The sequence below is a fragment of the Bufo gargarizans genome, chromosome 1, assembly GCF_014858855.1.
Source record: "Bufo gargarizans isolate SCDJY-AF-19 chromosome 1, ASM1485885v1, whole genome shotgun sequence".
Taxonomy (NCBI): domain Eukaryota; kingdom Metazoa; phylum Chordata; class Amphibia; order Anura; family Bufonidae; genus Bufo; species Bufo gargarizans.
Window position 1 is genome coordinate 457,422,268 of NC_058080.1, and position 60,948 is coordinate 457,483,215.

Consider the following 60,948-nt stretch of genomic DNA (forward strand, 5'->3'; position numbering starts at 1 on the left):
ATAAAGCATTTTTATATATATGTTTGTGTCATTGTTTCTAAAGGCCCATTTTTATGTTTCCATCAATACAGCTGTGAGAGCAGTTTTATTATTATTTTTTTTGGGAAAGTTGTAGTTTTCATTGGTGCTATTGGGTACACATGACTTTTAGAACAGCTTTTTTAATGGCATGTGGCGAAACCAACCTCGCCACTGGGTTTTGGAGGGGCCTGTTTACCAGCCTCTTGCCTCAGGATTATGGCCCATACTAATGTAGTGTCCCACTAGGTAGGGGTGGGCACTACACAAGGGTCAATTGGTGTGCGCGTTACTCCTACTCACAAGGGACAGAAATGTTATATTTAATTGTGCATTTAATGTATTTTCTAATGTGCTCTTATATGCAATGTACCCCTGTATGATGCAATAGCAGGCCTAGTTGGGTGTAGTTAGACATCCCAGACACTAGAGGGAGATAGGGAGCCCCTAGTATAAATGTCCAGGCCCAGACAGGGAGAGTTAGTGCAGAGTCAGGAGTCTGAGAAGACAGAAGTTAGAAGGCACCAGCCAGAGATATGCTGAGGGCCTCCTCCTGACATGCAGCTTGATAGCCCTGGCTGCTAGCTATGACCAGGAGGCTAGTGAGGAGACCTAGCCTGCCTGAAGCCAAGAGAGCCTTAGTTAGCTCTGAAGTCACCCCAGTAGCAGGACGGAACCTCCTGGGAGAAACCCACAGTCATCCACCAGACAAGTAAGGATATCACAGGCAAAGATAAGTAACCCTGATGGGCAGATGCATTAGAAAGTAAAGCAAGGATTTAATTAATACCAGAGGAAGAGATATTTACCAAGGATTTAAGCCACCATTTAGGCATCCGGGCCTTGGGATAGAAAGCCAGACAGGAGTTCTAGAAGGAACAGTGTACGCTATTTCTGAGGAAATGTACAACCTGATTCTGAGTGCATTGTGGATTTACCCTCTGAGTATCTTGCATAATCAATACCTGCCATCTTGTGAAATAAGCCTGCTTGTAAATCTGTGAACTAAAGGACTGTGTCACCATCTGCATGTACAAAGTTGGACTGTTTAGTAAAGCAACGTTTGGTTCACTATACCACCTGTGTACCTCACTTATTCCAACTATCAACCGGTGTGCCACCGTCAAAAGGCACTGGCGTCACGAAACTCAAAGGGACCTTGCCCCAGGCACTCAAAATACCTGTTACATCCAGGGCACCTCATCTACCATACAGAGTGTGCCCCAGAGGAACCGTGTCTACCTCTCCTTCACTGCCACATGCCTGCCCAGGGTTCTCCAATACAGTGAGCAACCCTCGATTGCCCATAACCGTGACCTTACTTCGCTATACCCTGCAGGTATGGCGTGTTGCACTAACTTTAACCACTTTAACCCCGCTAGCTGAAACCTCCTTAATGACCAGGCCACTTTTTTACACTTCTGCACTACACTACTTTCACCGTTTATTGCTCGGTCATGCAACTTACCACTCAAATGAATTTTACCTCCTTTTCTTCTCACTAATAGAGATTTCATTTGGTGGTATTTCATTGCTGCTGACATTTTTACTTTTTTTGTTATTAATCGAAATTTCACGATTTTTTTGCAAAAAAATGAAATTTTTCACTTTCAGCTGTAAAATTTTGCAAAAAAAACGACATCCATATATAAATTTTTCGCTAAATTTAATGTTCTACATGTCCTCGATTAAAAAAAAATGTTTGGGCAAAAAAAAAAAATGGTTTGGGTAAAAGTTATAGCGTTTACAAACTATGGTACAAAAATGTGAATTTCCGCTTTTTGAAGCAGCTCTGACTTTCTGAGCACCTGTCATGTTTCCTGAGGTTCTACAATGCCCAGACAATAGAAAAACCCCACAAATTACCCCATTTCGGAAAGTAGACACCCTAAGGTATTCGCTGATGGGCATAGTGAGTTCATAGAACTTTTTATTTTTTGTCACGTTATTGGAAAATTATGATTTTTTTTTTTTTCTTACAAAGTCTCAAATTCCACTAACTTGCGACAAAAAATAAAAAATTCTAGGAACTCGCCATGCCCCTCACGGAATACCTTGGGGTGTCTTCTTTCGATAATGGGGTCACTTGTGGCGTAGTTATACTTTTCCAATTTTTTTTATACAAAGTTGGCATTTGACCAAGATATTTATCTCACCCAGCATGGGTATATGTAAAATGACACCCCAAAACACATTCCCCAACTTCTCCTGAGTACGGCGATACCAGATGTGTCACACTTTTTTGCAGCCAAGGTGGGCAAAGGGGCACATATTCCAAAGTGCACCTTTCGGATTTCGCAGGCCATTTTTTACACATTTTGATTGCAAAGTACTTCTCACACATTTGGGCCCCTAAATTGCCAGGGCAGTATAACTACGCCACAAGTGACCCCATTTTGGAAAGAAGACACCCCAAGGTATTCCGTGAGGGGCATGGCGAGTTCCTAGAATTTTTTTTTTTTGGTCACAAGTTAGCGGAAAATTATGATTTTTTTTATTTTTTATTTTTTCCTTACAAAGTCTCATATTCCACTAACTTGCGACAAAAAATAAAAAATTCTAGGAACTCGCCATTCCCCTCACGGAATACCTTGGGGTGTCTTCTTTACAAAATGGGGTCACTTGTGGCGTAGTTATACTGCCCTGGCAATTTAGGGGCCCATATGTGTGAGAAGTACTTTGCAATCAAAATGTGTAAAAAATGGCCTGCGAAATCCGAAAGGTGCTCTTTGGAATGTGTGCCCCTTTGCCCACCTAGGCTGCAAAAAAGTGTCACACATGTGGTATCGCCGTACTCAGTAGAAGTTGGGCAATGTGTTTTGGGGTGTCATTTTACATATACCCATGCTGGGTGAGAGAAATATCTTGGCAAAAGACAACTTTTCCAATTTTTTTATACAAAGTTGGCATTTGACCAAGATATTTATCTCACCCAGCATGGGTATATGTAAAATGACACCCCAAAACACATTCCCCAACTTCTCCTGAGTACGACGATACCACATGTGTGACACATTTTTGCAGCCTAGATGCGCAAGGCGGCCCAAATTCTTTTTAGGAGGGCATTTTTAGACATTTGGATCCCAGACTTCTTCTCACGCTTTCGGGCCCCTAACATGCCAGGGCAGTATAAATACCCCACATGTGACCCCATTTTGGAAAGAAGACACCCCAAGGTATTCCGTGAGGGGCATGGCGAGTTCCTAGAATTTTTTTTTTTTTGGCACAACTTAGCGGAAATTGATTTTTTGGGTATTTTCTCACAAAGTCTCCCTTTCCGCTAACTTGGGACAAAAATTTCAATCTTTCATGGACTCAATATGCCCCTCACGGAATGCCTTGGGTTGTCTTCTTTCCGAAATGGGGTCACATGTGGGGTATTTATACTGCCCTGGCATTTTAGGGGCCCTAAAGCGTGAGAAGAAGTCTGGAATATAAATGTCAAAAAAAATGTACGCATTTGGATTCCGTGAGGGGTATGGAGAGTTCATGTGAGATTTTATTTTTTGACACAAGTTATTGGAATATGAGAATTAGTAAGAAAACACAAAAACAAACAAAAAATTTCCTGCTAACTTGGGCCCAAAAAAATTTCTGAATGGAGCCTTACAGGGGGTGATCAATGACAGGGGGTGATCAGGGAGTCTATATGGGGTGATCACCCCTCTGTCATTGATCACCCCCCTGTAAGGCTCCATTCAGACGTCCGCATGTGTTTTGCGGATCCGATTCATGTATCAGTGGATCCGTAAAAATCATACGGACGTCTGAATGGAGCCTTACAGGGGGGTGATCAATGACAGGGGGTGATCAATGACAGGGGGGTGATCAGGGAGTCTATATGGGGTGATCAGTGGTTCATAAAGGGTTAATAAGTGACAGGGGGGGGTGTAGTGTAGTGGTGTTTGGTGCTACTTTACTGAGCTGCCTGTGTCCTCTGGTGGTCGATCCAAACAAAAGGGACCACCAGAGGACCAGGAAGCAGGTATATTAGACGCTGTTATCAAAACAGCGTCTAATATACCTGTTAGGGGTTAAAAAAATCACATCTCCAGCCTGCCAGCGAGCAATCACCGCTGGCAGGCTGGAGATCCACTCGCTTACCTTCCGTTCCTGTGAGCGCGCGCGCCTGTGTGAGCGGACGTCTGAATGGAGCCTTACAGGGGGGTGATCAATGACAGGGGGGTGATCACCCCATATAGACTCCCTGATCACCCCCCTGTCATTGATCAATCGGCTATCGCTAGATTTCAGGTTGGTCCTGAATTTATGGGCTATCGCTAGATGACGCACGGATGCGTCCAGGAGGAGTAAATCAACCACCTTCCGGACGCATCAGTGCGTTAGGCGGTCGGGAGGTGGTTAAAGGAGAAGACAGACCAGCCGCACAGCTTAAATCTGTCTTTGGAATTGTATTTTATGTTATGTGAGGGTACCCAGGTAGCTAATTTTATTGTATTCGTGTAGTCTGAGTGCCATTCACCTAATAATATGCACTCAGACTTGAGCTATCTGGGGATGTGTTAAATGTCTGTGTTTACTGTAAGGGTTGTGACATTGTATGTTTAAATGGTGATTTCTGTCCTGTTGTCCCCACATGTGTATTGGCGATTTCCCTTTGTCCTGAGGGCAGAGAGGAGGAAACCATGATGCATTGTGGGGATGTATTGTGTCTGTGTATCCTGAATTGCTGCATATCTGTTCTGTGTCACAGTCTTCCATCTGGTCCCCTAGGGGAGTGTCCACCAGATGGGGACCTGCATAAATTGGGCGGGTAGCCCTCAATAAAGCGTTCCTGTTTTATCCTTCATCATGTTGAGGCTGGTGTTTGGATAACTGATCAACACTGGGGATTGCTATACGCTGAAGATTTGCTATACTCCCCTGGCTTTACTACTAGCTCTTGTAAGAGCTGTTCCTGCTCTCGGGATTTAGGAGAGGTTCACCCACTGGAGCCTGGAGCCTTGTCGTAGGTCCAGGGTGGGTAGGAGACGGTGAGACCTCAACCAAGCTTTGGCGGTTCGTGGGGTCTGCAGTGCGTACGGTGTCAAGTGGAGTGCTTGGAGTCCTTGGAAAGCACTAGGAGCATCTATCGACGGAGGTACCCGGTCGGGGTGCTAGGAGATCCGTTACATAGCATTTTTGGAATTTTTTATTTATGATGTTCACCATACGGAATAAGGCCTCATGCACACGACCGTTGTTTGGGTCCGCATCCGAGCCGCCATTTTGGCGGCTCAGATGCGGACCCACCATTACGGTGTCAAGTGGAGTGCTTGGAGTCCTCGGAAAGCACTAGGAGCATCTATCGACGGAGGTACCCAGTCGGGGTGCTAGGAGATCCGTTACATTTGGTGGCAAGCAGTGGGATGGCGTCCTAGTGAGAGGAGAAGCAGCTCGGAGACACCGTTTGTGGATTTACTAAATTGAGGGCAACGCTAGCATCCGTACAGCCCCCCTGGCTACAGCAGGATGGAATCGGCTAGTCTTCGGACAGCGTTCTATGACGAGGAGGAGGAGGCAGCCGCAGACTACAAGGATGCAGACAGAAAGGAAGTCTGGTATGATGCCCTGGAAAATGCCCAGCAGCGGAGAGGTGAGAGTCTCCCCAGTTATGAGCAGCGGCTACAGACGCGTGTGGCGATGCGGATGGGTCTCTTGGGAGAGCAGCCCCTGGATGACTGGGTAACAGAGCTCCAGAACCTGGTATGTAAGGAGCTTTGGCTAGAGGACGCTTACCAGGCCCTAAGGTGGCATGTCATTCAACATTCCCCCTGGATGGCTGAGCACGACAGACCCGAGGGTGAGGATTATGATGGACCTGGGTTACTTTGGGATGCCTTGGAGGAGGACATTGATCTTGGCAGCACGGAGGAGTCTAGGTTTTGGGAAATATACGACTACCGGATGGGCATGCATGTTTATGCTGACGGAAGGGAGGTGAGCAAAGACATGACCCACCTGGTAACAAGGGAGTGGGAGCTGGAGCAGACCTACCAACACCTGCTCAGCTCCGTTCATCCCCAACCTACTCGACAAGTAGAGCCAGATCTGCCCTCCTACAACTGGGAAGACTTGCCGGCGATACCCCCTGCTTCCTTACCAACTCCCAAAGTAGGGAACTTCATCGACTGGTTCTGGGAAGACCTCCCAACGGCAGGTAGAGATGGGACCGAAGTCTCTCCACCGGCTGTACAGGGATGCTGGGTAGCCGACCCAGATCCCCAACTACAGCCAGCGTTACCCGGAGTCCAGACAGTCGGTCTGCCTCCCCATTGGCAGCTTAACTTACAGGGAGAGATGACAACCTGTCTCTCTCCCCAGCGGCAGACAGGATCACAGGGAGAGGAGATTGTCAGTCCCCTGTCCATGCAGCAACCAGCATTACTAGGAGTGGAGATGGTCACCACCACTACCCAGCACCAGGCAGCGTTACAGAGAGTTGAGACAGTCGGTCTGACTCCCCAGCAGCAGTGTGTTGTAAAGAGAGAAGAGACAACCGGTGCAACCATGATGCATTGTGGGGATGTATTGTGTCTATGTATCCTGAATTGCTGCATATCTGTCCTGTGTCACAGTCCTCCATCTGGTCCCCTAGGGGAGTGTCCACCAGATGGGGACCTGCATAAATACGGGCGGGTAGCCCTCAATAAAGCGTTTCTGTTTTATCCTTCATCATGTTGAGGCTGGTGTTTGGATAACTGATCAACACTGGGGGATTGCTATACGCTGAAGATTTGCTATACTCCCCTGGCTTTACTACTAGCTCTTGTAAGAGCTGTTCCTGCTCTCGGGATTTAGGAGAGGTTCACCCACTGGAGCCTGGAGCCTTGTCGTAGGTCCAGGGTGGGTAGGAGACGGTGAGACCTCAACCAAGCTTCGGCGGTTCGTGGGGTCTGCAGTGCGTACGGTGTCAAGTGGAGTGCTTGGAGTCCTCGGAAAGCACTAGGAGCATCTATCGACGGAGGTACCCGGTTGGGGTGCTAGGAGATTCGTTACATAGCATTTTTGGAATTTTTTATTTATGATGTTCACCATACGGAATAAGGCCTCATGCACACGACCGTTGTTTGGGTCCGCATCCGAGCCGCCGTTTTGGTGGCTCAGATGCGGACCCATTAAAAAAAACGGCACGGTCGTGTGCATGAGGCCTAAAGAATATAATCCTTTTATAATAGGGGTTGTTACTGACACAGCAATAGCAGTTGCAGTAAATGTTTTACTTAAGAAAAGGTGTTCATCAGTGGAAAACTGTATGCTTTTTACTTGATTTTAGGCCCAAGGCTGAGTTAGCAGCTCCTTTGCACTGTGTGATTGCTTTGTTTAGGGTGTGTGTGTGGGCGGGGGGTAGGGATCAGGTGACAGGGAGTCCCCTCCCATTCTCTAACCGCCTAAATATCATAGTCAGCATTGACTGCAGCATCTAGAGGGTTCCACTTAAGCATCCATTGTCTCTTCAATACAGGACATTAGAGTGGGGTATCGGCTGTGTAACACAGCCAGCACCCACAAATAATCTTAACAGCGATAATAGTGTATGTTCTCCATATGTTTGGTTACTTATAATAGTATGTTGAGAGCTATATTAATTTCCAACTTACTGTATGTTCTGGTGCTCCATCCTATACTGAGCCAGGCATACAATTATGTAATTATACAAGATTAGTAAATGCTATTAATGATATTTTAGAACATGTAAGCAAGAGGTTCCATGGTGTAATGGTTAGCACTCTGGACTTTGAATCCAGTGATCTGAGTTCAAGTCTCAGTGGAACCTTTGTTTTGGACCTTGATGGCAGATATTATTATGATGAACAATGAAGTCAGTAATTGTAACTTCAGGAGACAAAGTTCATTCTGCTATCCACTTTGTCCTACTAACTTGCATTAGCTTCCCAGGAGAGATCTTGAGAGAGAAAATGTTGGGGAGAGATCCTCAGGGCCAGCCACATGTGGTTTATATGAGATAGAATATTTTCGGTTTGTATTTTTTAATGACGCAGCAATAGCAATTATGTCCACTTAGAAGCAGCAGTCAGGATTTAACACATTAAGTGTCTGTGATCAGAGTTATCTCCAATAATGGCCATTAGAGTGGGGTTCCAGCTGTGTAACAGAGCCAGCACCCACAAGCAAGGGCGTAACTACCATAGTGGCAGACCATGCGACTGCTATGGGGCCCAGGGCAAGAGGGGGCCCAGTTGGGATCATCCCCTATTCTACTGGGGGTGAAAACTTGGTCAGTACTCTACCCTCTGAAGGAACAACCGTTAGCAAATGAGGCAGTGGAAAAATGGCCCAAGGGACATTGAAAAGGGTTTAGGAAGAAACCCTTCTGTCCTGTGTGCAGGGCCTGGTGTGATCCTTGCTATGTGGTCCTTACTTCTCTATGTACGCCACTGGACCACAAGTGATAGCACTGTCAAAGCTCTTGAGCCTGTGCCATAACAGCACCATAATAATATGTCGCTGAGCATTAAATGAGTTGTCTCACTTCAGCAAATGGCCTTTATCATGCAGAGAAAGTTAATACAAGGCACTTACTAATGTACTCTGATTGTCCATATTGCCTCATTTGCAGGCTTCATTTATTTTTCCATCACATTATACACTGCTAGTTCTCAGGGTTACGACCACCCTGCAATCCATCAGTGGTGGCCGTGCTTGCAGTGGTGGCCGTGTGCAGTACCATGGTCCTGGCAACTAGAGAGGCTGGCACTTTTTCCTGTAGTGTACAAGCACGGCTACCACTGCAGAGTGATCATAACCCCTGGATACAAGCTATGTATAATGTGGTTGATAAATGAATCAAGGAGGCAATATGGACAATCATAATACATTAGTAAGTGCCTTGTATTAACTTTCTCTACATGATAAATGCCATTTGACAAAGTGAGACAATCCCTTTAACTACCTTTTCACAGTGATATACTATTATAGAAGGCGTTAACATGGCAGGTTTCCTTTAAAGGGTTAGCATGGTGGCTAAAACTATAGCCTTGCAGCTCTGCGTTCTAATCTTACCAAAGGTAATATTTGTATGTTCTCCATATGTTTGCAGAGGTTTCCTTGAAGGACTCCAGATTGTTAGATGGTCTTAAAAAATCCTGGAACTAATCGACCATTTTCCAAATTACAAAAAATGTTGAACAGCAATGAGGGGGCATGTTTTATTTAATTGTCGGTACCTATACTTGATTGTTACATTGCTTGTATACTAGGTTTACGCTCATTTTATTGAATAAAGATAATAACCAATTACAAAAGCTTCAATTAAGCTGGTACATGTATAAACATAATCACAATCTACATCAGTGAAGAAGCAAGGCATACAGTGAAAATATAGTAGTTATATTGACAGCTACTGCAATTCTTTAGATGCCCATCAGCAATAGCTAAATCTGAAGTGCAAGGCCTCTTGCACATGAACGATACGGATTAGGTCCGGATGCGTTCAGGGTGCGTTCAGGAAAACTCGCACCATTTTGCAAGCAAGTTCAGTATGTTTTGGCTGCGATTGCGTTCATTGGTTCAGTTGTTTTCGCGTATGTGAAATACGCATTGATTCGTTTTTCACGCTCGTGATAAAAAAAAACTGAAGATTCACAAACAACATCTCTTAGCAGTCATCAGTGAAAAACGCATCGCATCCACACTTGCTTGCGGATGCGATGCGTTTTTCATGCATCTTCATTCACTTCTATGGGGCCAGGGCTGTGTGAAAAATGCTGAATATAGAACATGCTGCGATTTTTATGCAACACACAAGTGTTTGAAATAAATGGGTCTGGATTCAGTGCGGGCGCAATGCGTTCGCATCACGAATTGCTCCCGCGCGGAAAACTCGCTTGTGTGAAAGGTGACTAGGACAATAATCATAAAGAATGAAGGAAAGATGTAAAAAAATTATAAAATTGTGTAAGGGGTATAGAGACAAGGGGTAACTAATTATCCTTAGGGAGAGAGCACCTTAATCAGTGTGAGGAGACTTATGGGGATGCAAATAAGTCTCCTCACACTGATTAAGGTGCTCTCTTCCCTAAAGAAAGTTAGTTCCCCCCTTACCCAGACACAGGCCTCTCACCCCGTTAAGCCAGTACTCTCTGCCAGTGGCGACTCTAGGATCAATATATAGGGGGGGCACAGAAGATACACAGTCAAAAATGGGGGGGCACTAATAATTTTCTCCAGCTAATCATACTACTGAAAATTACTAAATAAGTATATATAAATAAGATAACAAAATACGAGAGTATTGCGGTATGCAGAGATAGCTTTTTTTTATTGTATTATACCATACAAGAGTTTCAAGAGTTTCCTTTATTCCTCAGTAGGCTTGAGTATTCAGAAACAATCTATTCCTAAGAGTGGATTCACATTTGCATTATGCCATTTTGTTTCAAACAGAATATAACGGAATGGCCTGATGGAATGCAAAACGGAAGCCTTTAAAGGGATTCTGTCACCTCCCCTAAGCCAAAAAACGATTTTAAAGCAGCCATGAAGCACAGCTTACCTGGATTAGGCTGTGCTCTTTTATCTTGAAATCCGTCCAGCAGTTACTGCAAAAAACAACTTTGATTGATAAGGAAATGTGTCCTGAAGGTGCCCAGAGGGGCGTTTTTTTCTTCTTAGAGAGCCCAGTACCGCCCCTCTTTCAGTGCCCAGCCCGCCTTCCTTGTACTTTCTAACCGCCCCCAGCTTGCCACAGAGGGGGAGGAGAGGGAGGAGAGGCTGTGGCAGTACAAGGAAGGCGGGCTGGGCACTGAAAGAGGGGCGGTACTGGGCTCTCTAAGAAGAAAAAAACGCCCCTCTGGGCACCTTCAGGACACATTTCCTTATCAATCAAAGTTGTTTTTTGCAGTAACTGCTGGACGGATTTCAAGATAAAAGAGCACAGCCTAATCCAGGTAAGCTGTGCTTCATGGCTGCTTTAAAATCGTTTTTTGGCTTAGGGGAGGTGACAGAATCCCTTTAAGAGGCATTCCTTTTTGCTCTGTCCTAATAGAAGTCTATGAGAAAGCCTAACGGATCCGCCTGGGTGCCGTTATGCAAGACGGAAAACAAAGTCCTGTCGACAGGACTTTGTTTTCTGTCTTGTTGCATAACAGGAACCAGATGGATCTTTTTTGATTCCCACAGAATTCTATTATGACGGAAACCAAACTGAATGCCTTTTAAAGGCTTCCGTTTTGCATTCTGTCATAATACAAGTCTATGGGCAGCAGAACGGATCCGACCTCCATTTTATGGATTCCGTTATTTTTCCGTTATAACGGAAAGGCATTACGGAAGCCCTAACACTAGTGTGAACCCACACTAAAAGGTGAATAGCAGGAGAATTTAAAAATCTAGAACAATATATACAATTGGTTAAGTGAGCAGAATGTGAGACATTTTCTATTTCAGCTATTTTTACCTAGATTTTTCAATTCTGCTAATAATTTAACTGCAATTCAGCTAGGAGAACTGGTAGGAAAATTGAATAATCTAGGTCAAAATTGGCAGCCAAACCAGAAAAATTCTTTCATTCAACTCACTTTCCAAATCGTATTGGTCTAGATCTAGATTTAGAAATTCTTCAGCAATTTTACTGAAGAATTTTTACTAGAAATTCTTCAGCAATTTTACTGAACCGTTGGCACTACTCCTTATATACTAAGGTGTGCTGCCCTGTGTGCTGCCCTGGATTGGACTTTTCTTTAATAGAGATGCATACGAGAATTTTTATGCATTGATGCAAATCTGTCAACTACTTGATCCATGTTTATCTTGTCTGCAAGCCTAAACTCAATTGCTAGTGTGGCAAGATCTGACAGCCTTTCCTCCGTCATTGTGGTACGCAAATAGGATTTGATCAGTTTCAGAGCTGAAAAACTTCTCTCACAAGATGAACTGCTAACTGGCAAAACGCATGCAATTTTACACAGTCTGTACAATTCAAAGAAGGGAACAGCATAAGGTTGCAGAAAGTTTGTGAACTCCAGGACAGTGTTAACTTTTATGCCATCGGATTCTTCTTTCCTCTTCAAAGTCACAAGAGCCTGCTTGAGTTCCGTTTCTAAGTACTCCAAATTACAGCCATAGAATTTTGCCATTGAGGCCAACTTTTGTAAATGCAAAAAACAATCTGCTTTTGGGTTAAGTGCCTGAATGCCTTCCATTACATGCAAGGAATCCCTTGAAAAACGTGATTTTAATTCTGATATTATTTTGTCAAGAACAACATAGACAAAATGCTGTATAAAATCATATTTTTTGCTCAGTTGTGTTCGTTGACCCACTGTTTCCATTATGATGTGGTCCCTTAACCTCAAAGGTGGTCTGCGATATCTTTGTTTGCGAGGTGGTTCATCTTCAGAGTCAGGAGTTTCTATTCCACATTTAATGCACAAGTCCATTGCATCCACCCAAACCTTTTCTATTGTGGAAGATGGTACAGATCCTGTAGGCTCGCCTTCTTCATTTCGTACTTTTTCAAGTTCTTCAATGACAGTTTGGACGAGAAGGACTGCTGATGCTAAATCCAGATCTTTTGCTTGTAGCATATTGGATAACATCTGTGTCCTTTTTAATATGTTTTCAAAAAGCACAAGTGATAGAATAAAATTGAAGTCAATGAACATAAGGATGGAATTGGCTTCAATTCTTCTTTCTGTATTTTTCCCATCAGCTAACAACTTAAGGGTTTCCAAAAGAGGCTCGAGTGTCTGAAGTACAGCTTTACATGCAGCATATTGGCATGTCCACCTTGTATCACTCAATTGTTTTAGAGTAATGAGTTTTCTTGACATTTGTTTCTGAACACTCTCAAACACGGAGTGAACCACAGATGTACTAGAAAAAACATAAAGCTTCTCCATCTTTGCAAAAAACTCAGATGCTTCGGCTACATTTTTAACAGTGTCAACAACAGCTAAATTTAGACGGTGATTCATGCAATGGACATATAGAGCAGTCGGCACCTCTTTTTGAATCCTTGCTTGAACGCCATTTACCCTACCACTCATTACTGCTGCCCCATCATAAGCTTGACCGACACACCCATTTTTATCGATCCCTAGTGAAGAGAGAACATTGAATATATAATCTGTCAATGATGCAGCATCAAGGCTCTCTGCTTTGTAAAATTTCAAAAACCTCTCATGGACAGCTTGATCAAAAAAATATCTTACAACAACAGACAGCTGTTCAGTTTTGCTACGATCTTTTGTCTCATCTGCCAGGATAGAAAAAGGACTGCCTTTTAGGCTCTCTGCTATTTCTTCTCTAACTAATAAAGCCATAACAGCTAAAAGTTCGTTTTGAATGGAGGGATGTAAATACCGAGCATTTTTTGGACCATGAAGTTTCTTTTCTATAATGCAATCTTTTTTAGCAATTAAATACAAGATCTCTCTCAAGTTTCCATGACTTAGGTCTTCAGAGTTGTAACGATGCTCTCTTTGCGCAATTTTGTTTTTTGCTGTTAAAAGAAGAACTTCAGCAATTGTCTTAATATAATGGCGGTTTTCTTGTACCTCTCTGGCATGCGCTTTACTTAGGCCTTTCATAATGGATGTATCATTTTCTTTGTTTCTTTTGAAATCCTGCCAGCTTACACAGGATTCTTTGTGGGAAGTAGATTTTTCATGTTGTGGCATCCCCTTTTCATGTTCCATTGCATTTTTCCAGTTGGAGAAACCAACATTAATAAATGGCACTTTTTTCATTTCTCCATGAGTATACTTGGACACAGAAAAAAATCTACATGAAAAGCAGTATGCTGCATCCTGTGAAATTGAGTATTCCAGCCAGTTAAATGACTGGAACCACTGAGGTCGAAAAGAACGAAAACTTGCTCCAAATTTTGTCTGTGGATATTTTTTTAGTAATGGTTGTTTTGGCCCTTCAGTAGCACACTGACTGATGTCACAGGGCCCTGGTGGCTTGCTCTTGCTGCTACCACTGGGTCTATGTACCAAAGACTGGTCATAATCGCAGGATTGGGAGGATTCGACATGAGCACTGTATTGATGTGAGCTTGTTAATGGCAAACTAGATTCATCAAACTGTGGTAATAGCTCAGGGTCCTCCACATCATCTTCAGCAAGATAAAAATCACTTTCTGGGGAATCTATCTCCACATGTTCAATCTCTAAATCTGGATGATTAGAATGCTGACTTTCATCCTGTTGCTGCTCCTTTGCAGCAGAATCTGATGGCTGCTTTTTAGTAAGTGATGAATAATAAGATCGTATATCCATCTGCTATTTTCACCTTTTGCAGGTTCTAAAATATAAAAGAAAATGGCCTTAGGGTTGCCACCTCTTTACCACAGGTGACCGATGGCATCCTTTATGTGCAATAGTGTGTGCCTGGGTCACCTGTGGCACACTGGCATCTTTTATGGCGGTACCTTTTATGTGCAATAGTGCATACCTGGAACGCAGAGTGTGGTCTTGGCACTGGTCAGGGGTGCATATACACATGCAGAGGTGCATGTAAAGCAGGGGGCGCTAGTCAAGGGCAGTGTCCACTCTAAGCCTTGGCAGCAGGAGGGCAATAGGAAAACCTAAGATAATTGTCACATCAAAGAGCATACAGTGTAACTCATGCACCATCCCATACAATACAGTATAATCTCTACACCATGCTGTACTGAATACAATCCCTGCACCATGCCATACAATATATAGTATAATACACCATGATGTACAATACACACAGTATAACCCCTACACCATGCTGTGTAATATACATTATAATCCATACACCAAACTGTACAATATACAGTATAATCCCTACATCATGTAGTACAGAATGCATTATAAACCCTACCTCATGCCATACATTATACGTTATAGTTCATACACCATGCTGTACAGTATATATGGGATTATAAAATATAATATTATATAGCATGTTTATGAACAATACTGTATATTATACTGTGGCATGGTGTATGGATTATAATGAATATTGTATGGCATGGTACAAGGATTATAATGTATACTGTACATCAAATGTATGGAGGTTACACCATGCCGGACAATATAACCCCTGCGCCATGCTGTACAATAAACAGTATAACCCCTACACATATAACCCCTGTAGCGGTATACTGTATATTGTGTGGCACAGTGTAGCGGTATACTGTATATTGTGTGGCACAGTGTATGCTATATCTGTATAACATAAACATACTCCACATGAAAACTTACAGTTACTTGGCTTGGTTGACCTTGGTGATCTCTGATGCCACTTTAACACTTTGGCTGGGGGGCTAGGTGTAAGAAAATGCCATCCCCTGGGCAGTATGTTTTTTGGGTCCTTCCTCTTCTTCGGACTCTGTACAAGCTGTAACACATAAGAAAGGATGTTACACGTCTACTAGATCCATCTGCTCACTTACATCTATATTCGCTTCATGGAAAACTATGGAAACAATATAGTATAGGTTTCTACACAAATTGCAGATGCTGAGGCAGACAGCCCGGTGAATGTCTGCTGCCCCATAACAACCAGATGCCTGTCCAGCCAAACCGAGGGATGGACTGAAATGTCCCAGTCCCCATGGCTAGTTAATCCCATTACATATAATCTCCAGACTGTCTGCTCTTTTGCTCGCTGTATGCCTAGGAAAATTGACTTTAGGTTAGCTTAATTGCAATTTCGCTATTAGTCTTCATGCATAGCCATGCTTATGCAATATTGCGGCTCATAGCGATAGGATCAATAAAGCACGAGACGTGTTTCAAAGTACTTCATTACTACTTCTTCAGTGTCTGATACGCCTCCTGAGTTATATTACTCCTGAATAATAATGTACCCTGATATCCCTTAGTTACATGACCCCGCCGGGCAGTGGCGTAGCTAGAAATGACTGGGCCCCCTCCCCCACTAACTTTTTCTTTCATGCCGCCCCCATTCCTGTGGCTAGTAAAGATCTCGCTTTCAGACCAGGCCCGGCAGCTGTTCCATCCTTGTCCTACTCTGTCTGTACTATCTGTATATTTTTTAATAGTGTAATACTGTTGAGGAGGCCCTGACAAAATCTGTTAGTCCTCCTCCTCCTGGAAGGGCGCCTTCTAGGTCTCAGGGTCCCAAAGCAGCCGCTTCCCTGCAGCTACGCCCCTGATGCTGGGGTAATATAATTAAGGGGTATCAGGGTACATTGGGCGAAATATAACTGAGGTGGGCTATCAGACATTATAAAAGGGGTAATATAGCTTACATTACCCCTGTATTACGTCCCTGATAGGATAGAACTCCTCAGTTATTTTACCGCTGTATAATGCACCCTGATACCACTTAGTTATATTATATAACTAAGGGATATCAGGGTACATTACACAGGGGTAATATAACTGAGGGGTATCAGGGTACATTATAAAAGGGTATTGGTAATATAACTGAGGAGGGCTAACATGGGACATTATACAGGGGTAATGTAAGCTATATTACCACCGTATACGATAGCCCCCTGAGTTATATTACCCATGTATAATAATGTACCCTGATACCCCTTAGTTATATGACCTCGCCGAGATCATATAACTAAGGGGTATCCGGGTACATAATTATACAAGGGTAATATAATTCAGGAGGCCTATCAGGCATTATATGGTGGAACGGTGGTAATAGAAATGTTATTAAACCCTGTATAATGTACCCTGACACCCCTTGGTTATATTACCCCCTGTATAATGTACCCCGATTACCCTCAGTTATATAACTGAGGGGTATCAGTCAGGGGATATAATGGGTAATATTATAACTAAGGGGTATCATCAGGGTATATTATACAAGGGTACAGTGCTATCAGGGGGAGTGGGGACATTATACAGGGGTCCTTAGTTATATTACCCCTGTATGATGCACCATGATACCCTAAGTTATAGGGCTAACCATATCAGGGACAGGTTGAGGAGGGAGGGTTCAGGGCAGGCCAAAGTCGAGGTAGTGGGGGTAAGGGTACATACTTTTTTTTAACTTTGTTTTTATTCTTACTTTTACTTTTCTATAGGGCCAGGCAGAGTTGAGCGGTTGCAATGTCACAGCAGCAGCCACAGTCGAGTCCACTCCTGTATCCAGTCTCCAGTCCTGCTGTCCTCCTCCTCTCCTCCAAGCTGGGGCTAGGATGTCTAGCAAGCTGCAATAGACAGTGGGGCCGGGCACCTGTAGAAGACAGCCAGGTGAGGTGAGGGCCTGAGGCTCAGACAGCCGCTGGCTCAACTCACAACAGTCTAAGAAGTCACTAACTGTAACTAGTAGTAGCACTGCACTAGCTAGCCTAGCAGAGGTCCAGACCGTCCAGGAGCAGAGAGAACATTGGAGGCGTGCAGCCTGCAGGCACTCAGTTAGAACTTTAGTCTCTATGATCTGATCCACATCCATGATCATCCATCTATCACTCACAGTCATTTTACTGAGTGACTACTCACACACTAGTGGTTGGTGGCACAGTCCTGTCCAGTGTCCACTTGACAGGCGTGAGGCGTGAGGCGTGAGGCGTGAGGCGCGAGAGCAGCAGTTTGCTTTGCAAGTCTGTTCGCGCGGGCGGGAACGGGGAAGGCATGCAGCAGCGCAGCTTTACTGACCCCGTGACGGCGTGACGTCAACTCATCAACTCGTCTCGGCGGCTGCCTCCGCGTCCGCCAGTCCGCGCTGGGTCTGAACGCCGCCTCCCTGTGACTACTGGATGTGTTACTGTATCGGAACTAGTGTGTGACTGAGTGTGTACACTTTAACAGTTAACTTTAATCACTGACACTGAGGTCAGTAGTGCCGGCGCAGCAGCAGCCACACTGCAGGCTGCAGCGAACGATTATTACTATATTAGATAATTAGACTTAGAGTTAGTGATTCAGCAGGGGGGGCACACGGGGGGGGCAAGGAATGACCTGGGGGGGGCAATTGCCCCCCCTTGCCCCCCTGTAGCGACGCCACTGCTCTCTGCTCTGCACTGATGAGGGGCAATCACCCTGAAATAGCTGTCTGCTGGCTTATTTAATATCCAAGTCATGTCTCAAGGCTTATTTTAAGAGCTGAACATTGACTTATAGGATAGCTGCCTTACATCTGGTGGCATTAGAGGCAGAGCTTGTTAAGAGCTCATTTGCATCCCTTCCCTCCCAGGGGTATAGAGAGGAATGGAAGGAAGGAATGAGCAGTGGAGGTTAAGAGCCACTTGTTCTCACACCTCTTACTAATACCTAGATCTCAGACCCGTCCCCACCTATATATGATAAACTTACTGTTTTAGCTTCTTAATATCACTTGGAAAGCTCTTCTATATGACTGGAGAACTCTGCGGAGTAGAGAAACAGACAAAGAGAGTTCCATCTAAGATAGAACAAGTCCCCCTGGTCATGACAGTGTGCAATCAGTTCTTTCATTTTAAATAAATGTTGGCGCTCAGCAGCCCATTCACAGAGAGAGGGTGCAACCCTTGATTTCCAATGCCTCGGTATCACTAATCGTGCCGCTGTGAGAAAAAGCCTCAGGGCACTCTTCTTCATTTGAGCCAAAGTCCCTGGTACTAGCGAAAGAAGAGTCACCTTGGGCAGGTTGGGCACTCTCTCCTCTGAGATTTTGCCATAAACCTGAAGCACTTGGTCCCAAAATTTGCTTATGGTAGGGCAAGAAAACCATACATGTAACAGGGTTCGCTCCTCTTGCCCACATCTCCAACATAAGATGGATACATTAGGGAACATGCTGTGAAGGGTCATCGGACAGTGATACCACCTGGAGAGAATCTTATAGTTCTTCTCTTTTGCATGGGATGCCACAGACAATCAATGAGACAATGTACACATCTTGAAAATGTCCTCCGATGTAAAAGTGAGTTGTAGACCTACTTTCCAATTTCGAAAATAAGAAGCTAAATCTGCATTGCTCTGATCCAACAGAATCCAATAGCATCTGGGATATCTGAAGTGAGTGTCGGGTTGTAGAAAAAGAGTGTCAATGTCCATTATGACAATGCCCTTGGCTGAGTAAACTATTTAGGAAAGATTTCAACTGAGCGTATGTGAGCCATAGAGAGCCCCTAAGCCTGTCATCCAGATTAAGGGATTCAAAAGGCACTACTTTTGCATTTTTTATGGCATCTTGGACCTGGGGATACGAAGATCTATTCCATATTAGAAACTTGTCTACCCTTAGTCCAGGGACGAAAGCAGGATTGCCCATGAGGGTGTCTGCTTGTAAATACTAGATACTTTGTTGATCAGCTTAAGAGTTGTATGGATTATTGGGATAGTTTACATGAGCAACCAAGTAAAAAAAAGTGCATAAAGAAGATTTCAAATTACAGGTTACTTAAAATAGTATTTTGACATACATATTCATTCCCGACTTATATTCTGGTGCTCCACCCGATACTGAACCAGGCTTGCAATTATGCAATTATATAGGATTTATAAATTCTTATAAATAATAGTTTAGCATCTTTAGCATTGTGGTTCCATGGTGTAATGCTTACCACTCTGGACTTTGAATCCAGCGACCTGAGTTCAAAGCTCAGTGGAACCTGTGTTCTTTTGGCAGTTATACATTTAGCATTTGACCCAATAACAGATAAAGGAGAGCATGTATCAACCTCTGTACGCCAGAAAACTGGTGTCAAAAAGTCACAAAATGTAATGCATGACACACTTGTGCAGAATTTGGCAATTTTTGGGGGGTTTTCAAACCCACTCTCCACTTTTCCAAAAAGTGGAGAGTGTTGGCGGTGTCGGGCCTGGCGTATTCAGCTCAGCACAGTTAGGGTATGGCATGACTGGCCACATGTTAGCAAGCCATGTCAAACCAAGGCAGCCAATGACCACACAATAAAATCGTGCGGCCGCTGGCTTTCCTGGGTGGGTGTGGCAGGGCCACATGTGGCACGCCACACTGTCAGACTGTTTATTTTAATTTGTGCCAGGAAACCTGCATAACATATACCTGAGATCTCCATTACTGTTGTTGATCTAAACATATACGCTACAATTATTAAGATGTGTGTGGTGATAGTTTAAGACCGTCATGCAAAACACCTGTCTTAATAAATGTCCCTCAAAGTCTTTAGATCCCTCTCTTTTTTCCCCCTAATAGCTGCATTAGCAATTGTATTCCCTCGCATTACCTCTAGTTTCTCTACAGCTATCACTGCTCACCTAAGTAAAACATTTAGCCTTTCTTTTTATTCTTATTATTCTCCCCCCCCCCCTTGTTTAAACATGCTATCATAACCCTATAACTGAAAACAAAACATATCTTGATCTATCAGGCTATGCCGCCCCAGCAATGGCTTTCAACTTATTATTGTATTATGTTATATTTAACCACTATACTTTGTACTGTGCTACAATCTAGTGGCCATTGTTATATTTGGTTTATATAAGTTATCTTTGGTGATATTTAACTAAGACATTCATACTGTAACTCCTCCTCTTTTGTAAAAATGGCAATTAGAATTAATTTTTGTATTCTGTATTACATTTCTTATCCATTACACTTAGTGTACTTTACTACCATCTAGAGGCCATTATTATATTTGGTTTATATAAGTTATCTATGGTTGTATTTCATTATGTTATTCATCTTGTAATCCCTTATTTTCTGTGAGTTCACATCCTATGTCCTTTAGTCTTTTCCTGTTTCTCAGACATGAGTCAATGAGTTGGAGAGAGGAATTTACTTTGACCTCTAATATAGTTTATCAAGGTACATACAATAAAGGCATTTCCATTGCATCTCCCTCACTAGAATTCTACATGCAACTGGTGCTGCGCTTCCATTGCTTGTGCAAGATATTGCCACTCACTCCTCAGAGACTTCTCTCATGTAACATTGGTAGCAGAATACTAGTGCTGGTAACAACCAACCTGTTATGGAAAATTAAAGAAAAACAAGGTGTAAAATCTGCTGTGTTAATATGTTCTTATAGTTGCTTTGGTTTATTCTTGCTTACTGTAACTAATTTCTCATCAGTAGAGATGGCCTTGCGGTTCACCCGGCAGTCTTTTCGCGGCGAGCTTTATTCATTCGGTATTCGCAGAACATGCGAACATATGCCAATGTTCACATGCGCCATATTCTTTTGCATTGCGCCGAACTTTGACCCATGACACATGCATCAGGTTGAGACGTTTCAGCACATGGACACACCCCCACCCTATAACAGAACCCGATCTGGCAGCCATTTTACATTCTTTGTTTTGCCAGTGTAGGGAGAGGTTGCTTTGTGGAGCAGGGACAGACTGTTAGGGACACCAAACTCTAACTAATGAGGCCACAAAAGTCCATTTAAGGACTGGTATAGGTGTGCTATCGATAGGTGTGATATACTGAGGGGTGTGATAAACTTATAATAGACTTTCTAAGATAGAAAGGATATTATAGTGCATTTGTATTGTGCAGCAGTTGTGTGCGGTTCTGCTGCGATACTGCAGCTATATAAAAGGGACAAACGCTATTAGAATAACTAATTGCAACTGGTGTGATATACCTGTTGCCCCCCAAAAACTGATTGAGGTGTGTGATATACCTATAATATACTTTCTAACATTCTGCAGCGGTTGTGTGCGGATCTGCTGCGATACTGCAGCTATATAGAGGGACAAGTGCTACTGGAACAACTATTTGCAACGGGTGTGATATACCTGTTGCCCCCAAGAAAATGATTGAGGGGTGCAATATACCTGCTTCCACAAAACACTGATTATAGGGTTTGCTATACCTGCTTCCACAAAATACTGATTAAGGGGTGCGATATACCTGCTTCCACCAAATATTGATTGAGGCCTGCGATATACCTGCTTCCACAAAATACTGATTAAGAGGTGCGATATACCAGCTTCCACCAAATATTGATTAAGGGGTTCTATATACCTTCTTTCACAAAATATAGATTAAGGGGTGCGATATACCTGCTTCCACAAAATACTGATTAAGGGTATTAATATTCCTGCTTTCACCAAATATTGATTGAGGCCTGCGATACATCTGCTTCCACAAAATACTGATTAAGGGGTGTGATATACCTGCTTCCACCAAATATTGATTAAGGGGCTCTATATACCTGCTTCCACAAAATACAGATTGAGGGGTACGATATACCTGCTTCCACCAAATATTGATTAAGGGGTTCTATATACCTGCTTCCACAAAATACTGATTAAGGGGTTTGATATACCTGCTTCCACAAAATACTGATTGAGGGGTGCGATATACCTGCTTCCACAAAATACTGAAAAAAGGGGTTTGATATGCCTGCTTTCACAAAATACAGATTAAGGGGTGCGATATACCTGCTTCCACCAAATATTAATTAAGAAGTTCTATGTACCTGCTTCCACAAAATACAGATTGAGAGGTGCTATATACCTGCTTCCACCAAATATTGATTGAGGCCTGCGATACACCTGCTTCTACAAAAAACTGATTGAGGGGTGCGATATTCCTGCTTCCACCAAGTATTGATTAAGGGGTTCTATATACCTGTTTTTTACAAAATACTGATTGAGGGGTGTGATATACCCGCTTCCACCAAATATTGATTGAGGCCTGCGATACACCTGGTTCCACAAAATACTGTTTGAGGGGTGCGATATACTTGCTTCCACCAAATATTGATTAATGGGTTCTATATACATGCTTCCATAAAATACTGATTAAGGGGATTGATATACCTGCTTCCACAAAATACTGATTATGGGGTTTGATATACCTGCTTCCACAAAATACAGATTAATGGGTGTGATATACCTGCTTCCACCAAATATTGATTAAGGGGTTCTATATACCTGCTTCCACAAAATGCAGATTGAGAGGTGCGATATACCTGCTTCCACCAAATATTGATTAAGGCCTGTGATACAACTGCTTCCACAAAATACTGATTGAGTTCTGCGATATACCTGCTACTGCAAAATACTGATTAAGGGGTTTCGATATGCCTGCTTCCACAAAATACAGATTGAGGGGTGCAATATACCTGCTTCCAGCAAATATTGATTAAGGGGTTCTATATACCTGCTTCCACAAAATACAGATTTAGGAGTTTTATATACCTGTTTTCACAAAATACTGATTGAGGGGTGTGAAACACCTGCTTCCACCAAATATTGATTGAGGCATGCGATACACCTGGTTCCATAAAATAATGATTGAGGGGTGCGATATACCTGCTTCCACCAAATATTGATTAAGGGGTTCTATATACCTGTTTTCACAAAATACTGATTTATACCTGCTTCCACCAAATATTGATTGAGGCCTGCGATACACCTGGTTCCACAAAATACTGATTGAGGGGTGCGATATACCTGCTTCCACAAAATACTGATTAAGGGGATTGATATACCTCCTTCCACCAAATATTGATTGAGGCCTACGATACACCTGCTTCCACAAAATACTGATTACGTGGATTGATTTACCTGCTTCCACGAAATATTAATTGAGGCCTGCAATACACCTGCTTCCACAAAATAGTGATTATGGGGATTGATATACCTGCTTCCACCTAATATTGATTGAGGCCTGCGATACACCTGCTTCCACAAAATACTGATTGAGTTGTGCGATATACCTGCTTCTGCAAAATACTTATTAAGGGGTTTGATATACCAGCTTCCACCAAATACTGATTGAGGCCTGTGATATACCTGCTTTCACAAATACTGCTCTTCTCTAGGGACTTTGGCACAGGGTCATTTTAAAAATGACTGACAGAAGAACAGGCAGGCCGTTCTGCAGGGGTGGTAGGAGTCGGGCATGTGCACCAGGCCGGAGCCTTAGTGGGAAGTTGGAGAAGGTGCGTGCAATTACATCAAAGGACGCACCAGAGTTGGTCGAGTGGCTCACTCAGCCTTCCGCTTCTGCACCCTCCTTATCCTCTGTATCTGCATCCTCCTTACTCTCTGCTGTGTGCACCCCCAAAAACACCACCACCACCACCATAGCCCCTCCACTCGAGTCAGAGGAATTATTTTCCCATCCATTCCCAGACCTTACCGATGCACAGAGATTCTTGGCATCGGATGAAGAAGAGGAGGTAGCGGTGTGCCTCCCTGCTGTTTGGTGAGCAAGGGGTTAATCCTCTAGCTAGTGGGGATTTAGGTGTGCCCTGGTTGTGGCCACTAGCTTGACTTTATCTGTGGCTTCCTGGCTGGAGGCAGTGGTACTCCAGCCTTGTTTGGTGATGGAGCTCTGCTCCTTTCCTGGGTGATTCTGCCCAGTCCTTGAGGGCCTCCTTGTTGGACATAAATTGTCTTCCTTTTGTATGCTCCTTATACCCTACCTCTCTTATTTTATGTTAGGTGTGGGTTTATGTTCAGGGTGTGTTGTACATCTTGATTGTTGTTACATGTCTGGGCTGTTGTTGGTGTTTGTCCCTGCATGTATGTAAGACGTTTTCCCTGTGTGTTGTTTCCTCCGGAAGGGGGTTGGTTTCCCGGAGGGGTGAACCACTAGCCTGTATGCAGCACTGCCTGGGGTTGCCATGCACCTTGCGGCATGGGGGTCCTGGCGGAGTCTGGTGTGCTGAATACCCGTGTGAGTTGCTGGTACGGCGTCCTGTTTGGTGTTAGGGCTCCTGTACGTATGCACGGGTTCCAGTCATGGAGACTTCGGCAGATAAGTGTGTTGTCTTGTATTCTTACCTGCCGATCCTATTGCTGTGTATGGTCTCTCCTTTTCCCTGCTATTAGGTCTTTAGAGACTTTTGTTATTCCGTGTCTTGGATGAACAGGACGTCTCGCCCCTGCTCCTATCTAAGGGATTATCAGGGCGACTCAGGGTCCCAGATTTCCAGGGTATGAGCCATCCTATCATCAGGGTCTGCTCATATGGTGAGGAGTTAGGGAGAGGATTAAGGATGCTATAGTGAGTGACCTGCTTCCCTTTTCCTTGCTTCATGGCCTAGCAGCTATCCTATATCCTTTTACATTGTACGGTGGGGGTTTTCCCCCTCTCCCCACCGTGACAGGTGGTGAAGGTGACGATAATGACTTGTTGATGGACGTCACGTGGGTGCCCACAAGAGAGTTCAGAGGGAGAGATGGAGCAGCAGATAGGGAGGAGAAGGAGGAGAAGCAGGCAGAACTCGCAGTGCACAGGAGGCAAAAAGCAGACTGCAAATGTATCTGGAGCGAGCAATCCACCATGCACGGTCACATCTTGCGCTCCCAGGACGCCGTCACATGGCACCGCAGTGTGGGCTTTTTTTAACGTGTCAGCTGCTGACAATAGTGTTGCCATCTGCAGTCTGTGCTGTCAACGCATAATTCGCTGTAAGCCCAACACTCACCTAGGGATGACCGCCTTAAGAAGGCACCTGGCCTCCCATCACCGAGCTTGTCGGAACTGCTAGCCCGCCAACTACTGCCATATAAATTGGTGGACTCGGAGGCCTTTAGAAAATTCTTAGCCATTGGCACACCACAACGGAAGGTCCCTGGATGGAAATATTTCTCCCAGAAGGGCATACCTAAACTATATGGCCACGTTCAGCGGCAAGTTAATATATCTCTGGCACACAGTGTTGGTGCCAAGATACATCTGACCACAGACACGTGGTCTAGCAAACACAGGCAGGGAAGGTACTGTACATAACTCTTACTGTCCACTGGGTGAACCTTCTGACAGCCGTCAAGCATGTAACCCGTGGCACCCATGTGGATTTGGTGTTACCTCCACAAATTGCATGCAGGCCTGCCTCTTCTTCTTCTCCTCCTCCTACTCCATCCCCTGTCTCCTCCTCGGCTGACTCCTCCTTCTCCACTGCTACGGCCTCTTCCATTGCACCCCATAAGCTCCCCAGAAGCTATTTAACGTGCCAGATGAGACATTGCCATGCTGTGCTGCGGCTGTTGTGATTGGAAGCCAAGAGCCACACTGGTCCTGCACTCCTTTCAGCTCTGCAGTCACAGGCCGATCAGTGGCTAACCTCACTCAATTTGACAGTTGGTAAAGTGGTGTGCAACAACGGTGCCAATCTGCTGAGGGCGCTGAAACAGGGCAAAATGACACACGTGCCGTGCATGGCACACGTCCTGAACTTAGTCGTACAGCGATGCCACTTGCCCGTCAGATGTCTGATCTGTGACTGCCCGACGCGCTGGAACTCCACCTTGTATATGCTTGATAGGCTGCTTCAGCAGAAACGTGCCGTCAACGACTACCTATATGAACTAAGTGGCAGGACAGGTTCTGGGAGCTAGATTTTTTTTCACCGCGCCAGTGGCTGCTCATGCGAGATGCATGCAGACTTCTGCGGCCATATGATGAGATCACCAAACTGGTCAGTCGCAGCCAGGGTGCCGTCAGTGACATTGTACCTTACACCTTCTTTATGGAGCATGCATTGTGTCATTGATCAAGCCGTCGAGGAGCAGGAGCTGGAAGACGAGGTTGCAATGCTGAATGAATTCCCAGGGGGGACTACTCCATCTGAGACAAGTTAGCAGGAGTCTGAAGAAGAGTCAGAGGAGGATGGTGGCTGGGAGAGGAGGAGGAGTAAGAAAAGCAGGCTTCAAACTTTTTCGGGGATCCCTGGTGTTGTCTGTGGCTGGGGGGAGGAGACCGAGGACAACATTCTCCTAGGCGAGGATCAGGAGCCAGGGTGCTCCACAGCTTCCAATTTAGTGCAAATGGAGGCATCATGCTCCAGTGTTTGAAGAGGGACCCCCATATAAAAAGCAAAAAGGGCAAGGACCAGTACTGGGTGACAACTTACTTAGACCCCAGGTACAAACACAAAATAGCGGACATGTTACCAGCATCACAGCGGGCTGGCAGAATGCAGCATTTCCAGGCCTTGCTGTGAGAGATGCTGCATTCTGCTGTTGCGGGCGCTGGCAGAGGAATTTCCACCTACAGCGAAACAGGTGCGGGTACCAATCCTACCACGCCTGCAACAAGAGGGCGGTTTGAAGATGTGTTGGTCACTTCGTATATGAGATCATTCTTGCAGTCAACCTATCGACAGCCGCACTCCAGATCCAGCCTCAGGGAACGCCTAGACCGACAGGTGTCTGACTACATCGGGTTAACGGCCAATGTGGACGCCCTGGAAGCGTGGAACCCCTGGACTACTGGGTGTGCAGGCTTGACCTGTGGCCAGAGCTGGCACAATTTGCCATGGAACTCTTGGCTTGCCCCTCATCGAGTGACCTGTCCAAAAAGATGTTCAGAGCAGCAGGGGGAATAGTGACCAATAAGCGCACCCACCTAGCTCACGACTCAGTGTGGACTGCTTCACATTTCTAAAAATGAATAAGTCATGTATCTCAGAGGAATTCAACACCTGTGATGACCACGTGTAATTGAATTTCCTCATACCACACACATATCCGCCACCACCCAGAACAAAGAATGGTCCTTGTCTTATGTATATCCAAAGACATAAAAGGCCTTTTATGTCAGGTGAATGCCTAATTTTTGAGGCGTCTACTCAAGTGGACTACAGTAAAAATTTTATCCAGTGACCGCCTAATGTACCTCCAGACACATAATCACTAGTTCTTTTCTGTCAGGTGAATGCCTAATTTTTGGAGCCTGTACTGGCCTACAGTAACATTTTTAGCCAGTGACCGCCTAATGTACCTCCAGCCACATAATTACAAGTTATTTTCTGTCAGATGAATGCCTAATTTTTGGGGTCTGTACTGGCCTACAGTAAAATTGTTATCCACTGACCATCTAATATACCTCCAGCCACATAATTACTTGTTCTTTTCTGTCAGTTGAATGCCTAATTTTTGGGGCCTGTACTGGCCTACAGTAAAATTGCTATCCACTGACCGTCTAATATACCTCCAGCCACAGAAACACTTGTTCTTTTCTGTCAGGTGAATGCCTAATTTTTTTGCACTCAGCAACAATGTCTTTCAATTTGATGGTCTCTGGTACCGCCAGGTACTAGGTACTGCGATGGGCACTCCTGTCTCGTGCACATTCGCTAACCTGTACCTGGCGGTATTTGAGGAGACCTACATCTTTTCGACGGATAACCCCTATCTATGCCACATTCATTCATTCCTGAGGTATGTGGATGATATTTTTCTGGTCTGGCGGGGGAGTGAGGAGTTGTGCCATGCATTCGTCGACCATCTTAACGCACACAACCAGATGAACATGAGGTTCACCATCAATTTTGGTGGTGAGTCTCTGGACTTCTTGGATGTGCGGGTCGACGTAAAAGAAGGCAGGATACACACCAGTGGTTATCGTAAACCCACTGCCACTAACTCCCTCCTGCACCAGACCAGCTTTCATCCACCCTCAGTGAAGCGTGCGGTCCCTTACGGACAGTTTGTCCGACTCCGCAGAATTAATGATACTGATGAAGGTTTCTTCAGGCAAGCTGGAGAACTTCGTAATAGGCTTTTGGATAGGGGTTATCCGTCGAATGGTGTTTCAGCGGCTTTCCGCAAAGCCGCTAAACTCAATCGTACCTCCCTACTTAGGGAGAGAGACACAAACACCATGCAGTCACGGTTTGCATTCTCTTTTTCTTACAGTACTGCCGCAGACACTGTCAAACAGGTGATTAACCAAAATTGGGACCTCCTGAGAGGAGATCCTTCTCTTAACAGTATTACGGACGAAAGACCTCTGATCGCATTTAGGAGATGCCCCACACTCAAGAATAAACTTGTAAGGAGTGTCTATTCGACACCGAAGGGCGAGACCTGGTTAGGGAAGCCCAAGGGCAACTTTAGATGCGGTCATTGCTCTTTTTGTTCACTTAATACTTGTAGCAAATGTCTACTCCTGGGGGGGGGGGGGTGACACACACAGTACGAGAGTTTATCAACTGCCGAACATCGTATGTGGTGTACGTGGTTTTCTGTCCTTGGGGGCGTTTTTATATAGGTAAGACAATACGTCCCCTGTTTGAGCGCATTCGTGAGCATGTAGGCTCCATACGCTCGGGCAGAGGCAGTCCGCGTCTCATGGACCATGTCCGTGACGCCCACGGTGCACATCCTCGGTGCCTCTACTTTGCCGGGGTGGAGCATGTCGGTCCCATCGCTCGCGGGGGTGACCGGCATCGCCTACTCCTGCAGAGGGAGGCAAGGTGGATCATGCAGACAGGCGCCATGGGCCCGGCCGGCATGAATGACAGGAATGACATGTCTGTCTTCCTGTGATTGATGAGCGCAATTTTAAGCGCTGTACGAAATAGGACATTTGTCCGTGGGTCACGGTTTATTTATCTATATTTCATCATGATTCAGGCAAGCTAACTGTTTTTGATCTAACAAAACGTGCCCATATGTACTCAATAACCAGCAGTAGTCCCATTATTATGTATCAACTTGCCACCTATGGAATATCATACATATTACCCTCTAATAATGTCTGTGCCGTTTATCCATGATCATGCACAGTATGAACTATTGTATGTTTTAATATTTGTATCTTTAGTTGATTATATTCGCACTTCATTATTGCTGCACGCATGTTTTTAATATGTCATTTGTATCCAGGAGCGCGCAGTTGTGGGTGACGGCGCCGGCCGTCCTCTGCCCGCCCCCATAAAAGGACGCTTTTGCGTCATGACGTATTGAGCGGCCTGAGGAAGCGCAATCTCATGCGCGAAACGGCCGTCGCCGCTGCAACACTGTGTCCGCCCCTGGACCCCCGATGTATCCACTTCTAAGGAAGTTTCAATAAAGAACAGCTTTTGTATCCTGGTGAGTGCCGCAACTTCGTTGCTTTCTTCTCTCCCTCTCGTGCATTACAACTTACTTAGACCCCAGGTACAAACACAAAATAGCGGACATGTTACCAGCATCACAGAGGGCTGGCAGAATGCAGCATTTCCAGGCCTTGCTGTGAGAGATGCTGCATTCTGCTGTTGCGGGCGCTGGCAGAGGAATTTCCACCTACAGCGAAACAGGTGCGGGTACCAATCCTACCACGCCTGCAACAAGAGGGCGATTTGAAGATGTGTTGGTCACTTCGTATATGAGATCATTCTTGCAGTCAACCTATCGACAGCCGCACTCCAGATCCAGCCTCAGGGAACGCCTAGACCGACAGGTGTCTGACTACATCGGGTTAACGGCCAATGTGGACGCCCTGGAAGCGAGGAACCCCTGGACTACTGGGTGTGCAGGCTTGACCTGTGGCCAGAGCTGGCACAATTTGCCATGGAACTCTTGGCTTGCCCCTCATCGAGTGACCTGTCCAAAAAGATGTTCAGAGCAGCAGGGGGAATAGTGACCAATAAGCGCACCCACCTAGCTCACGACTCAGTGTGGACTGCTTCACATTTCTAAAAATGAATAAGTCATGTATCTCAGAGGAATTCAACACCTGTGATGACCACGTGTAATTGAATTTCCTCATACCACACACATATCCGCCACCACCCAGAACAAAGAATGGTCCTTGTCTTATGTATATCCAAAGACATAAAAGGCCTTTTATGTCAGGTGAATGCCTAATTTTTGAGGCGTCTACTCAAGTGGACTACAGTAAAAATTTTATCCAGTGACCGCCTAATGTACCTCCAGACACATAATCACTAGTTCTTTTCTGTCAGGTGAATGCCTAATTTTTGGAGCCTGTACTGGCCTACAGTAACATTTTTAGCCAGTGACCGCCTAATGTACCTCCAGCCACATAATTACAAGTTATTTTCTGTCAGATGAATGCCTAATTTTTGGGGTCTGTACTGGCCTACAGTAAAATTGTTATCCACTGACCATCTAATATACCTCCAGCCACATAATTACTTGTTCTTTTCTGTCAGTTGAATGCCTAATTTTTGGGGCCTGTACTGGCCTACAGTAAAATTGCTATCCACTGACCGTCTAATATACCTCCAGCCACAGAAACACTTGTTCTTTTCTGTCAGGTGAATGCCTAATTTTTGGGGCCTGTACTCCACTGGCCTACAGTAAAATTGTTATTCAGTGACCGCCTTATGTACCTCCAGCCACATAATTACTTGTTCTTTTCTGTCAGGTGAATGCCTAATTTTTGGGGCCGTCTAATATACCTCCAGCCACATAATTACTTGTTCTTTTCTGTCAGTTGAATGCCTAATTTTTGGGGCCTGTACTGGCCTACAGTAAAATTGTTATCCACTGACCGTCTAATATACCTCCAGCCACAGAAACACTTGTTCTTTTCTGTCAGGTGAATGCCTAATTTTTGGGGCTTGTACTCCACTGGCCTTCATTAAAATTGTTATTCAGTGACTGCCTAATGTACCTCCATCCACATAACCACTTGTTCTTTTCTGTCAAGTTAATGCCTAATTTTTAGGGCCTGTACTGGTCTACAGTAAAATTGTTATCCACTGACCATCTAATATACCTCCAGCCACATAATAACTTGTTCTTTTCTGTCAGGTGAATACCACATTTTTGGGGCCTGTACTCCCGTGGCCTAAAATAAAAATTTTGTAGGCTCCAGCAGGGCACATTTTTGAGAGTTTCCCTTTAAGACGCATAAAAATGGCAATGGTCCATGTTGTGGGACTATTTGTGCACTTCTAGTAAGTATTTGCTGGCTGCAAATATGACCTGAAGGTTTTTCATGTTCGCCTTCCGTTAAAGTGAATTGGGCCAGTTCGCGAAACGTCCCGACCGATGTACATCCATCACTACTCATCAGTCTTTCTCACTCCAATTTCACCCATCTCTATTGTATCCTTAAAGGCGTAAGCTACTTTCTGGCTACTGTTGACCGATGTGTTTGTAAATTGACTATATGGCACTTACTAATATAGCCTTTTTTTGAAATTGTGTGCCATGCCCATATTTCATAAGATATGCACCATGTTTGCGAAGTCTTTTATTCTGTCCGCACAGAGGTCTTGTCCATACAATAGCTGCAGATCATCCAGCCTCCTCTGTTCAAAGACGGGTTGCCAACAGTCCAGAAATTCCTGGACAATCTGTAAAAATAGTTTACTTTTTTGACTACGTCCATGAAAAAAAATGGATTTGTTGAGAATGGTGGAAATTGACTACATTATTTTGGTGGTAACTGTCATGATTTTATAGCCGCAAAGGTCTCATACTGTAGGTACACTGGCAGTGTAAGGCTATATGCACATGACCATTGTGTGTTTTGTGGTCCGCAAATCGCGGATCCGCAAAACACGGATGGCGTCCGTGTACGTTCCGCAATTTGCCGAACGGCACGGACTGCCTTTAATATAACTGCCTGTTCTTGGAATAGGACAGGCTATATTTTTTTTGCAGACCACGGAACAGAGCAACGGATGCAGACAGCACACAGAGTGCTGTCCGCATCTTTTGCAGCCCCATTGAAGTGAATGGGTCCGCATCCAAGCCGCCAAAACTGCGGCTTGGATGTGGACCAAAACAACTGCTGTGTGCATGAGGCCTAATACTGACAGTTCCAATGCAATACAATCAGGGGCTGACTGGCAACTTTTGGCCCAGGGGGCAAGTAACACCCAGAGGCCCACTGAGCCCCCCTCCTGCTTACCCATTTCCCCTGCCTCCTCCTGACCCCCCCCCCCCCTTGACACTTTCGTCAGCCATGTAAATTACAACATAGGAAAACAAAAAAGACTAAGGATGCTCCGATATATCAGCCGCCGAAAATGGCATTTTTGGTATAATGCCGAAAGTGTCATTTTCTGGCTGATACAGTGTTGCATCTGTGTATTCTCTCCTCCCTGCTGGGTGCTGCTCTGTGTCCGTCCCCCCCGTCCCCCCCGTCCCCCCCCATGACACCTGATGACTTTTGCAGAAGAAACTGTATATTGTGGGGCACGGTATATGCTTTATGTGTATAACATAAACATATTTCATATGAAAACTTACAATTACTTGGCTTGACCCTTGGGGATCTCGGACACCTCCACACTTTGGCCGGGGGCTTGGCGGAGCTGATGTGTTTTATCCTAATGAGAAAAATATCATAATAAGGATTTGGAGAAGGGGCAGAGGGATAGCAGAGCAGAGAGAGGCTGGTGCTGCTACTAGGGGCTCATACCATGGGGGAGTAATAAAGCCCACCATAATGCCCCCTTCCCAGTAGTAATAATTCTCCTTATAATAGACAGTGCCAAAAATACACCCTTGTAATGTCCCCAGTTGAGCTAATGTCCCCATAGTGCCCCCTATAATGTGCCAGTAGCCATAGGCCCCCCATATAATGTGCCAGTAGCCATAGCCCCCCATATAATGTGCCAGTACCCATAGCCCCCCCATATAATGTGCCAGTAGCCATAGGCCCCCCTATAATGTGCCAGTACCCATAGCCCCCCCTATATAATGTGCCAGTAGCCATACCCCCCCCATAATGTGCCAGTAGCCATAGCCCCCCTATAATGTGCCGGTAGCCAGATAGGGCCCCCCTATAATGTGCCAGTAGCCATATAGGGCCCCCCTATAATGTGCCAGTAGTCATAGCCCCCCCAATAATGTGCCAGTAGCCATATAGAGACCCCCCTATAATGTGCCAGTAGCCATATAGGGCCCCCCTATAATGTGCCAGTAGTCATAGCCCCCCCCCCCATATAATGTGCCAGTAGCCATAGCCCCCCCTATAATGTGCCAGTAGCCAGAGAGGGCCCCCCTATAATGTGCCAGTAGCCAGATAGGGGCCCTCCTATAATGTGCCAGTAGCCAGATAGGGGCCCCCCCTATAATGTGCCAGTAGCCAGATAGGGCCCCCCTATAATGTGCCAGTAGCCATATAGGGCCCCCCTATAATGTGCCAGTAGCCATATAGGGCCCCCCTATAATGTGCCAGTAGCCATAGCCCCCCCATATAATGTGCCAGTAGCCATAGCCCCCCCATATAATGTGCCAGTAGCCAGATAGGGCCCCCCTATAATGTGCCAATAGCCCATAGGCCCCCCACTATAATGTGCCAGTAGCCACAGAGGGCCCCCCTATAATGTGGCAGTAGCCCATAGGCCCCCCCACTATAATGTTCCAGTAGCCAGAGAGGGCCCCCCTATAATGTGCCAGTAGCCAGATAGGGGCCCCCCCTATAATGTGCCAGTAGCCAGATAGGGCCCCCCCTATAATGTGCCAGTAGCCAGATAGGGCCCCCCCTATAATGTGCCAGTAGCCAGATAGAGCCCCCTATCAGTGACAGAAATGAGAAGAAGAAGAAAAAAAAGCCAGTCAGACTTATACTTACCTCCTACCTCCAGCACCTTCACTGAAATACTCCCGTCCCGCCTCCAGCGCTGCTGTCGATGTCCTTACTTTACGGCCGCGCAGCGGCTTAGTCAGGCGGCGCGATGACGTCATCGCGTCGCCTGCGCCGGTCCGGCGGCCTCTCTGATAGGCTGCCGGCCGCACGCCTCCCCTGCTCCCCGTCTCCCTCCGCAGGCCGCAGTGCTGAGCCTGACAGACTCAGTCACAGATCATTCCAGCCCAGCCGGCCGGCCGGCCAGGACAATGAGCTAACAGAGAGGCCCGGGGGGCAATTGCCCCCCTGCCCCCCAGCCCAGTCTGCCCCTGAATACAATACACAAATACTAGGCCGCTCAGTGAAGGGAGGGTCGCACCCTTTCTTCCCCTTAGGGCACACCCTGGGTTTGGGTGTTCTCCTGTTTGCTGGTGGTTCTGGGTGCCCTTCGTGTCAGTGAGTTTCAGGGGTGCAAGGCAGGGTTCTTGTGAAGGTGGCAAAATATGTTGCATGCAATGAAAAGGCTGGTTTTGGAGGTAACAGATAAACAGATTTATTAGCAACTTCAGCAGTTCACAAATACACGTGCTGGCAGTGGTAGGCACAGTTCTTATCATACAGATTGTATAGGCAGCTTATAAAGCTGTGTATAGGGGATGTAGACAGTATAAAGGTCCCCTCTGAGATCTCTCCAGATACCCTGCGCAATCCTCCAAATTCGGCCAAGTGGTGTAACTGTTCTCTTTCACTTTCTCTATATCCTTATTTCCACAGTGCCCTCAGCAGGATGCAGTTTTCTAACAGATGGCCAGTCTGTACTTTTAATATAATGAAGGACCTGAGGCTTATTGCCCAAAATGCAGGTAAGCCTAGAGCCAAAGTACAGGCATTACCTTTTCTGACAAATAGTTTGCACTCTTCCTGGTATGGCAACTAATACTTCTTAGGGCATAGCTATAGGGAAAGCAGGGGAAGCGACTGTTTTGGAGCCCAGACCCACAAGGGGCCCTCTCAGAAAGAAGACTAAAAGATTTTATTGTCAGGGCCCCCTCAATAGTATTATACAATGACATTATATACACTGACACTGTAGGAAACGGATGGAGCGGCTGCTGGGCCTTGTCTGAGAGCTCAGTCTTGACTAGCCACCGGAGTGGGGGTTGCACATGAGTTGGGTTGCGAACAAGTTGGTGGGGGTGGGAGCCGGCGTTCAAAATCTCCCAACCACACACTCTCCTGCAGCTTCTTACATAGGCCATAAGCTCAATATCTCCCACCCACATGTTCTACAACAGCTTCTCACATATGCCGATGCTGCTGCTGCCTAAAACAACCAATAACAAAGCTCCTTACAGAAAGGGACAGGCTGCCGGAGCATTTGGTGCACCACTTTCAAGATACAGAGGAGGAGACTCCTGCAGTGGCGCGTGGTTTTCACCCAGAGGTGCCGGCAGGGTAAGCGGCCTAGCTGGGCAGTGGGGTCCCTGATGTTTCAGTGGTGGGCAGTGGGCTTTAGCGGGGGCCCCAGCTCTGAGACCTCCGCTGATCTCTATAACAAGCAGTCTGAAACACTCCACAGAGCTGTACCTCTCACTGCTGAGCGCCGTAGCGAAGACAGTCTCAATATAAAGTCTATGGGATGTCCTCACCATCCTGCTCATCGGTAGGGAGTAGCAGTGCTCTGCTGAGCTCTTCAGATGGCTTGTTATAGAGATCAGCAGGGGTCTCAGAGTTGTGATCTCCGTTATCAACACTTTTGATATGCATATCAACAGTGTAAAAGTATAGTAAATGTACAGTGTTGGACATGGGGGCCTGCCTGGGGGTCCTGAGCACACGGGGGATTCTTCTTCATTGGATACAGGCAGCCTATTATAGCTAAATTATAAATTACATGGAAGACATACTATTGGACTGTAGTATTCAGGTTAAATTGCCGCGTTGGCACTTTGTGATATATAAGTGGATTTTGGGTTGCAGTTTGGGCACCTGGTCTCTAAAAGGTTTGCCATCACAGTACTAGATGGTCCCAAAGGGGATATAATAAAACCGTATAGCTGTTATCATGTATGAACGTTTAGACCTCGTTCAAACTGTGGGTTTTCTGTACCGATTTCAGCACCAAAAACCGCCTCCCATTGTGGCCAATGAGGGACACAGTGCCATCCATAGCCAATAGTTTAATTCTGTATGGATTTCCAGATCATACCAAAAAAGGCATGGTGAAAACTGTGGCAGGTGATGGATTATCCCCACCACTTTCAAAATGCAAAACCATGGGCAGCCTTTAGGTTTCTGCAGTAGGTTTTTGTGGTAGAAAAATCTGCCCTATGAGCTTACTCTTTGTAATTTTAATATAAAAATATTAAAAAGTAAATATGTTTTGTATCCAATGAGACAGATAAAAGCCAATCTCCATTGATTATTAAATGGGTTGTCCAAGCTGATCAAACATAACAAAAAAATGAATAAAACTTACCTGTCTAATCCATGCTGCTTCAAGCACCACCACTCCTCTGCCTCCTTTCGCTCTTCATTTACCTGACTGCAGTGGTGATGTGCCCATACTGTATACATACATGACTTTTACAGCCAGTCACTGGCCTCAGCAGTATGTGGCATACGACCATAGGGAGGCAGAGGAGCAGGGGTATGGGTCCAAGGGGTAATTATGGAACAACTCCTTTAAGATTTCATTTTCTGAGGTAATTCTTGTAAGTCCCAAAAATTACCTGCAAATATGTTTAGATCTATAATTACTTCTGACTTGTGCTTTGCTACTCCACCCAATCCTGATCTAAACGTGTTCTTAGACAAGATTAGCACAGTGCTTTGTCAAAAGAGGTTCCATGGTGTAATGGTTAGCACTCTGGACTCTGAATCCAGCGGTCCGAGTTCAAATCTCGGTGGAACCTTGTGTTTTTTATATCATGCTGGCAGACAAAATTATACAGAAGAATGTATTCAATTATGCTACATTTAAAGCAAAATTTCATTACAGAGGCAAAGTTCCTTATATAAGGCCAATGTGTCCCCACTACATTTCTCCTTATGGATTAACCCCTTAAGGACTCATTTTCACATTAAGGACCAGGCCATTTTTTGCAAATCTGACCAGTGTCACTTTATATGTGGTGATAACTTTAAAACACTTTGACTTATCCAGGCCATTCTGAGACTGTTTTTTCGTCACATATTGTACTTCATGACACTGGTAAAATGGAGTAAAAAAAAAAATCATTTTTATTTATAAATAAATACCAAATTTACCAAAAATTGGGAAAAATTTGCACATTTTTAAGTTTCAATTTCTCTACTTCTATAATACATAGTAATACCTCCAAAAATAGTTATTACTTTACATTCCCCATATGTCTATTTCATGTTTGGATCATTTTGGGAATGATATTTTATTTTTTGCGTATGTTACAAGGCTTAGAAGTTTAGAAGTAAATCTTGACATTTCTCAGAGATTTTCAAAAACCAACTTTTTAAGGACCAGTTCAGGTCTGAAGTCACTTTGTGAAGCTTACATGATAGAAACCACCAGTGGCGTAGCGTGGGTTGCCAGCACCCGGGGCAAGCCAAAAATTGCGCCCCCCCCTACCCCAGGCACGCCCCTTTTAACAGATACTGTAGTAGATCACTAGCAGTCCTATGTAACACCACAGATAACACAGTGATAACTCTGAGTACAGATAATGTAGTAGATGGGTGTGAGCCCCCAGAATTCAGAACACGCACAGTGTGACCTGAAGTCTGGGGCCAGGATGCAGCAGGGTGGGCCAAATTCTCAATCTCCTCCCCCAACCCTACCGTGAAACAGATATATGCATGGACATTATTATTACAGTATAATACCGCCCCATACCTGTTACATCCAGTGACGTCTACTGTGATGTAGACTCTCCTCGACGTCTTCATTCAGAGATAAGACCGCCATGATACTTTCTTTCAGCCGCTTCTCGTCTCTGCAGAGTTTCACAGAATTTTTTTTAGGTTCCTCACTTTACTCTCATCCTCTCCTTCCTGGTGTCTCAACAACTCATCCTGCTGCCCCCCAATACTGTGCTAGAGCCAGACAGATAGTCCCCCATTCCTCATAATATTATTTCCCCTGTATATTATAATAGCCCCCTCTTTATTATTAATATAATGGCCCCCTCTGTATTATTAATATAATGTCCCCGCTTTATTATTAATATAATGTCCCCCTCTTTATTATTAATATAATGGCCCCCTCTTTATTATTAATATAATGGCCCCCTCTTTGTTATTAAAGAGGGGGCCATTATATTAATAATAAAGAGGGGGCCAGTACATTAATAATAAGGAGGGGGTCATTACATTAATAATAAAGAGGGGGTCATTAAATTAATAATAAAGAGGGGGCCATTATATTAATAATAAAGAGGGGGCCATTACATTAATAATAAAGAGGGGGCCATTACATTAATAACAAAGAAGGGGACATTACATTAATACTAATGTATTGGCCACCTATTTATTATTAATATAATGTCCCCCTCTTTGTTATTAATATAATGGCCGCCTTGTCAGCGCGTCATTAGGGAAAGACAGCAACCCTATGCTCCTTCTCGGATCTGCACCTCTTTTGTGAGACGCTGGGACTTCCTATACCTGCAATGTCGGACAGGGAGATTGAACCCCCTGTCGCACCGCAGCCCCGGATTTGGTCCCAGGCGGCTAAAGAGAAGAGCGGGACCGAACACGACTTCATCCTCATCTACACAGGGTCCATCCTCACCAGGGCATTGGTCAGCAGATTGACCATCACCATGCTGCTTCAAGCACCACCACTCCTCTGCCTCCTTCCGCTCTTCATTTACCTGACTGCAGTGGTGATGTGCCCATACTGTATACATACATGACTTTTATAGCCAGTCACTGGCCTCAGCAGTATGTGGCATACGACCATAGGGAGACAGAGGAGCAGGGGTATGGGTCCAAGGGGTAATTATGGAACAACTTCTTTAAGATTTCATTTTCTGAGGTAATTCTTGTAAGTCCCAAAAATTACCTGCAAATATGTTCAGATCTATAATTACTTCTGACTTGTGCTTTGCTACTCCACCCAATCCTGATCTAAACGTGTTCTTAGACAAGATTAGCACAGTACTTTGTCAAAAGAGGTTCCATGGTGTAATGGTTAGCACTCTGGACTTTGAATCCAGCGATCCAAGTTCAAATCTCGGTGGAACCTTATATTTTTTATATCATGCTGCCAGACAAAATTATACAGAAGAATGTATTCAATTATGCTACATTTAAAGCAAAATTTCATTCCAGAGACAAAGTTCCTTATATAAGGCCAATGTGTCCCCACTACATTTCTTTTTATGGATTAAGGGACAAAAATCTTTCCAGAAAGAACAAAATTATGGTAAAGTGAACCAGCTTTTTAATAGAACCATTATAGAAAAATGATGGAAAATTATGGGCAAATAAGGTGTGCCTGGTTTACTGAGAATATAGGATTAAACCATACCTATATATAAAAGTTTCATTGCCTAGATGGACGGTTAAAAATAACAAAATAAATCTTTATTGAAAACTTTTATAGTAAAATCGCTCAGCTTGTATTGCCTTACTAAAATCACCAAGAAAGACAGGCAGATCGGGAGTAGTTTCTGAATAAGACTATGGTATGTGTTCAGTCTAGTCAGCACTAAACATGGTCAGAGCAGGAGGTATGCTTATGGATTTTAGCAATACCTATATATGCACACTAAAGTACAACTTCTCTGCTTTGGCCAGGTTCCCTTAATAAAATTATACTACCACCATTCACTGGACATACAGAGATATTCCAGTGGTGTGTACCAAAGATGCACATGCTCTTCGCCTAGAGTGGGTGTAAAGTCCTACTATATCAGCGATATGTCCGTGTGGCTACTGTCATTACTGGCCAGGTGAGGGGATATCCCCTCACTATTGAACGCAGCAGCTCTCCATCCCCCACAGATACCTGGGCTAGCTCCCCAAGCCCTCCTCTGCTAGCTGAAATACCCTCTCCCTCTACTCCTGATCCCCCACATTCCTGGGAAGTATACCTCAGCCAATTCCCTACAAAAGAGGACTTTTGGATGCTCATATCTGAAGTTAAGGGGGCCTGTAGAGCAGAGATTGCCGCCATCCATACTGACATTAAGCACATTCGACCGGGTGGACTCACTTGAAAACGCATATGATGACACCAGACAGTGCATTTCCCCCTCCACAAGTCTGTAACATCACAGCTCTCAGGGAAACGGGTCGAAACCTGGAGGACCTCGACAACAGGGGCCGTAGAAATAATATCAGAGTCTGGGGTCTTCCGGAGGCAACTGGGGATGAGGACCTTTTTGTCACCTTGGAGGCTATCTTTAATATGATTCTTGGAGAGCCGCCCTCGCACAAGATTAAATTGGCCAGATCCCACAGAGCGCTCAACCCAATGGCACCTCCACTCGGCTCAGGGACATAATCTGCTGTGTCCATTATTACACCCTCAAAGAGGCCATTATGACAAAGGTCCGGGCTCTACATAATTTTGAATTCGACGGAGCCCCAGTGCAGTTTTTCCCTGACCTCTCCTTGCTTACCCTGCAAAAAACTACACATCTACAGGCCCTCCTCACATTGCTGCTAGACCGTCAAATAGCATACCGATGGGGATTTCCATTTGCCTTGTCAGAGCGTCATCAGGGAAAGACAGCAACCCTATGCTCCTTCTCGGATCTGCACCTCTTTTGTGAGACGCTGGGACTTCCTATACCTGCAATGTCGGACTGGGAGATTGAACCCCCTGTCCCACCGCAGCCCCGGATTTGGTCCCAGGCGGCTAAAGAGAAGAGGGGGACCGAACACGACTTCATCCTCATCTACACGGGGTCCATCCTCACCAGGGCATTGGTCACCAGATTGACCATCACCATCACCATGCTGCTTCAAGCACCACCACTTCTCTGCATCCTTCCACTCTTCATTTACCTAACTGCAGTGGTGATGTGCCCATACTGTATACATACATGACATAGGAACATAGAACATAGAATGTGTCGGCAGATAAGAACCATTTGGCCCATCTAGTCTGCCCAATATACTAAATACTATGGACAGCCCCTGGCCCTATCTTATATGAAGGATGGCCTTATGCCTATCCCATGCATGGTTAAATTCCTCCGCTGTATTTGCAGCTACCACTTCTGCAGGAAGGCAATTCCATGCATCCACTACTCTCTCAGTAAAGTAATACTACCTGATATTACTTTTAAACCTTTGCCCCTCTAATTTAAAACTATGTCCTCTTGTAGCAGTTTTTCATCTTTTAAATATTCTCTCCTCTTTTACCTTGTTGATTCCCTTTATGTATTTAAAAGTTTCTATCATCTCCCCTCTGTCTCGTCTTTCTTCCAAGCTATACATGTTAAGGTCCTTTAATATTTCCTGGTAAGTTTTATCCTGCAATCCATGTACCAGTTTAGTAGCTCTTCTCTGAACTCTCTCCAGAGTATCAATATCCTTCTGTAGGTATGGTCTCCAGTACTGAGCACAATACTCCAAATGAGGTCTCACTAGTGCTCTGTAGAGCGGCATGAGCACCTCCCTCTTTCTACTGGTAATTCCTCTCCCTATACACCCGAGCATTCTGCTAGCATTTCCTGCTGCTCTGTGACATTGTCTGCCTACCTTTAAGTCTTCTGAAATAATGACCCCTAAATCCCTTTCCTCAGATACTGAGGTTAGGACTGCATCACTGATTTTATATTCTGCTCCTGGGTTTTTACGTCCCAGGTGCATTATCTTGCACTTATCAGCATTAAATTTTAGTTGCCAGATTTTTGACCATTCATCTAGTTTTCCTAAGTCCTTTTCCATTTGGTGTATCCCTCCAGGAACATCAACCCTGTTACAAATCTTTGTGTCATCAGCAAAAAGACACACATTAACATTGAGGCCTTCTGCAATTTCGCTGATAAAGATATTAAACAATATGGGTCCCAGAACAGATCCCTGAGGTACCCCACTGGTAACAAGACCTTGGTCTGATTATACTCCATTGACTACAACCCTCTGTTGCCTGTCCCTCAGCCACTGCCTAATCCATTCAACAATATGGGAGTCCAAGCCCAAAGACTGCACTTTATTGATAAGCCTTCTATGTGGGACAGTATCAAAAGCCTTACTAAAGTCTAGATAAGCGATGTCTAGAGAAGCGATGTCCTCCATCTATTATTTTAGTCACTGGCCTCAGCAGTCACTGGCCTCAGCAGTATGTGGCATACGACCATAGGGAGGCAGAGGAGCAGCGTATGGGTCCAAGGGGTAAGCATGGGACAACTCCTTTAAGATTTCATTTTCTGAGGTAATTCTTGTAAGTCCCAAAAATTACCTGCAAATATGTTCAGATCTATAATTACTTCTGACTTGTGCTTTGGTACTCCACCCAATCCTGATCTAAACTTGTTCTTAGACAAGATTAGCACAGTACTTTGTCAAAAGAGGTTCCATGGTGTAATGGTTAGCACTCTGGACTTTGAATCCAGCGATCCGAGTTCAAATCTCGGTGGAACCTTGTATTTTTTATATCATGCTGCCAGACAAAATTATACAGAAGAATGTATTCAATTATGCTACATTTAAAGCAAAATTTTAATTACAGAGACAAAGTTCCTTATATAAGGCCAATGTGTCCCCACTACATTTCTCTTCATGGATTAAGGGACAAAAATCTTACCAGAAAGAACAAAATTATGGTACAGTGGACCAGCTTTTTAATAGAACCATTATAGAAAAATTATGGAAAATTATGGGCAAATAAGGTGTGCTTGGTTTACTGAGAATGTGGGATTAAACCATACCTAAACAGCTTCAGTGCCTAGATGGACGGTTAAAAGTAACAAAATAAATCTTTATTGAAAACTTTTATAGTAAAATCACTCAGGTTGTATTGCCTTACTAAAATCACCAAGATGTGGCAGATCGGGAGTAGTTTCTGAATAAGACTATGGTATGTGTTCAGTCTAGACAGCACTAAACATGCGTCATATAGAAGAAACCGCAGCACTCTCCTGTCTTCAATTCAGTGGAATTTATTTCACCAGCAAAAAAATGCGACGTTTCGACCGTCAAGGTCTTTCTCAAGCAACATGTTGCTTGAGAAAGACCTTGACGGTTGAAACGTCGCATTTTTTTGCTGGTGAAATAAATTCCACTGAATTGAAGACAGGAGAGTGCTGCGGTTTCTTCTATATGACGCATCCAAGGGGGAACTTCTGACTGGCTCCCAACACGGCTGGCACCACCACAAGATAAGACTTTAATTTTTCGTTGTGCTGCTATACGCATTTTTTACTATGATTTACTCAGCACTAAACATGGTCAGAGCAGGAGGTATGCTTATGGATTTTAGCAATACCTATATATGCACCCTAAGGTACAACTTCTCTGCTTTGGCCAGGTTCCCCTAGTAAAATTATACTACCACCATTCACTGTACATACAGAGATATTCCAGTGGTGTGTACCAAAGATGCACTACAGAGTCACATGCTCTTCGCCTAGAGTGGGTGTAAAGTCCTACTATATCAGCGATATGTCCGTGTGGCTACTGTCATTAATGGCCAGGTGAGGGGATATCTCCTCACTATTGAACGCAGCAGCTCTCCATCCCCCACAGACAGTGTCGGACTGGGGTACCTAGGGCCCACCTGTAAAATTTATTTTGGGTGCCCACCGTACGGATACATTCAAATATAATAAACAAGTTTTTTATATGAGCACAGGCTGGTTGAGGGGCTGCACATTGAATATATGTATGTAGTGCAGTAAATCTAATGTGTTATGTGTCACTTGTGCAGGGGGTGGGATACTAGGGGCCCATCTTGCTCAGGAACCCACCGGGGGATTCCCCTGTACCCCTGTGGGCCAGTCCAAGCCTGCCCACAGATACCTGGGCTAGCTCCCCAAGTCTTCCTCCGCTAGCTGCTATACCCTATCCCGCCACTCCTGATCCCCACATTCCTGGGAAGTATACCTGTAACGGTCACGTCCACACACACACAGGGGGGAGGATAGTGACCACTGCGCTCTACCCTCACCCCTGACCCTGCCTACTTGCATCACGAGTCCTTATGACAGGGGACAACTGGATGGCAGTCCCTAACTTAGAATATGTGCAGGGAAGACTGACGAGACAAATAACGGATAGTGAACGGTCAAAACCAAGAGAGCTACACAGTACAGAGGGATAAGCAAAGAATGGTCAGGAGAAGCCGGGGTCAAATACCAGGAGAGTAGAGAAGTACAACAGGAGTCCGCAAAGAATAGTCAGGTGGAAGCTGAGGTCAAAATACCAGGAGGGATGCGCAGTACAGGAGGAGCAGGCAAATGATCGCCAGGGAACAGGATCAGGTAAGCATACAGGTATCCAACAAATCGCCAGGAACCTAAAATTAACAGGCAACCTGTGGCCAGCAGGCTGCCTGTTAAATACTAGCTAACTGGGGTCATGTGATGTGGCCAGCGTCACATGACCCGCAGCAGGAAGTACAGCTGAGCACCGAGTGCCCAGCTCGGTGCTCAGACCTCGCCTGGTTGCTGGGGGAACTGGGGACGCCGGCGGCACGGAGGAGACATGCGCGGCCGGTCTGTCCCGCCCCTATCACCAAGGAGACGAGGACGCGCTCAGCTCCTGCACAGAAATGGGACGCCGGCGGCGCTGAGGAGAGTGAGCGCCTCAGCGTCTCGTTACAATACCTCAGCCAATTCCCTACAAAAGAGGACTTTTGGATGCTCATATCTGAAGTTAAGGGGGCCTGTAGAGCAGAGATTGCATCCGCACTGACATTAAGCACATTCGACCGGGTGGACTCACTTGAAAACGCACATGATGACACCAGACAGTACATATCCACCCTCCACAAGTCTGTAACATCTCAGCTCTCAGGGAAATGGGTCGACACCTGAAGGACCTCGACAACAGGGGCCGTAGAAATAATATCAGAGTCTGGGGTCTTCCGGAGGCAACTGGGGATGAGGACCTTTTTGTCACCTTGGAGGCTATCTTTAATATGATTCTTGGAGAGCCACCCTCGCACAAGATTAAATTGGCCAGATCCCACAGAGCGCCCAACCCAAGGGCACCTCCACTCGGCTCAGGGACATAATCTGCTGTGTCCATGATTACACCCTCAAAGAGGCCATTATGACAAAGGTCCAGGCTCTACGTAATTTTGAATTAGACGGAGCCCCAGTGAAGTTTTTCCCTGACCTCTCCTGGCTTACCCTGCAAAAAACGAGACACCTACAGCCCCTCTTTACATTGCTGCCAGACCGTCAAATAGCATACCGATGGGAATTTCCATTTGCCTTGTCAGCGCGTCATCAGGAAAACACAGCAACCCTATGCTCCTTCTCGGATCTGCACCTCTTTTGTGAGAAGCTGGGACTTCCTATACCTGCAATGTCGGACTGGGAGATCATTGGTCACCAGATTGACCATAAACATCACCATGCTGCTTCAAGCACCACCACTCCTCTGCCTCCTTTCGCTCTTCATTTACCTGACTGCAGTGGTGATGTGCCCACAGGGCTGCCATCAGAAATTTTGGGGCCCCTTACACAGCTCAAGGCCTGGGCCCCCCCTTCTACCCCGCCCCTTTAGAATCCGTCCTGACTCCACCTCCCCTCCACCCCCAAGGACCTACCCCCAATTTCATAATTTTTTTACAACTACAAAGACAGTAAAAAGTGATAATCAGCGATTTCTGTAAGGAATTCATTTTTGACCAAATAATATGAAGCCTGCTACCACGACAAGGTAGACTCTTTTAAGCAGGTCCCTACACTAACACTAACTACACTACCTGTTCTAATCTGCCCAGCAATCTTCCCCTGGCACATTTAAGAAAAAACACCTTAAAAGCACAAGGTTTACTGTTACAGTGTTATGGGGGAATCTGTGGATGACTTACTGTTATGGGGGGAATCTGTGGAGGACTTACTGTTATGGGGGGATCTGTGGATGACTTACTGTTATGGGGGGAATCTGTGGATGACACACTTATGGGGGGATCTGTGGATGGCACACTGTTATGGGGGAATCTGTGGATGACACACTGTTATGGGGGAATCTGTGGATGACACACTGTTATGGGGGATCTGTGGATGACACACTGTTATGGGGGATCTGTGGATGACACACTGTTATGGGGGAATCTGTGGATGACACACTGTTATGGGGGATCTGTGGATGACACACTGTTATGGGGGATCTGTGGATGACACACTGTTATGGGAGGATCTGTGGATGACACTGTTATGGGGGAATCTGTGGATGACACACTGTTATGGGGGAATCTGTGGATGACACACTGTTATGGGGGAATCTGTGGATGACACACTTATGGGGGGATCTGTGGATGGCACACTGTTATGGGGGAATCTGTGGATGACACACTGTTATGGGGGAATCTGTGGATGACACACTGTTATGGGGGATCTGTGGATGACACACTGTTATGGGGGATCTGTGGATGACACACTGTTATGGGGGAATCTGTGGATGACACACTGTTATGGGGGATCTGTGGATGACACACTGTTATGGGAGGATCTGTGGATGACACTGTTATGGGGGATCTGTGGATGACACTGTTATGGGGGAATCTGTGGATGACACTGTTATGGGGGATCTGTGGATGACACTGTTATGGGGGATCTGTGGATGACGAACACTGTTATGGGGGAATCTGTGGATGACACACTGTTATGGGGGAATCTGTGGATGACACACTGGTTTGAGGAATCTGTGGATGACACTGTTATGGGGATCTGTGGATGACACACTGTTATGGGGATCTGTGGATGACACTGTTATGGGGGATCTGTGGAGGACACACTGTTATGGGGGATCTGTGGATGACACTGTTATGGGGGATCTGTGGAGGACACACTGTTATGGGGGATCTGTGGATGACACTGTTATGGGGGATCTGTGGATGACACACTGTTATGGGGGGATCTGTGGATGACACACTATTATGGGGGAATCTGTGGATGACACACTGTTATGGGGGATCTGTGGATGACACTGTTATGGGGGATCTGTGGATGACGAACACTGTTATGGGGGAATCTGTGGATGACACACTGTTATGGGGGAATCTGTGGATGACACACTGTTATGAGGAATCTCTGGATGACACTGTTATGGGGGGATCTGTGGATGACACACTGTTATGGGGGGGATCTGTGGATGACACACTGTTATGGGGGATCTGTGGATGACACTGTTATGGGGGATCTGTGGATGACGAACACTGTTATGGGGGAATCTATGGATGACGAACACTGTTATGGGGGAATCTGTGGATGACACACTGTTATGAGGAATCTGTGGATGACACTGTTATGGGGATCTGTGGATGACACACTGTTATGGGGATCTGTGGATGACACTGTTATGGGGGATCTGTGGAGGACACACTGTTATGGGGGGATCTGTGGATGACACACTGTTATGGGGATATGTGGATGACACTCAACCACTCTCAAACCCAACTGGTCAAACTTGTTAAATGGATCCCAAACACAATATGCACAATAACACCCCCCACCCCCTCCAACACTTAATTAACCCCTTCATGGCCTAAACATTTTTTTCAAAGCTGAACACAAAGCTAAATAGGGCTGGGTGGGCTGGCAAGGGAGGGGTTAATAACAATTATGGAGGATCATGGCCCTATGGGATAATCCAGAAAACAGCTTTGCATTTTACCCCTGAGCAAAGACCACACAACAAGTTGGACATGCAGTACTTTTAGTCCGGCGGCCTTTCGCTATGCACTGCCGTGCTGGGCCAGAGCTCCACCCCCGTCCCCATTATAGTCAATGAGGACGGAGCGGTGGTCCGGCAAAATAACGGCAGGACGGATCTGACAGGGTGAACAGCCTGTCGGATCCGTCCTGCCGCTAGTTTGAAAGTAGCCTTAAAATCTCATGGCTTCTAAGCACCAGATTGGGTGGTCTTCACAGTCATCTGTCACTTCTCTTATCTCTCTGCTCCTGTCCCTTAATCTTATCACTGCTGCAAAAGCATCAGCCTCAGTGTAAACTGTTCTGGTGACTCACGGCTCTTTTAACTCAAAGAATCGAATGAGTCTCTAACTAAGTCGGATCTTTAGATTCTTTTAAAGGGTTTCTACCACATCGTTTTGACATAATTAGCTATCAGACACTAGCGATCCTCTAGTGTCTCCTCTACCAAACAATCCTAATATAATAGCTTTTATATATTATAATAGCTTTTTGTGCAGCCGTTTCCATAAAAAACGAACTTTTATTGATATGCTAATGAGCCTCTAGGTGCTATGGGGGCGTCTTTTCAGCACCTAGAGGCTCAGTCTACCTTCACAAATGCCGCCCAGCGCGTCCCTCCAGCACGCCCATCTCCTCTGGAATGCTATCCTACTTCTGAGTCAGTGGACAAATTCTCGCGCCTGCGCCGTGCGCGTCTGTCTTCGGCGCAGTAAATGTCTGACCGCTGCCTGCACAGACATCTCGGTCATCGGCGCAGGCGCAGTGAATGTCTGACCGCTCCCTGCACAGACATCTCCACTGCGCCTGCGCCGATGACCGAGATGTCTGTGCAGGCAGCGGTCAGACATTCACTGCGCCTGCGCCGAAGACAGATGCACCGAAGACAGAGGTAGGATCACATTCCAGAGGAGATGGGCGTGCTGGAGGGACGCGCTGGGCGGCATTTTGTGAAGGTAGACTGAGCCTCTAGGTGCTGAAAAGACGCCCCCTCATAGCACCTAGAGGCTTATTAGCATATCAATAAATGTTCATTTTTTATGGAAACGGCTGCACAAAAAGCTATTATAATAGCATTGTTTGGTAGAGCAGACACTAGCGGATCGCTAGTGTCTGATAGCTAATTATGTCAAAACGATGTGGTAGAAACCCTTTAACCTGTGACTCATCCGATTCTTTCTTAGACTCCCTGTACAGTGTGTGACTCAGAGCAGCTAGTGCTTGCCTTGCCTCAGCTCTGATTGGTTGGTGGGCGGGGAGGGGAGGGGCTGGCAGAAGCAGCTTCCACTCTAGGATCAGATTACACTCCTCCCGAGTCCCTCCCTGCTGCCAGCGGCTCCGCTATTGTGTGCTGTGACTCACTGACTCAGCTCTGATTGGTTGGTGGGCGGGGAGGGGAGTGACTGGCAGAAGCAGCTTCCACTCTAGGATCAGTTTACACTCCTCCCGAGTCCCTCCCTGCTGCCAGCGGCTCTGCTATTGTGTGCTGTGTGACTCACTGACTCAGACTGAGCGGCTTCACACGGATCGGTTCAGTGAACTGAATCAATTCAAATGAATGATTCGTTCATGAACTGGACATCACTAGCAAGGAATGATCAATTGCCCCCCTCTAGCGATGCAATAAAGTTCAACTCAAGTCACTGACAAATGAGAGGGGGTAAAAAAAAAAATAAAATTATGGATTAAGGGACAAAAATCTTTCCAGAAAGAACAAAATTATGGTACAGTGGACCAGCTTTTTAATAGAACCATTATAGAAAAATGATGGGCAAATAAGGTGTGCCTGGTTTACTGAGAATATGGGATTAAACCATACCTATATATAATAGTTTCATTGCCTAGACGGACGGTTAAAAATAACAAAATAAATCTTTATTGAAAACTTTTATAGTAAAATCGCTCAGCTTGTATTGCCTTACTAAAATCACCAAGAAAGACAGGCAGATCGGGAGTAGTTTCTGAATAAGACTATGGTATGTATTCAGTCTAGTCAGCACTAAACATGGTCAGAGCAGGAGGTATGCTTATGGATTTTAGCAATACCTATATATGCACACTAAGGTACAACTTCTCTGCTTTGACCAGGTTCCCTTAATAAAATTATACTAGCACCATTCACTGGACATACAGAGATATTCCAGTGGTGTGTACCAAAGATGCACATGCTCTTCGCCTAGAGTGGGTGTAAAGTCCTACTATATCAGCGATATGTCCGTGTAGCTACTGTCATTATTGGCCAGGTGAGGGGATATCCCCTCACTATTGAACACAGCAGCTCTCCATCCCCCACAGATACCTGGGCTAGCTCCCCAAGCCCTCCTCCGCTAGCTGCTATACCCTCTCCCGCCACTCCTGATCCCCCACATTCCTGGGAAGTATACCTCAGCCAATTCCCTACAAAAGAGGACTTTTGGATGCTCATATCTGAAGTTAAGGGGGCCTGTAGAGCAGAGATTGCCGCCATCCATACTGACATTAAGCACATTCGACCGGGTGGACTCACTTGAAAACGCACATGATGACACCAGACAGTACATATCCACCCTCCACAAGTCTGTAACATCACAGCTCTCAGGGAAACGGGTCGAAACCTGGAGGACCTCGACAACAGGGGCCGTAGAAATACAACTGGGGATGAGGACCTTTTTGTCACCTTGGAGGCTATCTTTAATATGATTCTTGGTGAGCCGCCCTCGCACAAGATTAAATTGGCCAGATCCCACAGAGCGCTCAACCCAAGGGCACCTCCACTCGGCTCAGGGACATAATCTGCTGTGTCCATGATTACACCCTCAAAGAGGCCATTATGACAAAGGTCCGGGCTCTACGTAATTTTTAATTCTACGGAGCCCCAGTGCAGTTTTTCCCTGACCTCTCCTGGCTTTCCCTGCAAAAAACTAGACATCTACAGGCCCTCCTCACATTGCTGCTAGACCGTCAAATAGCATACTGATGGGGATTTCCATTTGCCTTGTCAGCGCGTCATCAGGGAAAGACAGCAACCATATGCTCCTTCTCGGATCTGCACCTCTTTTGTGAGACGCTGGGACTTTCTATACCTGCAATGTCGGACTGGGAGATTGAACCCCCTGTCCCACTGCCACCCCGGATTTTGTCCCAGGCGGCTAAAGAGAAGAGCGGGACCGAACACAACTTCATCCTCATCTATACGGGTCCATCCTCACCAGGGCATTGGTCACCAGATTGACCATCACCATCACCATGCTGCTTCAAGCACCACCACTCCTCTGCCTCCTTCCGCTCTTCATTTACCTGACTGCAGTGGTGATGTGCCCATACTGTATACAGACATGACTTTTATAGCCAGTCACTGGCCTCAGCAGTATGTGGCATATGACCATAGGGAGGCAGAGGAGCAGGGGTATGGGTCCAAGGGGTAAGTATGGGACAACTCCTTTAAGATTTCATTTTCTGAGGTAATTCTTGTAAGTCCCAAAAATTACCTGCAAATATGTTCAGATCTATAATTACTTCTGACTTGTGCTTTGCTACTCCACCCAATCCTGATCTAAACTTGTTCTTAGACAAGATTAGCACAGTACTTTGTCAAAAGAGGTTCCATGGTGTAATGGTTAGCACTCTGGACTTTGAATCCAGCGATCCGAGTTCAAATCTCGGTGGAACCTTGTATTTTTTTAAACATTGCTGCCAGACAAAATTATACAGAAGAATGTATTCAATTATGCTACATTTAAAGCAAAATTTCATTCCAGAGACAAAGTTCCTTATATAAGGCCAATGTGTCCCCACTACATTTCTCTTTATGGATTAAGGGACAAAAATCCTACCAGAAAGAACAAAATTATGGTACAGTGGACCAGCTTTTTAATAGAACCATTATAGAAAAATTATGGAAAATTATGGGCAAATAAGGTGTGCCTGGTTTACTTAGAATATGGGATTAAACCATACATATATATAACAGTTTCAGTGCCTAGATGGACAGTTAAAAATAACAAAATAAATATTTATTGAAAACTTTTATAGTAAAATCACTCAGGTTGTATTGCCTTACTAAAATCACCAAGAAAGACAGGCAGATCGGGAGTAGTTTCTGAATAAGACTATGGTATGTGTTCAGTCTAGTCAGCACTAAACATGGTCAGAGCAGGAGGTATGCTTATGGATTTTAGCAATACCTATATATGCACACTAAGGTACAACTTCTCTGCTTTGGCCAGGTTCCCCTAGTAAAATTATACTACCACCATTCACTGTACATACAGAGATATTCCAGTGGTGTGTACCAAAGATGCACTACAGAGTCACATGCTCTTCGCCTAGAGTGGGTGTAAAGTCCTACTATATCAGCGATATGTCCGTGTGGCTACTGTCATTAATGGCCAGGTAAGGGGATATCTCCTCACTATTGAACACAGCAGCTCTCCATCCCCCACAGACAGTGTCGGACTGGGGTACCTAGGGCCCACCAGTAAAATTTATTTTGGGTGCCCACCGTACGGATACATTCAAATATAATAAACAAGTTTTTTATATGAGCACAGGCTGGTTGAGGGGCTGCACATTGAATATATGTATGTAGTGCAGTAAATCTAATGTGTTATGTGTCACTTGTGCAGGGGGTGGGATACTAGGGGCCCATCTTGCTCAGGAACCCATCGGGGGATTCCCCGGTACCCCTGTGGGCCAGTACAAGCCTGCCCACAGATACCTGGGCTAGCTCCCCAAGCCTTCCTCCGCTAGCTGCTATACCCTCTCCCGCCACTCCTGATCCCCACATTCCTGGGAAGTATACCTGTAACGGTCACGTCCACACACACACAGGGGGGAGGATAGTGACCACTGCGCTCCACCCTCACCCCTGGCCCTGCCTACTTGCCTCACGAGTCCTGATGACAGGGGACAACTGGATGGCAGTCCCTAACTAAGAATATGTGGAGGGAAGACAGACGAGACAAATAACGGATAGTGAACGGTCAAAACCAAGAGAGCTACGCAGTACAGAGGGATAAGCAAAGAATGGTCAGGAGAAGCCGGGATCAAATACCAGGAGAGTAGAGAAGTACAACAGGAGTCCGCAAAGAATAGTCAGGTGGAAGCTGAGGTCAAAATACCAGGAGGGATGCGCAGTACAGGAGGAGCAGGCAAAGGATCGTCAGGGAACAGGATCAGGTAAGCATACAGGTATCCAACAAATCGCCAGGAACCTAAAATTAAATGCTAGCTAAATGGGGTCATGTGATGTGGCTAGCGTCACATGACCCGCAGCAGGAAGTACAGCTGAGCACCGAGTGCTCAGACCTCGCCTGGTTGCTGGGGGAACTGGGGACGCCGGCAGCACGGAGGAGACATGCGTGGCCGGTCTGTCCCGCCCCCTATCACCAAGGAGACGAGGACACGCTCAGCTCCTGCACAGAAACGGGACGCCGGCGGCGCTGAGGAGAGTGAGCGTCTCAGCGTCTCGTTACAATACCTCAGCTAATTCCCTACAAAAGAGGACTTTTGGATGCTCATATCTGAAGTTAAGGGGGCCTGTAGAGCAGAGATTGCATACGCACTGACATTAAGCACATTCGACCGGGTGGACTCACTTGAAAACGCACATGATGACACCAGACAGTACATATCCACCCTCCACAAGTCTGTAACATCTCAGCTCTCAGGGAAACGGGTCGACACCTGGAGGACCTCGACAACAGGGGCCGTAGAAATAATATCAGAGTCCGGGGTCTTCCGGAGACAACTGGGGATGAGGACCTTTTTGTCACCTTGGAGGCTATCTTTAATATGATTCTTGGAGAGCCGCCCTCGCACAAGATTAAATTGGCCAGATCCCACAGAGCGCTCAACCCAAGGGCACCTCCACTCGACTCAGGGACATAATCTGCTGTGTCCATGATTACACCCTCAAAGAGGCCATTATGACAAAGGTCCAGGCTCTACGTAATTTTGAATTCGACGGAGCCCCAGTGCAGTTTTTCCCTGACCTCTCCTGGCTTACCCTGCAAAAAACGAGACATCTACAGCCCCTTCTCACATTGCTGCCAGACCATCAAATAGCATACCGATGGGGATTTCCATTTGCCTTGTCAGCGCGTCATCAGGGAAAGACAGCAACCCTATGCTCCTTCTCGGATCTGCACCTTTTCTGTGAGACGTTGGGACTTCCTATACCTGCAATGTCGGACTCGGAGATTGAACCCGCCGTCCCACCGCCACCCCGATTTGGTCCCAGGCGGCTAGGAAGAGAAGAGCGGGACCGAACATGACTTTATCCTCATCTACATGGGGTCCATCCTCACCAGGACATTGGTCACGAGATTGACCTTTATAACCTAAGTGGAGGGGGACGACCCTGATTCAGCCTCTGCACTGCTTGCATGAGCAGTAGTTTTTTCCCTGTTGCAGATATTCCACATACCTATGTTCTTATCGGCCTTTTATATTTGTTATTTAGTCAGTTACTTTTTCTTTGATGTTATCTTGTTTTCTTTGTAGTGGTGCGGACCTACGTGAGCACAGGTTGACCTTAGAAGGTCTAATTAGTGTAATGCAAGGCACCAACGAAACAGACCAGTGAGGATAAAGTCATAGGGGTTTATTAACAAAATAAACAAAGTCCAGTTAAACTTCACTGGGCAAATATCAGGCAAACAAAAAACAAAGGAAAGCCAGGAGTAGTCCCGATCCATGCATAAGTCTCTGTGCAACTTGCCAGGTAAACGGATGCGTCACGGAAAGTCTCAGGTCCTGGGTCCCACTGGAACGGACGGAGACCCAGCAAACTTCAGTTAGTAGCTAGCAGTACTGACCTGCACCTGGATAAGGAAGGATAACTATGGAGGCCACCTTTTATGTGCCTGCTAACAAATCCCAGGGCGCCAAGTGTCCACTCCCCATAGGTCATGAACCTGCCCTACACCTGTGTATAAGGCTTTGGTCGGTCATTAGTCAATTAGACCAATGCTGGCCCCCTAATCTGCTTTGAACTTACGGCCAGGTGCTATTCCCTTTGCTGGTCGGCGAAGTGTAGAAGAAGCGCATACGCACGACCGTGTATTTCCTTGCAAAATCGTTTTCAAATTTAAAATGCGGATGCACGACAGGCTCTTTCCCAATAGGCACTGGAGACAAGCTCGGCCGCAGAGTACTGCCACTAGCCCAGCCAAGCTGTCTCCGAAAGCCATGCTGTCTTGCCCTTCGGCGCACATGCGAACGCATCCCCGCGTCGGTTCGCAAAGGGGTCGGAGCTGGTGTATCAATGGAGACACACGTAACCTGTCCCGGAGCTCCACGAGGACCCTTTTTGGTCACACCGGAGTGCGAGACAGGTGAGGATCTTACATTACTCCCCCTCGAGGAGGCGGCTCAGAAGACTCCAAGCAAGCTTTCCCCGGATTATCCTGGTGGAAGGCTGCCACCAACTCATCCACATGCATTTGACGAGCAGGTACCCAACATCTTTCCTCTGGACCAAAACCCTTCCAGTCTACCAAGTATTGGAGAGACCTCTGGACAAAACGATAGTCCAAAATCCTGTTAACCTCGAACTCTGGCACTCCTTGGACCTCCAACAGGGTTGGAGTTTGAATGAAGGGGCAGAGTCGGCCACCGATTTGAGAAGTGATACATGAAAGGTGTTCACTCCTCGAATCGACAGTGGAAGAGCAACCTTGTACGTAACTCGGTTGATCTTCTGCGTCACCGGGTATGGACCAATGAATCGAGGACCCAACTTGGAAGACGGCTGATGCAGCGGAATGTTCCGGGTGGAGACCCACACCTGATCTCCCACCTTAAACTTTTGCTTTACAGTTCGATGACGATCAGCAAATTTCTTCTGTTGTGCCAACTACCAAATGGGACGTCTATCCTCGAACCATTGATCCTAAAAAATGTAGTAGTAGGATAGCACCACTTACTAGAATGAATAGTCCGTGATATGGCGGCGGTGCTCGTGGCATTAGATCCCGGCCTCAGGGATCCCGCAAATGTAGAAAAAGCTTCAGGGAAGTCACGGCACTCTCATAGTTGCCACTTGGGGAACAGCCTATTCGTTCAGAAATTTCTTTCTGTGTCTTATCCTCTTGCTTGAGGGTGTCAATGATGGCCTTCTGGACAGCAGTCAGGTCGGCAGTCTTACCCATGATTGCGGTTTTGAGTAATGAACCAGGCTGGGAGTTTTTTAAAGCCTCAGGAATCTTTTGCAGGTGTTTAGAGTTAATTAGTTGATTCAGATGATTAGGTTAATAGCTTGTTTAGAGAACCTTTTCATGATATGCAAATTTTTTGAGATAGGAAATTTGGGTTTTCATGAGCTGTATGCCAAAATCATCAATATTAAAACAATAAAAGGCTTGAACTACTTCAGTTGGTGTGTAATGAATCTAAAATATATGAAAGTCTAATGTTTATCAGTACATTATAGAAAATAATGAACTTTATCACAATATGCTAATTTTTTTTAAAAGGACCTGTATAAGATATCCATTTTTGGCTGGTTCCTGGGTTGCTGATACATGGGGCATGGTCTGCATTTTGTGTGAATTATGCTAAGATTCCGGGTGTAATCCATGAGTTGGGTGAGCGGCACTGCTAGTATTCGCCTCATTCCTCTTCCATTATGGAACTTATCTCCTGTCTTACAGTGTCCTTTATTACATTTTGTTTGATTCAGGACCTGGGGTTGACATACTGTCATGCGGTGGAGGGCATTTGCGTGTTTCCGGGACTCCCGATCATGTGACCGATATGCCGAACTTGTGACCATTGGGAATCTCATTCCATAACTCGCGCATGTGCAGTGACATGCGGGAGATGCCACTTATCGCACTCATACTACCGGGTGGATTCTCACAGCTGGGATTGTTATATTGATATACTGCTGAATTTTGTCACTTGAAGAACATGATTGGGTAAATATGTCGTGGGAGGGATTGACCTTTCTGAGGGACATCCCCTCAAGCAATCCGGATTGAATGATACACTTATATACTGTATGTATTGAAGTTCACTTGTAAACCATATGTAGCTTGAGAAAGACCTGTGTGTCGAAATGTTGCTGTATTTTTCGGTGTGATTAAACACTAAGTGTCACACCGGTGACAGGTTTGAGAAGGTCTGAAAGATTATCTGCTCATTAGTGATCTGACAGCATCTTTTGGTTTCACTTTGTGTGTTGCTTGTATGTCCACACCTCCTGTTCAGGTGTGGATTATGTGACCTTTACCTCCCCCTATTTAGTTTGACTTCACCCATCACTCCTTGCTCTGGATAGCTTCAGTGTTCAGTGTCCGCTTGTTGTGTTTTGTATTCCCCCCCCCCTCTGTTGTTTACTAGGCCTCATTGAGACGCTGGTTTCTTCACCAGGGAAGGAGCGGGTTGTCTCTGCCCTGTCATTAAGTCTAGGGCATCTGAGGGCCACCAGGGTTTTCTAGGTTCCTGTGTATGGGCATCTGTACCATCGAGAGGTGCCCATACGGATAGGAGTTAGGGCCAGGAGCAGGGTTTCATAGGTGGTGACCCTTTTTCTTCCCTAGCGATGAGGCCTAGTGTCTTTTCCCTTCCGTCCTGTTGTCTTTTGGTGTCCTCCGCTACTACATCCGTGACACTAAGTTTTGATTCAAGTATGAGAGTGCCGTGACTTCCCTGAAGCTTTTTCGAACCATTGATCCACCACCGGTTAATCAGTGGAGGGCCCGGCCAGAGAAGAGAGCCTTGGATCCTGCCCCCCATGCACCTGAATGGAGACATCTTAGTGGAAGCATGCTCAGAGTTGTTATAAGCCACCTCTGCGAAGGGTAGATGCGCGGACCATTCCTCCTGGCAGTCTGATACGAAGCACCGGAGATATTGCTCCAGGGTCTGGTTAGTCCTCTCCATCTGTTGGTCTCTGGTTGAAAACCGGAAGAGAAAGACAAATTTATACCCAACCGGGAGCAGAAAGAACATCAGAACCGAGAGATGAATTGAACACCTCTATCTGAAACAATATCATCCAGCGCTCCGTGTAATCGAAGGACATGATTCAAAAACAGATATGCCAATTCGCTGGCAGAGGGCAATCCGGGAAGTGGGATAAAATGGGCCATTTTACTAAAACGGTCCACCACTACCCAGATTGTCGTACTTCAAGAGGACCTTGGCAAATCTGTGATGAAGTCCATGGAGATGTGAGTCCATGGAACCTGAGGAATGGGCAGTGGGAGCAAAGAACCAAAAGGGGTGGACCGAGACGATTTACATTGAGCGCACACACTACATGCCTGGATGTAGGCCTTAACATGCACGGATATACTGGGCCACCAAACGTGACGTTTAACAAGAGCAAGTGTTTTCTTAACACCCAGATGCCCTGCAGATTTGGAGTCATGAAGCCGTTGGATAACCTGTAACCGAAAGTTAACTGGTACAAACCATCGCCCCTTGGGCTTGATGGGCGGACTCTCTGCCTGTGAAGGCTCGAGAAGAGAGGACAAGTCCTCCACTACCTCTGCGGTCCCTAGTGCGGACAGAAAACATTTAGTGGGAAGAATAGTCTCTGGCTCAGAGCTCAGGATGGAAGCAGCAGGACAGAGCATCTGCCTTCACATTTTTAGAACCTGGCTTATACGTGAGGCGAAAAACAATGCCCACCGAGCTTGTCAGGAGTTGAGTCTCTTGGCAGTCTCTAGGTACTCAAAATTTTTGTGGTCAGTGTAATCTGTAATGGGATGTTCCGCACCCTCTAGCCAATGTCTCCACTCTTGAAAAGCCAATTTTACTCCCAGAAGTTCTCTATTGCCGATGTCATAATTACACTCGGCTGGACAAAGCTTCTGAGAGAAGAAGGCACAGGGATGTAACCTCTCAGGGACTCCAGAATACTGTGAAAGAACTGCCCGAACACCAACCTCGTAGGCGTCTACCTTGAGGACAAAAGGTCGGGAAGTGTCTGGATGAGTAAGGATTGGCGCAGTGCAAAAGGCCTGCTTTAGCGTTTCAAAGGCTCTGTGTGCCTCTCTCGTCCACTTTGAAGGATTAGCTCCCTTCTTAGTGAGGTTATTGAGAGGTACCACTATCGCAGAGAAATTCTTAACAAACTTGCGGTAGAAGTTGGCAAAGCCTAAGAAACGCTGCAGTCCCTTCAGATCCTTAGGCCGAGGCCAATCCAAGACAGCAGAAAGTTTTTATGGATCCATAGCCAGTCCCCTTTCTGAGATAATGTACCCCAGAAAAGGCAATTCCGTTACCTCAAACATACACAAGTTTGGCAAAGAGGCGGTTCTCCCTCAGTTTCTGGAAAACCTGACACACGTGTCTCCGATGAGACACCAGATCCGACGAGTAGATTAGTATGTCTTCTAAATAGACAACAACAAATCTACCTAAGAAATCCATGAGGACATCATTGATCAACTCCTGGAAGACCGCAGGACCATTACAGAGACCAAAAGGCATAACGAAATACTCATAATGCCCATCCCTGGTGTTGAATTCGGTCTTCCATTCATCAGCTTCTCTGACACGTACCAAGTTATATGCACCCCTCAAATCGAGTTTGGCGAAGATCCGGGCCCCTGCCACCTGAGAAAACAAATCGTCAATCAGAGGCAGAGGGTACCAGTTCTTCACCGTGATCCGATTGAGGGCGCAAAAGTCGGTGCAGGGTCTCAAGCCTCCATCCTTCTTCTCCACGAAGAAGAACCCGGCTCTAGTAGGGGAAGTGGATGGACGAATAAAAACCCTTCTCGAGATTCTCTTTAATATAATCATGCTGGGCCTGAATCTCAAGCCCAGTGAGATTATATAGATGTCCCCGGGGTAGCATGGTACCTGGCAACAGATCTATGGGACAATCATATGACCTATGGGGAGGTAACACATCAGCCCCCTGTGGACTGAACATGTCCTGGAAGTGATGGTAATGCTGGGGTAATGTACTTAATACTTCTGTGGAGGCTAGTGGCAACTCAGGACATATGCACCGAGTGAGGCATTCAGTACTCCACCGGCAAATCTGACCTGAGCCCCAGTCCACTATCGGATTATGTAGTCTCAACTAAGGGAGACCCAAAATCACAGGAGTGAATGGCATGTCCAGGACAAAAAGGCTTAAGGCAGGGGTGTCAAACTCAAATTCATCGGGGGCCGCATCAGCAGTTTGGTCACCCTCAAAGGGCCGGGGGCCGGCATCTGCTTTTATAATGACAGCGGGGCCCGTGCAGTGACTGTATTCTACTACATGGGCCCCGCTCACTGTATAATCGTATCTCTAATAGTTAATGGTTACCGTATGTATATAATCGCATAAGGAGCGCTGTGTATTACCGGTACTTACAACTACAAGCGCTCGCCGAGAGGAGGGAGGCAGGCCGGGAGGACAGGCGCTGGCAGTGTGAGTCATACGTCATGCGCCCACGCCGCCTGCTTCATTAATAAAGTGGGCGGCGCAGGCGCGTGACGTATGACTCACACTGCCAGCACCCATCCTCCCAGCCTGCCTCATCCCTCCTCTCGGCGAGCGCTTGTAGTTGTAAGTACCGATAATACACAGCGCTCCTTATGCGATTTTTTTATCACTTCCTATCACTTTATCATATGCAAATTACGTGTCTACCAGCGAGTAGGGCAGTTACTTGCTGGTAGCAGCCGCATCCTCTTGTCATGGAGACGCCCCCTCCTCATGTTGATTGACAGGGCAGCGAACGCGCTTGTTCTCTGGCTTGCCCTGTCTGCATTCAAAATCTGGCGCCTGCGCCGTACCTGTCCATCCTCAATGCGCCTGCGCCGATGACGTCACATCTACACCCGGCGCCTGCGCCGACTGAAGACAGGTACGGCGCAGGCGCCAGATTTTCAATGCAGACAGGGCGAGCCAGAGAACAAGAGCGCTCGCTGCCCTGTCAATCAACATGAGGAGGGGGCGTCTATATGACAGGAGGATGTGGCTGCTACCAGCAAGTAACCGCCCTGCTCGCTGCTAGACAGGTAATTTGCATATGATAAAAGTACGTTTTTAGGAGAA

General features: G+C 45.8%; 5 non-coding genes across 5 annotated transcripts; all 5 read left to right on the forward strand.

Moving 5' to 3' along the window:
- The first annotated feature begins 7,723 nt into the window (after positions 1 to 7,723).
- TRNAQ-UUG lies at positions 7,724 to 7,795 on the forward strand. Its single transcript has one exon. It is a non-coding gene; the product is annotated as a tRNA-Gln (tRNA).
- A 29,185-nt stretch (positions 7,796 to 36,980) lies between these two features.
- Positions 36,981 to 37,052, forward strand: TRNAQ-CUG. The gene has a single exon. It is a non-coding gene; the product is annotated as a tRNA-Gln (tRNA).
- A 2,237-nt stretch (positions 37,053 to 39,289) lies between these two features.
- Positions 39,290 to 39,361, forward strand: TRNAQ-UUG. Its single transcript has one exon. It is a non-coding gene; the product is annotated as a tRNA-Gln (tRNA).
- A 3,282-nt stretch (positions 39,362 to 42,643) lies between these two features.
- TRNAQ-UUG lies at positions 42,644 to 42,715 on the forward strand. The gene has a single exon. It is a non-coding gene; the product is annotated as a tRNA-Gln (tRNA).
- Positions 42,716 to 51,535: 8,820 nt separating this feature from the next.
- Positions 51,536 to 51,607, forward strand: TRNAQ-UUG. Its single transcript has one exon. It is a non-coding gene; the product is annotated as a tRNA-Gln (tRNA).
- Positions 51,608 to 60,948: the final 9,341 nt, after the last annotated feature.